Source organism: Dendrobium catenatum, unplaced genomic scaffold (genome assembly GCF_001605985.2).
Source record: "Dendrobium catenatum unplaced genomic scaffold, ASM160598v2 fragScaff_scaffold_920, whole genome shotgun sequence".
NCBI lineage: Eukaryota > Viridiplantae > Streptophyta > Magnoliopsida > Asparagales > Orchidaceae > Dendrobium > Dendrobium catenatum.
Genome location: NW_021319382.1, coordinates 618,043 through 686,185, shown reverse-complemented (window position 1 = coordinate 686,185; position 68,143 = coordinate 618,043). Strand labels below are relative to the sequence as shown.

At 35.4% G+C, this 68,143-nt stretch overlaps 2 protein-coding genes across 3 annotated transcripts; both read right to left on the bottom strand.

Annotated features, from left to right (window-relative positions):
* Positions 1–8,014: 8,014 nt before the first annotated feature.
* On the bottom strand, positions 8,015–30,248 carry LOC110102838. 2 transcript variants are annotated; one of them, XM_020831322.2, is made up of 9 exons: positions 29,990–30,248; positions 29,725–29,927; positions 25,125–25,197; positions 20,880–20,975; positions 20,650–20,700; positions 9,887–10,255; positions 9,278–9,623; positions 9,133–9,181; positions 8,015–8,371 (listed from the first exon to the last, which is right to left on the bottom strand). In XM_020831322.2, the coding sequence occupies exons 1-8, from the start codon at positions 30,047–30,049 to the stop codon at positions 9,144–9,146; spliced, it is 1,236 nt and encodes a 411-aa protein (XP_020686981.1). In that variant the 5' UTR covers positions 30,050–30,248; the 3' UTR covers positions 8,015–8,371; positions 9,133–9,143. The 2 variants fall into 2 exon arrangements, with proteins under 2 accessions (XP_020686981.1, XP_020686980.1); XM_020831321.2 differs by having other exon boundaries at positions 8,015–8,351; positions 29,990–30,247.
* A 7,145-nt stretch (positions 30,249–37,393) lies between these two features.
* LOC110102835 (RNA demethylase ALKBH10B) lies at positions 37,394–50,788 on the bottom strand. Its single transcript, XM_020831319.2, has 8 exons — positions 49,880–50,788; positions 48,686–48,796; positions 43,238–43,359; positions 42,986–43,103; positions 42,595–42,714; positions 42,388–42,500; positions 42,152–42,306; positions 37,394–38,432 (listed from the first exon to the last, which is right to left on the bottom strand). Exons 1-8 carry the CDS (start codon positions 50,430–50,432, stop codon positions 37,691–37,693), a joined length of 2,034 nt encoding a protein of 677 aa, XP_020686978.1. The 5' UTR covers positions 50,433–50,788; the 3' UTR covers positions 37,394–37,690.
* Between the last annotated feature and the right edge of the window lie 17,355 nt (positions 50,789–68,143).

Here is a 68,143-nt window from a genome sequence, read left to right as displayed (position 1 = left end):
ATTTTTTTTTTTTTTTTTTTTTTTTTGTTAAAACCCACGATGAGACCTACGTAAAATATATGTTTCATATTAAAGCAAAATATTAATTAATGTAATAATTTAAACTTATCTTTAATTAAGTCATGATTTTTGTTGCACAATTAATAGCCTCACACTTTTCAACAATAATGTGATTGTACTAATTAAAATTTTAAATTATTATTTTAAATAAGGTGTAATTATAACTCAAATTCAAGTATATCAAGACATCCTGATCTATTTTATATTAAGATGGAGTTTTTTTTTTCTTCCATGCATCTTTAATTTCATATATCATATATTACATCAATATTATAAAAATATTAAATAATTTAATTATATTTATTTAATATAATTAAATTATCAGAAAATTAATATATTTTTTATTAATGATTATACTTATGAATATCTAATAGCTTAGACATTTATTTAATAATTTAATTATATTAAGAGATACTATATAGCATATAACGTTAAAAATATATTGACAAATAATAATCAATCCTAATGCAAAATTAAAGCATTTGGATATTGAATTAATTTATTTTAATTTTTGGTGGTGCCTCATACCTCCTCTTTATTCTAATGATTTTTCTCTAAGAAAAAAAAAATATCATAATTAAATAAATTAGTTAAATTCAATAGAAAATAATTTTATTTGATAAAAGTTTACCCAACAACTCAAATGAATGATATGAGCTACCTCTAATTTTGTCGGTAACATAGAGGCCTTAGTCAGTCAATTCGACAAGGCAGCTGAAAAGCTATTCAATAGGATTTATCTGCTCTTTCTTTTTTGGGTGTTGTTTCTGCACAGCCTGAGCTTATTTACTTGTTCTTTTTGTAATCATAGAAAAAGGACCTACCGTCTCTTAGGTTTTATTTCTTTTTTTTTAAATGTAGCTCTATCTAGCGTTAGTGTGATGGTGGGACCTTTTAAGGACTGTGTAACCGTTTTTTGACATTAACGCGTAGGCCCCATAAGTGGGTTTTATAAAAAAAAAAAAAATTAAAACAAGATAAATATTTGCAATTCATCTTGATGATCTATTTGTTAAAAGCTTTGACTATCAATCAAAAGACATTTTGTTCGACATTTGCATATCTTAACTGTGTATGAATTTGTCTTAATTAGTCCAAAAAAATGGAATATATATAGCTTTCTGATTCCTTTAAATAGTGAATGTTGCTGCCTCGATCCTCTTTTTTTGTGTTATAAAGATGATTCATTTTCCTCTGATGTTTATAATTATAATCTCTTATAAAAATCTCTTGCATAAATGAAAATGTTGTTAAAATAATATGCTATGTTGTGGAATTAAAGTTGAATGTTGTCAAGTGGAGAGATTATTACTTGTGGAGAACAAAAACAGATATCTATTCGGATTTTTCTTCATAAACAGTAAAAGCACGGTTTACTGCACTTTTACTGTTCACAGAGACAAACCAGACCTCTAATCTCCACGCATAATAATTTATCTCTCAATTGAAAGAATCAAGAGCACAAGATATATATTTATATAAAATATCTTCCCCACCAATAGTACATAATTTGTAAAAGTATCCCTATGAATTTACTTCCTTTCTTTTTTAGATAAGATGCCTTACATTTCCAAGCCTAACTATATGCCCCTAGCTCTAATTATTCAAGCTGGACATTTTTCATCAAGGCCATGTACAAGCTACAAACTCCATGTCCTATGAGGGTTATGGTATCCCATGTGCTGGATAGCGATATGTCCAAGGTGAAGTTGAAAGACCTGTCAACATTTCTGTCCTTCATAGTACTGTATACATTAATACATGCATGCATATGATGATGCATGCATGCAACCCATCAACCATACATATAAATGTAATAGTTTTGTTTGTTAATGCTATATCTTCACGTCTTGTCCTTTTATATATAGGAATTAATTTCCAATAAATATTTCATTCATGGATGCATGATGGGTCTATTTTGTACTGGAGATATTGAACTGTCATAACTAGATGTCAAAATGCATGGGACCATGCATGCATGCAAGTGTTGTATTGTACATATAACTCTTAGGCTGATTCTTTAAAGCTAGAATGTCTCTCACTCATGCATTGGAAGGAATGTTATGCATGTTGATGTGAGTGGAACCGAATGGCTACCCCTTCTTTTTGTTCCAAGTTCTTCCCCTTTTCATGAGGAAAAAAATAAAATTATATATAACAGAATATTTTGATAGGATATAATATTAAAGTAGAATATATTTAATTTTTTTTTGTTAAGAAAATTGGTGTAGTATATACTTTACTATTTTTATTTATGTCTTTTGATGTTAAATGTTTACATTATCATTGATACGTTACCAAAAATTGTTTTGATCGAGCACGAATCTCAAAGCATTTTTAAGTTGGAAACTTCTAAAATCAAATTCGGGATCATATGATCTACGGTTATAGCCAACTTATAGTTGAACTGAACATCTCAGAAAGACAAACCCAACGTCACTAAATTCGACTCAATCCAAGCCCAAATGGGTCCAAATCAAAGACTCAAAGCTCATTTGGAAGAGTAAAAGCATTATTTGGATGACAGTATGATATCCAAATATGACATGCTTATAGTCAAATCGAGCGGCTCGACTAGACGAATCTAACGAGCAAAAGATCACTGAATTATAACATTGTTAAGACATTGAAACAATAGAAAAACTCTTTATAATCGAGGGAATCAATACAAGATATCTGATGGAGCATTACGAACCTTCCCCGGATTTTCTCAATATTTATGGGGTGTGTCACTCATGAAAATCTCTAAATAGACTCCCCACTCTCTACATGAAGGGGGACCGGGGGCTAAATATTGGAGAGAGCTTTGAGGCTTCAACAGCTCCTGCATCACCGCCGGCGAACCCACATCGACTTTCGTCAGACCACTCTCGGACTTCCACCTGGCAGCCCACCGTCGTCGGACTTCAGCTCGACCTTCGTCGGACCACCATCCGGTCACCGATCACCGTCGGACTTCAACCTGGCCGCCGCCCATCGCCGGACTTCAGCCCAACCATCGTCGGACCACCTCCTGGCCGTCGACCGTAGCCGGACTTCCACCCGATCGATGACCGCTGCCGTACTTAAGCCCAACCTTTGTCGGACCACCCGCCGGACTTCCACCTGACCGCCAACCGTCGCCAGACTTCAGCCTAACCTTCGTCGAACTACCGCCCGGCCGCCGATTGCCACCGAAATTCCATCTGGCCACCAATCGTCACCGGACGTCAGCCCGACCATCATTAGACCACAGCCAAGCCGTCGACCATCACCGGACTTCCACCCGGTCGCTGGGATTCAGCCCAACCTTTGTTGGACCACCGCTCGACAACCGATCACCACCAAGCCATTGAATTTTAGTTCGACCATTGTCAGACCACCACCCGGCCACCGACTACAGCCAGAGTTTAGCCCAACCGTTATCAGACAACCGCCCAATCACCGACCGTCACCGGACTTCCACCCGACCGCCAACCATCATCGCATTTCTACCCAACGTCAAACTTCTACCCGTTATCGGACTTCCGCCCATCGTTAGACTTCTGCTTGTCTCTAGACTTTTATTGGAACATGCATTTCATTAGTCACACTAAACAATTAAGAAGTTTTGACTATCACAATATTTTTCAGTGTTAGTAAATCGTTGGCTTAGTAAATAGAGTCAACACTCTTTGCTCATCAGTAAAGTAATAATCTCATTATAACTCCCAATCAGTGTATCACGTGAATTATTATACGATAACACCAAACTGCAGTATTTAAAGGAAAGCTCATCAGCCCACCTTCCTGTATAGGTCAATTAGTCTCCAACCAACGGGTCAACCAGTCTTTACTTATTTGTTTCACACACGTATATTATTATCACAATATTATAACATTAATAACGACCAGCTATTACTCAAGCAAATATCCATATTTATTTTTAATGCATTGCAAAAAATAATATATAATTTAACTTCATTAAGAAGATGTCAAAATGTCATAACGGTAAAGAATAAAAAATCTTATTAGGAAAAAATGTACATTTTTAGAAAATTATTAAAATATCAGGAATTGTATAAAATGATATTTTAAGACTTTTATTGTACTACAATACTATTCTTAGGTGTCAAAAATAAATTTTTTGGGTAGACAAAAATTGTTGTATTTTCAAAATCATATGGTGAAAAATCACGAAGAAATACTCAAAATGCTTATAATCATGATATCTATAACATACAAAAAGTTACGCAGTGAAAATTTTATTAATACAAAGTTATTCACATTTTTCGGTAACTAAAACATAAATTTTAGCGGAAACATTTAAAAAACATCAAATCATTGAAATCAGAAATAGAATATGAATTCCTTACAGCGAGGCGAGTAAGTCTCCCAACTGGCTCGACGGACGAAAATCGCATCGTAGCCTCCAAATCTGAGTTTCCCTTTTCTCTCTCTTCTCTTTTTCTCTCAAAATCCTTAAAACATCTCTCTGGCATGCCAAATGGAACAAAGGAAAAGGCAAAAAGGATTTTTAAATAACTCATATTAGTGTTATTAGATATTTATGATTTAAATAATAATATAATATTATATAATAAATTTAATAAATTTATTATTATAAAATTCAAATAAATCATTTTAGGACTCCAAAAATTACAGAAAAATATCCATAAAATAAATCATTTTATTTTAAAAATATCAATGAAATCAGTTTGTAAAACGGATACATGACAGTCTCGAAATTCTCACTTGTACCGATAGGTACAAATTCCTAAAAGATTTTCACATGTGTCTACAAATTACGAAAAAATTCGTGTAAGTAAAATACTCCAACCAAAATACCATGGCGAAGACGATTGATAATTTTGAGTTATAATGACTTCAAAAAAATATTGGAAAAGTCAAAATACAGGATATTATTACAAGTCTTTCCCAAAATGAAGATATAATATTTTGTGCTTCTTCTACCATCAAAATCTCCAATAAGATCAGAATCTACAAAACCCTGTAGGTCAATCCCTGCACAACTTAAGCAAAGAGCATTCTGGTTCATCACTATCTGCCCGCAAAAGTCTGAGGTACTCTTTGTGCTTCATCAACTTCATCTTCATGATCTTCATCATCCTCAATTTCAACATATTGGAGAAGATAAACGAAAATGTTCAACTTGAGTTACTAGCGAGTGAGATTTGATTAAATACATAAACACAAAGTAAATCAAACACCCGCCCACACACATTTTATTCAACAAAGTTGCTCATGCCCACTATGGAATCAATCTCAATATAGTATTCTAAATAAACATGTTATAAAACTATAATAGCGATATTTAACAAAAAGAAGAGGAAAATATCATCTTATCAAGCATAACATTTGATACAATTTGTATATATTAAAGCATATGACTACATGAGAATGTAAAATCTAACTCAACCAAGCTAAACTGTATGATGTTTTCTTTAATACATTTTCTATGTAAAAATATAATATCTCATACAGATTACTCTCAATCTATCTATATATGCAAATAAAAGAATTGTATAATCCTAAAACATTAAATGATACCTATCATCATAAATATTTCAGCACCAAACACAAATAAATAGAGCTCTTATAACAATTTTAATGATAATTTAATCAATTTTAATGAATTAAACACAGTATTAGACAAGGTAATTAGTAATTAGGCAAGAGAAAGTAGAGGCTTAATTAGGAGCCTGTAAGTGCAAGCTGTTAAGTATGGTGTGAAAATAATGAGAAAGATAAAGGGGTCCACTTCCCAACAAGTGATGCAGGACTCATTAATGGAAAGGGTCGGAAGGCAACAGGGCTTTTCTTTTCGCTTTGTCAGACTCTCAGAGAACTGACTCAAGAGAGGTGAGAAAGATGTCCATTAATGAAGGAGAAAGTGGACCTCGAAATGATTTTGTAATCCATTCCTTTATCATTGAGCTACGAACACTTTTATTTTTTTTTATATACCACAAATTTCTATAATTTTTTATTGTTTGTAGATAATTTTTTTATTATTTTTTAAAACAGATTTTAGTTAAAAAAATTTTACAAAAAATGTATTATTTGAAATATCTTTTTTTATTGTTTTTTTTAAATAGATTTCTAATATCAAAATTGTTAATTTAAAAAAATTATTTTAAGAAAATAAAAAAAGTTATCATTTTAGATAGCTTTTGATCATTACTATTTTGCTGTTTTTATAAAATTTAGTACTAAAAAATAACTATGAAAATAGTAAAAAAATGTACCCAAACAAAATCTTATTTTGAGGAAATTAAAATATTTTTTACTTCAAAAAAGAAAGGCTGAGTAGCTTCCTCAATTAGAAGGGGTTAGAGATGGGAATAATGGCTGAAATTTGTGTTAATTTCTTAATTACGAAAGTTTAAGTGTAATTTTGTGGTTTTAAGTGCTGTTATATGTTAAAATAAAATATTTAATTTTTAGTGGGTCCCATGAGAGGGTAGGGTTAGAAGCTCAGTGGCTCATCGTGCTCTCACGTCGCTGGCCAACTTTTACTTCCTCATTGTCACCATGTTTTGCTGACAATTTGGTCGTTCAATTTATTAGCTCTACTTTCTCCATGCAATGAATAATGTGAGAGACTTAGCATTTAAAGTGCATGAGAGTCTCTGTCTCTGTCTCTGCCTCTGCCGTTGGGATTTGGACTTCTCCCTTCTAAGTTTGAATGCATTTTCTTAGTTATACTTCTCTCTCTCTCTCTTAATATATTATCTTTTGACCCCTTAAAATCATTTAGTATTTACAAATTTAAATTAAAACTTGGATTAATTTATATTGGATAAATTATTCTTGTTATTATTTCAATAAGATACCCCACCAAGCAAGACCTCATATGCCTACATCTCATATGGCTTGATGTAAGAAGCATTATGAATTGTCCATAACAATTCTATATTTATCGAACTCGTAAGGGTAGCGTCGAACTAAAAGGTTAAATTTCTCATCTTGATATATTGGTTAGGAGCTTTAAGAGTTGTTGAGATTAAAGATGATTTCACTTGCAGAAATTTAAGATGGTCTTTTGTTGATGAAGCCGAGGGGTTAAACCATTAAAACATCTAGGAAGAGATGACATTGGATGGAAGTGTTGTCGACATTGAGTTGGAGGCACCAATACTAATTAACATTAATGTTATAACAAGTTGCTCAGAGATAGGCTTGACAATTGGATTGAAGGTGTTGTGATAATTAACTAATGTTCATTAGTGGGTATATTTATCCACTAATCAAGTTTTGTGCCAATAAATAGTCATTAAAGTATTATTTGTTCCCAAAAATTCACATGCACCTAATCAAACTTTGAGTAGAGTTAAGAAGATTAAGGCTTTGCTTGGGACAGCTTTCTTCTTGCTTTCTAAAACAGCTTTTTAATACAAAAATTTCTTGAATTTAAAAATTTTGTACAAGAAAGTCATCTTAAAAAGCAGAAAGAAAATCATCTCAAACGAAGCCTAAGTTCCCATATGTTCAGAGCAGGAGATGGTTGGTTGTTATTATTATGAAAGAGGGTCCCGTGTTTGCAGTGGAGAGAAATATGCGTGCGTGCGTGCGTGAGTGTTGGTGGTTGAAAGAAGGATGTGGGGGCGATATAATTCTTTTAGTTATGATACAAGCATCTCCCCCATCCCCAACTGACTTTATAACAACAATCCTTCATCCATATCACACATTTCCCTACAGTGCTTGGACAATAACAACATGAAATGATGCTTTTTAAATACTAAAATCTTTTAGTGTTGCCTTCCAAGTCCATCAATTTAAGGTTTCGTTTGAGACAACTTTTTACTACTTTCTAAAACAGCTTTTTTGTACAAAAATTTCTAATTTCTAGAAAGTTGCCTTAGAAAACAACAAAAAGCTGAGTAATCAGTTCTCTACAGAATCAAGCTCCATAAACCTTCAATAAGAAAAGCCTGAAATGAAGCAATGGGAGCAATGGCTGACAAGATCCTTTTTTTATAATGGTTCATGAATATATTTAAGCAGAAAAGGGAGAATATTTTTAATATACAGAATAGAAGACTTCTTATATAAAATTTCCAGTCAGGATAAGCCCAGCTATACAGGCATGCCATTATATGCTTCAAATTAATATATTTTTAATATGATCAAATATCTATAATAACTACATGACCTTCCTGTTATTTCCCACTCAATTTATATGAAAACTACCATTGCAAGAAGCTTAATTACCTTTGTGTTAATAGTTGGGCAGTCCAGAGCTCCAGGCTAGCCAATTAATGGATAACATTTGGTTACTATTCAAAACTGTCGGCAGCTTGTCATTTCTGTCAATGGAAAGCTTAACCTGTCAAATCTTACATATATTTATAGAATGATTTTTCATTTAACAACAGATAATAATGTTTATTTCAGAAATATTCAACAAGAATTTTTGACTGAGTGTGAAAAAATTAGATTATGCATCATAAAAGTATTTTATCAATCCTATTTATAAATCTAGCCTAAATTATGTGAACCTTTAAAGCTTGCAACAACCAAAAATAAAATGGAAGTTAATCAAATAGGTGATGGTCTGTGTGGTTGGTGAACTGGATGCCTTACTACCAATCTAGCAGCAGAGAGTTCTCAAATTGAATTTTGTATTTCTGGGAATAATTAAGATTTCGTTTGAGATAACTTTCTTATTGATTCTTAAAGTAGCTTTTTAATATAAAAATTAAATTTTTTTACTAGAAAGCAGCATTAAGAAGCAGTAAGAAAGCCATTCCAAATGAAGTCTAAATGTGCAGTAGTCAAATAAATATGATTTGATTATGATGAAAGGTTCATAATTTTCAATGATTGAACAACATCGGTGATAGCATATTCCGAATTTCAGAACAAAATTAGAAGAACTTGAACTGAGCAAGAGAAACTAATGATATTAAGATTGTTAGTATAATCAGAAAGTAGATGACTCTTAGAAAAAAAAATTATAAAAATGACAAGATAATAAATATAATAGAACAATCAGAAACTTAAAATAAGGTTGACCTTTCAATTGTTCCATAATCCTTCCCATATAAAAACATGTAAAAGGCGATCATTACAATAACATGTTCATACCTGTACAATTCTCATTTTTGTAATTTGTTTTGTGAAGGCTCCTCAAAACCTGTAAAAGGGTTTATAAAAAGGCAAAGATTGTTTAAATTAACCCCAATTCTGAAACAAACCTATTTCCTGGTAAATTATTCAAAAAGTTACTTACCTGAAAATTGATTACAGCTGAGTTGTTCAGTTGTAGGAGCCAAAAAGATAATCTGATGGAATACCCAATGCGGAATAAGCATCAACAGCTCTTTATAAAGTGAGAACATATATTCCTCCCATCTTGTGACTGCAAGTTTAAAAGCAACCCAACTAAAAGACAAGGCCTCATTATCACAGGACATGGAGCCCAGAACTTTCTCTGCAAGTTGATGGTCACAAGGTAAAACCAATTCCAAGCCATTCACTTTGTCCAGGAGATGAGGTTCGGTTGTTTCTGTGTCACCGTCCTGTTTTTCTCTTGATGCTATCAGGTCTGATAATTTCAGATGGAAAAATTGAACCACCTGTACGAAGAAACCATAATTGATCATGAAATACTAAAAATAGCATTAGCTTGGACAAGAAGACATTTAGGCTTCGTTTGGGAAGGCCTTTTTGTTGCTTCTTAAAGAAGCTTTTTTAGGACAAAATTAAAATTTTTATACTAGAAAGCAGCTTTAAGAAACAACAAAAAAGTCGTCCCAAATGAAGCCTTGGTAAGATATTACATCACCATCAGTATCCTTTTAAGTTCAAGAAGAAGAAACAATGGATTAGCACTGATTACCTGCAGCCCATGCAAGCTGTTGAGGAATTCCATGTCAAATATCTCATCACCTCTGGCAAGACGTATTGGCATGTTAAGTAGTTCCAAAGGATCAGCTTCCATATCGGATGTACTAAACTCTTGATGTTTTGATGAGCAGATCCTAAACCCAAGATTTTGAATCCTGGCACAACGTATATCAAAGCCCGAAATGCCATTGGAAAACCAATACATGTTATCAGATGCTGGCAAAGGAGAGAAAGAATAAGATTTTCCTTTTTCGTGGTCTGAAAACCTTTGGGAAAGAAGAGAGATTAGTTTGGCATCCTCGTCATGGGCGCTGTTACGGGTAAACCAAACTGTTAATGTAAGCCTTTCACCTTCCAGTACCTGAAAAAAAAAAAAGAAGTTCAGGAGGTTCAACCATCACAAAACCAAAACATTTTCTGGTGATCAATACCAGTCTGGGATTAGGTAAGTGGTTGAGTTTTAATGATTTCATGATAAAAGTAAATAAATTCTTCAAATTGATAATACAGATTGGATGAAAGAAAACAAAACGTATCCTAGTTCATACTCTTCCACATTATAATTCTCCTATTTGACACAATATTGTGACAAAAAAACCTGAATTTATTCAATGACATCTCTAAGTCAGAACTCTGAGCTCCCAAAGTTCTAAAAGGTTAAACATGGCGCAATCTCAGAAAACCAAAATAACACCTGAAATTAGCAAACGTAAGAGAACTTCAAAATATGTTTGTTAGACATCAAAGTGGATCCATTGAAATCGAAGTGCGCCTCAACTTTAATATCCTTGAAGTAGTTGTCTCTTTGCGCTAAATTTTGCAATAATACAATATGACATTGGGAAAAACCATGCAACATAAAGATTGATTCACGTAAACAGCTCTAAATGTCACTACTTCAACCAAAGGATCTAATATTTTTCTACTTCTTCAAATCAAAGTACTCCACCACATATGATAAAACTATAGTAACTCCACTCAAATTCCACCATAAAATAGAGTCCACTAAATCTTTTCTTTCATGACAACCAACACTCTTACAAAACCTTTCTTACTTAGCATCGCCTAAGAATTTCATGTCATGTACAACTAAAAGCCCTCAAATATATCTCTTTCTAAGATCTAATACATGTCTAACTCTAGCCAATATTCCAATCACACAAACATCCATCCTTAACTACATTATACCAAAACTGACTATCATAAAAACCATATAAATATAGTCACAAGAACATAATTCATCAGTGAAATAACTCTTTGTTACATAATATAAGCGAGTTTAAACCAAATCATTTGATTATTGATGTTAACTCCATCAAACACGAAAAAAGTATCACCTATATCTAAATCAAACTAATCTACAACAAAAAATAGTATTTGCTAAATTATTGCCCTTGTGGATATCATTAACGTACCCTTTCCTCTTCAAAGAATAAAAACATCTCTTTATGTATCATTTCTTATAATAGAAGCAAGCATTATACTATGGCTTATATTTAACATGATAAGAAATAGATCATCCTTTAAAAGATCTCCCTCAACCAATAATCCATAAGCTCAAAAATCACCTCTTTAGAAAGAAGCAAATTTTTAACATTAACCTGTCGATCATAAAATTTGGAATAAGAAAAATGCTTATAGAAGCAAAAGCCAAAAAGCATAATAAAAACAAAACTTGATATGCATTATCAACAATCAAATCAATATTTAAAATCATGAAACACAATGGAAAAATCAGCTTTTTGCGGCAGATTTCAAAACCGCCACAAATTTTGATTTGAGGTGGTAGAAATTCCGACGGTAAAAGCCGCATCGTAAAAGTATTTGTGACGGACAGAATATGTCGCAAATTTTTTGCGACGGATTTAAATTACAGAAAATGACGTCCACATTTAGGTTCCCGCCGCTGATTCCGCCGCAAATTATGACGGATTTGCAGTGGAATATTCCGCTACAAAATACGATACACTTTCATTGTTTCGAAGTTTGCGCCAAAAATTATGCCGCAATCCGCCATAAACCTATAGCATACACAAAAAAATACATACAGTCAGTTATTAAGTTTTTTCCAAAAATAACAATCTAAGCAGTTTAAAAGTAGTAGTTAATAATGATAATATTCCAGTAAATACTACTAAAATAAACATAAGAAACACAATGTTCTATATTCACAATCCAATTGCTCATATAGACAATCACATTCAAATTGTTAAGCAATTATTACAACACTGTTAAAGTAAACATAGTTCTTATACATAAAAAAAATAAAATGCATAAAAAACCTACTAAAAAATCTAAGTGGAATATGTATCCTCACTCTCCTGCTCGCTGATTTCCACATATCTTCTCTCTCAATCTCTGAAGCTCATCCATTATCTGAATGTTAATGTCCGCATGTGATTTTCGGACAATTTTTAGCTCTGTTGTCAAGTTAGCCACCTATTGACTATACAAACTATTTTGGCTATTTGCAGAGTAGTTGGAGGTATAAGAGGATTTTCCCTCATACGCATAGACTTGCGAGCCTAATCCATAAACTCATCATTTCTACATTCCCCTACCGCCTGCGACCAATTGTTAAATTCAGATATATCTATGGAACCCCCAAAGGATCCCTCACCAGCTGTAGTTTGACTCTCTCGAAGCCATGTATACCCATTCTAAAACAAAATATTAATCATCGTATAATCGTCACTTATAATACTTCTCTAAGAATTGTAACCTTATATACTTACATAGGCCCTCCTCGCTCGCTCATCCACCCACTACTAGTCCTCCTAGCGCTTGTGAGTGTGACTGTGCAACTCAACAGTAAGGGGTTCTCTACCCAGCATCTTCTTATGCAATATACTGAGATTATCACGCAAAACCAAAAAAAATATTAAGATCTGTTAAAATTCTTACCAATCTTCGTCTGTACTCAATATGTGGAACTAAGCCCCCAGTATCAAGGGAGATACCCAAACCCCCAACGTCAAAACCTTGATTCTATTTGCTATGCTCCCTCCTCGTTGTATAATCTGGGCAACCCCAAGCAGTACTAAGCAAGACCCATACACCCTCCCTAATCCAAAATTGTCGCTCGCATGCCCTCCTAATGCATGTGAACATGTCTCGCAGGTGATTTGCTTGGCGTTTCTCAAAATTTATTCTGATGCAAGTGCAATGCTATGGCAACCAGTATAAATCTCGTTGTATATAACAAATTAGAACAAAAATTATTCTTTGTTAGCTAGCTTAATAAAAGATGGACAGATGTTAACAATAATGTAACTTACTAACCTCAAACTCCCTAAACTACATTTCGTGCACTTTGTTCGGGATTTTCTTCCAAGAAATATATGGAGCATCAAATCTGCTTCATATGATATCCTGTATCTTCTGCATAAGCTAGTTTGATGGGTAAAACCTACACAAAACATTTAATTTAAAATATTATTTCTCAAATATCTACATAATATAAAACATACATTACATATGTGTCACCCTCGGGCTGAATCAGCATGCGCCCATTATTGTTCGGTGCTGCGGTAGTCTGCGTGGAAGGTCAAGCTGTAGTTTGAGAGGAAGGTCTAGTTGTAGGGGGCTGAGGGGGTGGTGGATAGTAGAATGATGGAATTTATGGTGGGAAACAAAATCTTCCCTATGATATAAATGAAAGTAATTAACAACCTGCATGAATGAAATAATTCACTCTGTTCAAAAATTCATCAGTTAACAGTTGATTATACATCTAACTTCTATAGTTTTAAATATCCATAAGACACTTAAGCTATAAATTCCTACAATCAAACAATGAGATTTGTATCTATTTTAAGAAAATTAAATAATGTTACTTCACATACCAGAAGATCCTCATCTCTGCACTTAACTTAATATTATGCTTCTCTTTTAATGCCCAAAATCTGGCATTATAAAGCATTTGCAGGTCTCACCACCATCTAATATAATTTTCTCTTAAGTGTGAGATTCCTCCACTTCAACCATACAAAATGAGCATACATGTAACCAAACTATCTAAGGTGACTCTCTTTAATCTTATCTTCCACTGGAGCTATTTCAACCATTTCACGTATATGCTCATTTTGTATCCAGTCTCTAAGAGTAAAGCTACTCATCCACCTGAGCATCCTCATCTCTGCAACATTTAACTTAATATTATGCTCTTTTTGAATGGTTAATATTCTGCACCATAAATCAGTGCAGGTCTCAGCACATCTTATAGAATTTTCCCTTAAGTTTGAGGGAGACTTTTCTATCACACAACAAAGCCCGATGCATTCCTCCACTTCAACATACAAAATGAGCATATATGTGACCAAACTATTTAAGGCAACTCTCTCTAATATTATCTCTTCCACTGGAGCTACTCCAACCATTTCACGAATATGCTCATTTCGTATCTTGTTTCTAAGAGTAAAGCCACTCATCCACCTGAGCATCCTCATCTCTGTAACTCTTAACTTAATATTATGCTTTTTTTTTAATGACCAACATTTTGCACCATAAAGCATTACAGGTCTCGCCACAACTTATAGAATTTTTCCTTAAGTTTAAGGGGGACTTATTTATCATACAACAAGCCTGATGCATTCCTCCACTTCAGCTATCCAACTTAATTTCTGCTAATAACATCTTCATCTATTTCACCATCACTATGAACAATAGACCCAAGATATCTAAAACGTGTACCTTATTAATGACTTGATCGCCCAAAGTCACAATCTCTACAATTAGACTCTAAAGTTGACCTATATAATTCAAGTTTATTTTCAACTCCCTCTCAAATCTTATCAAAAAGAAGAATATCATCAACAAAAAGCATACATTCACAACAAAGCTCGGTGGCAAGGAGGGAGTTCAGCTATCGGATTTGGACGAAGAAGCACAAAAAATGAGAAAATTGGATACCTTCGCAAGACCAAGCTCATGTCGTCACGAAGGACGTGTTACTTCGGATGCGAGAGAAGAAGGACGAGAGGTGTGACTTAGGATGCAGCAGGAAGGAACATCGTCGAAGGTGGTGACTTTGGATGCAATAGGAATGCAAATGTCGTCGTTGAAGGAGAAGAGGCCACATGAAGGAACGTTGTCAAAAGAGGCTAAGAAGCACCGGAGCCAAAATTGAATGAGAAAAAAAAATAGAACAAATGAAATAGATACATACTCAATCAGTTAGATAGGTTAGTTAGCGTCGGATTTGCCGTTGCAAATTTGCGGCTGATATTCTGCCGCAAAAGGATTGTTGAAAATTTCCGTCGCAAATCCGCAACCATTTTCGACCAAAAAAATCCACCACAAAGTCCGCTGCAAAAAACTAATTTCCTGTAGTGAAAAAGTTATTTGAACTCACTCATATGTGATTTAATGAGCATAACTCCATGCATGTAAAGCAAATAAAATTTGCTCAAGAGGTTTTTAGCCATAAACAAAGAGATTCTAACTTGAGCAACAAATCCTTCGTACTTATTTCTACAACATCGCTGCCAAAATCTTATCTGCCAAACATAGTTGAATCTCCAATAGAGTTCTTTTATCCAGCTCTATAGTGATCATGGTCTAAAAAATATTTACATTTCCCATTAGTGCCTTCACAAGCTTCTATTGGACTAGAACACCACACTTCGTGGTTCTCCAAAACACTTTTTTAGTCATCAAACTTCTCAATCTCAAGCCATTGTGTTAATTGACCTAGCTTTGATATTGATACAGGACTACATTGCTTTTAAATGCATTCGATAAGAACTTACACTATTTCTTGATAAAAACAATTATGATTAAAACTATTAGCAATTTAAACGACAAAATGAAACGTAAGAAGGGTGGCTATGTTTAGGCCAAGTCACATGCCAAACACTTGGATTATAAAAAAAAACTTAGAAGTTCAACAACATGCGAATTAAGTAACTTTCAACAAAAATCCCTAATCTAATAATAAGATAGCAACATAAAAAACACGCTCAATCCTACGTTTACTAAGCTTAGGCAGAAGGCGAAGCACGATTCCTCGCAACTCGATCACCACCTACAAGATTAGTGGATTAGGAAGATAATTAAAAGGGGAAGAACTTTACCCTTGTCGAGGCCCGGAAACAATTGAAATGTTGACGGTGTTCGTCGTAGCTTCCCTTGAAGGTTCAACCAAAGAGAAGAAGTTTCTCTCAAGAGGTGAAATGTTGAGGATGATCGTCGTAACTTTCCTTGAAGGCTCAACTAGAGAGGAAGAAGTTCTCTCAAGAGTTGAAAATGTTGAAGATACTAGTTGCTACTTCCCTTGAAGGCTCCTATTGAAAGAGAGCGGCTTATCTTGAAGATTCGCAAGGGGAAGAGGGGGAGAGGTGGCCAGCCATGGGTGGGATCATAGAGGAGAATTTAGCTTCATATTTTAGAAGAGGAGTGGAGGGAAATCAAGCAAACGTTTCCCCAAATAATCCTTTTAGTTTGGAAAGGATTAGGATGTATTTAGGAAAGGGTGGGGCAGGCTACGAGAGAGGGAAAGGGTGTTTGAAATCTTCCCAAAAGAGGGGTTAGCAAATAGGAAAGAAATCAAGAGGGGTTAATAAGGGGAGGGGGGGGGGCAACTTCCATAGGAGGGAGAGGGATTTAGGGAGAGCCTTTAATGTTGCTTGATTTGGATTTAAATAAAAGGAAAGGTAAATTTAAATCCAATTGAATTTTAAATTCAAATAGGATTTAATTTAGGAAACTTTCCAAAAATAGATCTCATAATTTATGAAAGTATTCAAATTCAAGTTAAATTTGAATTTGAATTAAAGAAGTTTCCCTTTTCTAGGAAGGCCAACTTGGAAAGGTTTGAACACAAGCCAAGAGGGGAAAACACAAGGGGGGCCGACGGCTTAATGGGCTAGGTAGGGGCTTTAAGGAAGCTTTTAATGCTTCCTTAAATTAGGGAACCAAAATTGGGATGAGATATTTCATCCTAATTTAACTTAAAATCAAAAGGAAAGGATTTGGGAACTTTCCTAAAATAGGAATGATATCTTAGGTAACTTTTTAAATTCAAATAAATTTGAATTTTGCAAAGTTATTGAGTTACCTAAATTATTCAACCCAATTAGGAAAGGAGTAATCATAAGCAATGATGGAGAGGAAGCCAAGTGGGGGGCCGGCGGCTTATGTGGTGACCGTGGATGGTGGTGGATGGGGTGGAGATGCGAAAATTAGCCAAAGGTGAGAGTGGGGCTAATATGGCCGACAGCATGGGTGGTGAAAGGGGCGGTGTGCCGGTGGTGTAGGGTGGGAGAAAGAGGAAAAGATGAAATAATAGAACGAACCACGAACGCGGCCGTCTCCAAGATTGGTGGGTGATCCGATTTCCCTCTCCTAGGGATTTCTCTCTTCAAACACTCTCAAGGTCTCACAAAGAACTCAAGCAATGGGAAAATTTTTATCATTCAATCATTAAGCAACAAAAGAAAACATAAGGGCACTAAGCAACAAAAGAAAACATAAGGGCTATATATAGCCTCGTACAAATGACTCAAGACAAAGGACCAAAACGCCCTTTGGGCTTACACACGACCTCCCTTAAGTAAGGGGTAAAAACAGAAAAGATAACAAAACAAATACAACATAACATAACATAAAATAATAAAAGACAAATACATAATACGACTCAAAAATACATCGACTCAATCGTGGTCGTAGATCAACGGACACGTCTCTGATAGACTTTCCAAGCTCCGATGTCCCCATCTGATACCAGTAAGGAAAAACAATTGACTACTATGAAGAAATGTTAACTAAGAGCAAATATGATAAATCATATGTAAAACATAAGAGATCAAGGAACACAGAAGAACACCAAGATTTTCATGATTTAGTTAAAAAAGCCTATGCCCACCAAAAAGAAGAGAGTATATGATCAAGCAAACAAGAATTACAAACAATGATCAACTAAAAGGACAATGAAAAGCACTCCCCAAATCTAACTACCCTCAACTCTCATAGAGAAACCCATGAAACCCTCACATAGAGCTTCGAGGAAAAAGAAACTTACATGAATAGAGTAGAGCACAAACTCTTACTAAAGAGTGGCATTAGTATTAAAGGGTTTAAATGATAGCGTAGAATTCATGATCATATGTTGAGTAATGTCATTGCACCTCATTTAGTTCCATGCTAAACAATGCGATAAGGTGAACCTCTTGTTTCAGGACACCTCCATGCCAACAGCAGAGGCTATCATAAGATACCTCAAACATCTAACTGAAATCAGATAATCTCAATAATGCTCAACTTCTTAGCAGCTTTTGATTTTGGAGTAGGTTTTAGAGGTTAAATTTGTCCAATGGAATTCACTACTTAGATATTGGGTGATTGGGGCCATAAAGATACTAAATCTATGAATAAATATCGTATAAAAGTGGCCAAGCAATGAAAACTGCAGGCAACATGGAAAGTGGTTGAGATAAGTCATTATTGAATAGCCTTGATTTTCTTAAGATCAACAAAGACATCATCATAGGAAATTCAAAGAAACTCTTTGAAAAGGTCATAAATAAACAATTTTTCATGTGAATAAAAAAAATTTCAAGGCACAATGTCTTGAAAATTTTAAGCAAATGATGAATGAGGAATATGGTAATTCTTAGTGTGACTAAAGATGAGGATTTCATTGAAGTATACAATGAAGAACTTCCAAATTAATGGGTATTAAATGTGTGCCATGTGTATGAAGATAGTTAGAGCATTCAATAAACCAAAGGGTATCACCAGCTGATCATTAAGGCCATCCTCTATTTTAAAGGACTATCGATGATCAATTAATGCAAGATCATAAAAATCAAGCATGGTATCTCGAACCACACTATCATCTCTTATATTCCAAATCCACTATGAAACCTCTAATAATAGTCAACCCTACTTGAATCTATATGTCCATTTATGCCATCCCTAATAATCAACATTTTATCTTTGAATGTGTTCATTCATTTCTTTCCAAAATTAATTTTTCAAACTTTTTTCTAAGTAACTTGAGAAGCACAGTCACTAACCACAGGTATTATATCCACATCAATAATTAACTAAATATTAATAATACAATCACAAATACTATGCAGCACAAACAATTTTATCCTCAACTATTTATCCACCATTATCTCAACTTCTATTATATTATCAACATTTCCAAACATGTAACAGTTCATAATTTCTTTGGATTTTCCCATTCTGTTTAATTTAATTGAAACAAGTAACATTTATTCTTCTTCTAACAATTATGTGCGTCAAACCTCATTTTATCATTCTATGTTCTAAATTCCATATAATAAATATAATATTAGCTCTATACCTAGCAACTCTTGCTCACTTTTTCACCACATTGGGTTAAATTGTGGCATATCACTTGTTGGAGAGTTCCTAGCAAACCCTTAATTATTTTTCACCACAGTAGACCGATCATTGCCCTTGATAAGGTCCTCTCAATGAATCAATCATTTGTTTAGAGAACTTAAATGCCCATTAATTCACATGAAAATACTTTTTAATGGAAAATAATACACCATTGCGCAAAAGACCCCATGAAATCATACACAGTGTATAGGGTAGTACACTGTTTTAACCATAATATAATATTTAAAATACTAGAACTCTAGAAGGAAGAAATTACTAAGCATCTATTTTTACAGAAAGAAAAGCACGAACAACACCTCCATCGAGTGTCAAGAATGTCATCGTTGCTTGTCAAAACCCTCGACTTCTCCTTGTCATCACCTAGCAAAGCTTTGCACTCGTCAAAGCCCTAGTTTATGATAATGCCAAGCAAAACCGTCAATGTCGAAATTGTATGCCTAAACCTAGCTAACCCCCACAGTCACAGTTGCCTTCAACTTCTCCTCCAGCAGTGCATGGCAAACCCCATCACAATACTGTGTCAAACCCCACCAATCACCTACGACTTTGCCTTCGAAGTCGCATTATGCCAAACCCCTTGTTGTCGCATGCATGCATCTAACATGTACTAGTGTCAAAGAGACCTTCAAATCTATTTCCCAAATAAAATTAAGTTAAAAAAGAAAATTATGAATAAAATAATATATAATACATAAAATATAAATAAAATTAATTTTAATTTTAACTTGCGAATCATGTAAATCAAAATAGCATTGATTTTTCTTACTATAGCATAAATATTGAATGCTATTTTGAACCACGCGTCAGATTATGCAAATAGTGCAAGGGTCCACCTTGCAAGTTATTGTGTACTACTGAAATGTATGCACATGATGCTTTCAGATGCTTACAAAAACTTCAATATTATTTATTTACCATATCCCCTCATTCCATACCCACCCCAATAAAACAAGTAAAATGAATTAGCACAACAATATTAATAAAATGAAAAAAAAAACAGACTATTAACTCATAATGCAAATAGTAATGCAACATAAGCAAATATTGCTTGTCAAATTTAATCAGTTTACTTAAACCATGCCATGCTTCCGTAAGTAATTTCAAAGATTGAAAATCTAAGAAAATTTTAAACAATGTAGTTTTGTGGAGGGTTTTATGTCTCCACATCAAGGACATAACTGAAGAACGGTGGTTTCCTTGGCGTGGCATATATATACAAATTCCCAATCCTCTCTTAAAACTTGTACATAGTTAATAAAGGGAATGCATCAAACCAAAGCAGACTCCAATTCAGGTGAACATAATTCACCATTATAAACATTTTTTTTTAAATAAATTTCATAAAAGCTGAAAAAATTGAAAGATATAAACAAAAGATACCTCATCTACAGAATGTACATTGCGATCATCCGCTGTATAGATTAGAACATCCTGAAATGAAAATCAGAATATTCATAGTTCATACTCTAAGATAGAAAACAAATAAAAAGAAAACTTGTAGTTAAATAAGGACCATTTTTTCTTATGTTTCGTCACACAACATATACAAATTGATCTAAAAGAATTCATAAAGGAAAATTTGAATCAAAGGTTGCAAATGTTCTGCTTACACCAGAAATAGGAATAACAGATGAAGGATCTCCATCCTTGAAGCGAAAAACTCCACCTTCGAAATCCTTTCCATGGCTGTTCAAGTAACATACTGCCTTCAACAAAAAATCAGAAGTCAAATGTATTGAAAGTACTAGCCTATATCTTTTGGATTTATGATTCAAGAACAGCTATGATTATGTCCAGAATCAAAAATGTTATTTTTAGCAATTTAAATAGTCTTGTTAAGAAGTTGGTTGCAGGGTTTGTCCGTTAGAAGTTCCTTTGATGTGGGGAGATCATTGAAAAAACAGGAGCAAATATCAAAACAATAAAAACTGTTGGAATTTCAAAAAATATTCAGATCATTCATCTTCTTCTACCTATAGCAGTTATTTATAACAATATAATAAAAATGCCTATAACTTTCTAGAAATATGTACTAAATTAGATCAGCTATTTCCTGAATGCTCCAAAAGATGAAATGCTACACAAGTTCCACAAACAATGAAGCTCTCAAAAGAAATTTCTAAATTTTCTAGAAACTTCCAAAAACATTAGTTGTCAAGCACAATAAACTGATATGGCAAGGAGGTTGTAAATTCAGCCTCCCCCCACCTAAAGTTACGATTTCATTGGAGTGAAATTCTTTGGAACCCATGTCTAGGTGTCAGATATAGTGTGTGACCAATCATATCATCTAATGATCAAATTTGGGTATCAAATCATGAAAATATGATGGGGACATCAGATCGTGGAAGGTTTATCAGAGACGTGGCCACCAATTTACGGCCACGATCGAGTCTTTGTATTTTTGAGTCATTTGTATTATTTTATTATTCATGCATTTTATTTATTGAGTGTTTTATGTTTTCCGTTTGTACCCCTTTAATGGGAAGCGTCGTATGTAAGCCCAAAGGGCAAGAGTGTCTTTTATTTCGTTGAGTCATTGTACCCGGCTATTTATAACCCGTTCTTTCATCTTATTAATTAATGAATGAATGATTATGAAAATTTTTTATGCTTGTGTTTGAGAGTACTTGAGAGTTCTTGAGGGGAACTTGGAGAGATCCCTAGGAGAGGGAATTCGTATCACCCACCAACCTTCGAGACGGCCGGGTTGTGGTTTTCTCTTTGTATTTTCGTCTTCCCTCACCACCATCCTTTATTCGTCTTCGTCACATCCAACTCCTCCACCAAATTTCCCAACTTCCTCCCCACATCAAACTCCACAAATTTTCCCCATAACTGCCGGCCACCTTCACCTGATCTCCCCTCTTGGCCGTCGGCCTTAGGCTTCTACCGCCGGCCACCTTTCCCCTTTTTCCCCTTTTTGATTTCCCCCTCTTTTATTTATTTCCTAATATGGGTTAAATATATTTAGGATTATATTTGAATTCAAATCCAAGTGATTTGAAATTCAAAATGTTTCCTAATTTACAACCTCTATTTTAGGAAATTATTTTAAACTCAATCAAATCAATTTATGAAAGATTAGGTTAAATCTACCTTTGCCTATTTACATATCTCATGTTAGCATGCATTAATGACTTGCTCTAATCCTTTTTCCCATTACTGCTGCCGCCCCCTCTCTCTTGGGCTTGGATTAGGAAACTCTTCCTAATTTCCACTTTCTCTGCTGAGAAGTAATTCCAACTCATGCTAGCCGAAACTTTTAAAGCCAAAACCTTTAATTAGTTTCCAAAAATCTGAGAATAGGAATTAGGAAATAATTCCTAATTTCCTCCCAGCTTACCGCCTTCCCCATATTTGATTTCCTCAAAATCTGTCCACGAGACAGTGCACATCTTGGGAAAGAGTTGGAAAGCCAACCTATTGTTGGCCGAAACATTCAAAGGCCCCTCTTGGGCTACTTCTCTCCCCACCTTCTCTATTCCCGATCAACACCTCACTGGAGTACTAAAACCCATCCCCTCTCCCAAACTCTATTTCTCTGTCAAGAAAGAAATCTGAATTCTCTCAGGTTTTGGGGAACAACAGCTGAAATTGTTCTCAGATTTCAGAGAAGAGATTTGTTGCCAAGCACCCATGAATGGCGGACCCGGAAACTGATTACGGCATAACTTGGGACGAAGACGGCTTCGTAGACATCCTACAATATACTTTCTTCGACGTGAATCCAAGAGTTAATCTCACCGTCGATGATTACTTGGAGCGCACGTTGATCCATTTGGTAGAGTCTATCGACGAACACTTCGAAGGCATCGAGTGGAAGATCTCCACCTCTCCCTAACGAAGGTTTCTCTTTTCCCTTGCATATTATTCCTTTTAGTCTAAACTCTCATTGATTTGATTGCAGTCATGACGGACTCTTCCGCATTGCTCTTGCTTAAGTTTAGTAATCGTAGGATTTGAGTGCCCCTCAATGCATCCTAATTCTCATTGTTAGATTATGGATTATTTTGAAACTACTACGACTCATCGTGTTGGTTTTCTATTTATTTTGGAAGCTTCAAAATTCTTATCATGTGATTTCAAACCTAAGCGGATAACCACTAATTGCTTTATTTCGTTGTTTGAATTTTCTAGTAGATTTATTCTAGAATTATTCTGATCATAAGTTGTGCAAAATCTAAGTGAATTAAACATTGCATACGTAGTCCTGCATCAAAATATCAAAGAGATAATATTCATTGAAGTTTTAAAGGTCGATTTTCTCTAAGAAAATTGTTGACGATGGTGATTCACAAATCAAGTTGTTAACGTTAAAGAGGATATTACCATGAGTTAGTAGGTGCAATCGAATCATCATTTGAACACCATACAAGGGAGACCAAAGCTCTGAAGCTGAACCATTATATCACGTTTCATATTACAATAGGATAAGATTAATTTGGATTTTTTTGGATAAATTAGTGCTCGAATTTAAGTTCAGATTATGATAACTACTCCATGAATTATCATTTAGTTTAAACTAACCTAGTGGATATTCTTAGGTAGAATTTTTCTCTTCTAGTAAAGTTCATTTAGGTATGGATTAAAGGTTATAATTTTTATAAATTGTCTATTTAAAGGCTCAAATCCTACAGTAAATTGTATCAGAAAACCCAAATTTTCTAGTAAATATCGTCTCCTCTATTATTTGTCTACTATTTTCTTTTTCCTGATCTTATGGCTTTAGAACAGTTTCAGAAAAATCTTTTGTGTAACAAGATGATGACTACATTTGGGAGAGAAAAATGTTCTACAACAAGAAAAATTAATTGGAGTACCTTTATTTGTTCATAGATCAATAGGAACCTTCAGAAAATACTCAAGCCCCTTTCTTCTATATTTTTCCATAAATTTTAGCCTCTGATTATGGACTCTTATTAGCTTGGTTACATATTAGGGGTAGAATAAAGTTAGAAAACACCAAGTATAAAGGATCAGATTTATTTTTGATGAGTTATACATAATAAGGTATGGACTAAGAAGCTTCGTGCCCCAAGTAACTTTTTTAAATAATGGACTAGGAAGGATGTTCGTTTCATTGGTGGTTGCACTTCTGTGATATGTACAATCCAAAAAGGAGCACGCAAGATTATACTAAATAGCATTCACTTTCTCTAACAGCCTCCTTAGTCCCCTACCTCCCTCGTGTATATGATTCATACAATCATCTCGGTATTGATGTCTCTTGCTTCAACTATCGAATTTAACGCGCATGCCTAGGAACTTGAAAAGAAAACTAAAGAACTTACAAAAAAGCCTTTAAATTCTCATCATAACAATTTTGAGTTCATTTCTTCCTTGCCAACCTAAGAAAAACAATTAAACCAAAAAGCATTGCCTACTTATATTTCTAAGGTCAGCATCTCGTGAGATATCTTAAGTGTAAATAGGACAGAGGTTGGCACAAATTGGAAAAGGAGGTTTAGTATGGCCGCAAGCAGAGAATTATTGTCAAACTTTTATTATCATGTAAAAAAAACAGACCAGAGTTGACATGACTGACTATATCTGAATAGCAATATATGGTTGCACTTGAACACTCTGAAGAATATGCAAACAAAATGTCTTAAAGTAAATTGCCTCATCCAAGGAAAAAGGTGGAGGTCAAAATATGACCATGAAAATCTACATATGTGAAGCTTTATAACATCAAAATGATATATATATATATCACACTGACAGAGCTCACTAGGTACATAAGAAAGACAAACTTAAGAAGGACAATGACTTTGCCATATCTTATCAGATACACTAGCAACAACGGTGCAAATCAAAACAACAGAAAAATTAACATCTTGATCTAGGCATACCGCAAAATCTCGTTGCTTAAGGTAAGGCCTATTGTCATCACTGTGCCATCCAATTGAGGCTCCTCTGCACCAACTGAAATTTTGCAGACATGTCATAGTTGAGAGGGTAGAAAATTAAGCAAATTACATTAAATTTAATACTATATTTAATCAGCTTAAGGAGCGTTACAAAGAACACAGGGTATCTATATCATATATACAGAGGCATAATTGATTTTTTGTGAATTAGTTCAGAATGAATTCTCTTCATAACTGTAAAAGAAAGGGCCTTAGGGATGGCAATAAAATAGCTTTCAGATAATAATGTCACTATATCTAAGTAATAAAGGACAAGACAACATAATTTTATCACCAAAGAACTTTCACTAGAACCAAACTTGAGAAAACTATTCCTACCAATCGCACCACTGACTAACATATTTCAAGATCATGTTAGAAAACTTATATACTGAAAAATAAATAAATAAATAAAATGTTAGAAAACTTATATCCTAATGAAAGAATATGCCCAACCATCTAAACCCCATGCTTCTAATTAAATTTAATTTACTTATTGATAAAGGATAAAGCTTCAAATTAGTTAGCCGCTGATGACATGACCAAATGTATATTAGCAACCATTGCATGATAGAACATTTATTATTAGAGAGAATTTATCATCTTAGCATTATAAAAAAAAAAAATTCACACACTCAAAAAAAATAAGTCAAGAGCAACTTATAGGAGAAGAGGTTTCTTACATAGAACTCAAAAAGGAAAAATACCACAAGCCTAGCACTGTTGAAAGTATTTCACTATGTGCATCATAGGTAATAATGATGTTTTCCTCCATAATTGAGAAAGGCATTTACACAATATAGAAAAAATAAACTATGGAGAATAGCTTGCATCGTGGAAGTTGAAGGAGCCTTGAGGCATTGTAGCTGTCATTAAGAAATCATTGGTGGTATGCTCCATCGTTCTCCTTATATGATAGGAGACTATAGATCAAGAAGAAGAGCATAAGCTTTAGTGTCAGCCTGTCAGGTCGATCAATGGTGTTGGTTTCTTTGTAGGGCATCAGCAACGACGTCAATTTAGAGTTATGGGTCAGGTTCGGGTTGAACCGGAAACTAACCCAGCACTATTCGGGTCAACCCAAACCTTACCCATTTTTGCAAACGCATCGATTTTCAGGACCCTAACCCGACACGCTTCAAGTCCGGGTTAACCCGACAAAACCCGAATGCCCTGGTGCCAAAAAATTGCTAGTTTTCGGGTCCAAAAACGGGTCAATCTCCACTTTTCGGGTAAAAAATGGGTCAATCTCAGGTTGCTAGGTCAATTTCGGGTCAATCTCGGGTCAAACGGTCAACCCGAACCCTACCAGATTTTTGAAATGGGTCGAATTATTGAACCCAAACCCGACCCATTTCGGGTTCGGGTTGACCCTAACCCAAAATTTTTGGGTCGAGTTCGAGTTGAGTTTTCGGGTCGTTTCAAATATTGACACCCCTAGGCATCAGCATTGACAATGATAAAGAGTAAAGATCTAATCAGTGTAGCATCCATCGACACTATGTATAGACCTTGTTGGCGATGACATGCTTTAATTTGGTGTCAATAACATACATCAACCTAATTAGTGATGGCAAGCATCAACCTTGGTGTCAACGACATGCATCAACCTTATTAGCAATGACATGCATTGAAGTTAGTGTCAATAGCATGCATTATCAACCTTATTGATGATGACAAGTGTCAATGTTAGTGTCAATGACGTGCATTGAACTTGTTGGCAATGACATGCATCAATGTTGATGTCAACAGTGCGAATTGGCCTTTTTGGCGATAATGTCTCAAATTTGACGTCAATGGCATGCATAGACCATGTTTGTGAAGACATAGGATTTAGCAATAACATGCATTGACTTTGTTGGTGATATAGAATATATCAGCATTGGTGTCAACCATATTTGACAAAAGGTGATGGTGGTTGAGGGATAACAATCATGTCAAGATAGTAGTTAGTAATGATTTTTGGACAAATGTCAAGAATTCTTCAAATCTGTGAGCTCTGATCATCCCAAGCTCCCTTTCATGTATAAAATGAGAATCGATTTATAGTTTTAAGAATAGTATTTTAATTATTTTAGCTAAAATCCTCAAACACTCCACCAAATGATGTGTTGATCCCCTTGATCATATTATAGTTTTAAGAATGCAATTGTGCATCAAAATTGAGCGATCATGGGCTCGCTGGATTCCATGCATCAAGAGGCTCATTTTGACTACAAGCACGCAAGATTTGAATATCATTTTGTACCTCAAATAATCTCATGAAGTTTTCAACTAGACCTTGAGTGCATAATTTAGGCCCATTTGAACTTGGATCAAGATAGTTTGATCATTGAGTTAATCACATTGAAATGATCATTTCAACTATAGGTTTGTGGATCGTGAATTTAACTCAAGAAGTTACTTATTCAAAACCACATGCCATGAAATCAGATAAAGTCCAACTCCCAAAACCACCATGACGAATACTTAATGGAATACATTTAAAAAGCTTTGACTGGTTGGTAAATTTTTTCAAACACATGGTCATTATGTTATATATGTTTAGATCTTCTTCATGAGACATAAAAAAACACAACTAAGGATCCTCTAAGATGATATAGCATGAGTGGATGAGCAGACATGAGGTCAAAAGCAGGAATATTGTAACACTAGGAAGAGAGGAGAGAGAGAGAGAGAGAGAGAGAGAGAGAGAGAGAGATGGTTATGAGGTGGCCCAGCCAAATCAAGCTGTGCAACACTAAAATCAAGAGAAGAGATTTGTTGCTTTTAAATCCAATTAAAGGGAAAATGGTAAAACATAATTTGACCAAAATATATATATATATATATATATATATATAACTTTCTTTTCATCATTTTTTACCTAGACTATAAAGTATTCAATGATTTTATCTTTTTATTTTGACTTTATATTGACAAGGGAAAGTAGGAAGCAACAGCAGCTACACCAGGGCCTACAGCATTATTTCGCACGTCAAGGAGCTCTGCTAGGGTTTGAGTTCCCTTGCGCCGCCCTCTCTTTTCCTCCATTTTTTTTTCTATTTCTATTGATTGCATCTTTAATGCCAGCTTAATGGAACTTCCACATTATGGTCTTACTTACGGTAGGTTCAACCAACATATTTGTCTCCTTGACCAATTTTTTGAGATTGTAAATAATATTTGTGATATCCATGTTAATGAGGACCCCATGCTAGCTCTTTATAACAAACTCATGAATGTGAAGCATGCTCTCAAATATGTAAAGTAGAATTCTTCTTCATTTCTTCACAACAGGAATGTCTTACTAAATGAACTTTTTTCACTTTGGGGGCTCACTTCATCAAGTGTTGAATCATGCTGACACTTTTAAATATAAAATTACAAAAGAAATACTTCCTCCTGGCTGTTCATATCACTGTTTGCTATATTTTACAACAACAACAACAATAACATCAAACCTTTGTCCCACTATGTGGGGTCGGCTACATAAATCCTTTTTCGCCATTGTGTCCGGTTAAAAGTCAAATTCTCATTTAAATCTAATAAAGAAAGATCATTTCTAATATTTTTTAAACAAGTCCTTTTAGGTCTACCTCTACCTTTCTTAACATAAGTCAAATCTAATAACTCAACTTTCCTAACCGGCCAACCGGGTCATCAGAAGGCCTTCATTTAATGTGACCAAACCATCTAAGGCGACTCTCTCTAATCTTATCTTCAACCTTTTCACGTATATGCTCATTTCGTATCCTATCTCTAAGGGTCAAGCCACTCATCCACCTAAGCATCCTCATCTCTGCAACACTTAACTTAGTATTATGCTTCTCTTTTAATGGCCAACATTCGGCACCATAAAGCATTGCAGGTCTCACCACCATCTTATAGAATTTTCCCTTAAGTTTGAGGGGGAAAGTATATATACTTACATTATGGTAGTTGATTGTGCAAATGTAACTTATCTGCTACATGATGAGCATTTTTCTAAATTTGTAAATGCAATTGAACTTCTTTTGAATACATTCATCACTGACACTATTGTGGTTAGAGTGATTATAATTCTTTGGAGCTTTTCACACATTTCACTTGGGTTCTTATGGTGGCTGGAATGTTTGGGTCTCTTACTTTTGCCTTGTTGGAAGGTTTTTATGGAGATGTTGGGAATTATCCATCGATGGGACTATGGGAATTATCACTATTATTTTAGCTTTCGCAGTTCTGGGTGCTTTTGAAACGATCTTCTTTTGGACTGGATCCAACATTGCTGAATCATCCTCCTGCTTCCTACCATTTTTTGCCAGAAACTTTACTATTTTACAATACCTATCAGTTTTGGTTTTTATTATCAAATAGGCATTGGATAGAGCATCTTCTGGGCAATACTTTTTGCTTTTTGATCGAAGCAATGACGAATCCCATCAAAATAACGTTGCAACCAGGCCATGTTGTTGTATTGACGAGGGGGGTCGAGTGTGACAAAGACTTCATTTTTGTTGTTATTGACGATCGAGGGGGGTCTAGTGGGATAAATTGAAAAGGGGTGCCAACACAGTATGTGTACCTTATGAGGCCAGTAAACTCGATGAAAAGCTCAAACTCGCATCCGAAGAAGTCCTCGACCACCTCCTTGAGCTTCTCCCTGACGGCGACGAAAGGAAGAATAAGATGGGCGCAGTTGGTGGCCGCCAGATGGCTGAGGGTTGTCGATAACACGTTGGGACGGTAACCCACCACGCCGCAGGTCCGGTGGATGAACTCCAGCTCCTGAGTACAAATACATCTTAGATCGAGGAGGTAGAAAAGACAGAGAGAAAGTTGGGGAATACCTTGCAGAGATCAAGAGAGAGAAAACCTCGGATATGGCGACGCGTCTGCTCCACCGCCATCACGGTTGGCGAACAGGATTTGGACAGATTTTAATCAGGATTTAACCTATTTCCTGCCGAAGAGCTAAAAAGGTAAATCCTACAGATTCTTAAATCCCGTTTCTCCTCCGCTTTCTGTAAATCACGTCGAGCAAGCTCCGGTCGACGCATCGAGGGAGTCGAGAATTTGGGGGATGGTCTGGCCTAAAATTTTTAAAACCAGAGTTACTTTCGCGCAGAAAATGTTTTTTTTGGGAGAACCCGGGGCATGAAGCCCATGTATTAATAAAGAAAGTAGCAAATTACAAGTAAACCTTTGAAAATAAAACTAAGACAAAACTAAAACAAAAATACACAAAGACAGCTACAAGAAGAAAACAGGACAATTGGCAAAGGAAAGACTCAGAAAGTAGGCACAGTCTCATTCATCATGTTATATCAGTATAGAGATAGTTGGAGTCCAGGCGGTTGCACTGGTTGCCCGATAAACCAACACCCGCATCAGTTACTGAGGCCGTCGCAGCACATCCAGCCTGCCCATAAAGAATCCCAAAAACGAGCAAGGTTGCCATGTAGGCCCTCCATTGCTCGGAGAGACTGGCTTTGCTCATCATTGTCTGAATGCCAATCATCCACCCATCTTGCCAGCTAAAATCTTTGCAGCCAACCCGGGATTCCAGAGTTAAAAAGTCCACCTTCAATCTGGGGTGAGAAAGTAACATCAAAACCTCACAACAATCCCAAATATCAGCTACCCGAGTCCAAAAAAGATCAAAAAACCAAAACCATGCCAGCTCATAGCACCTGGAAAGAAGCCGAGTCCCAATTTTGTCATAACAAAATGCATAAAAGTGCTTGAGGTATATAGTCATTCTCCAATCAATTAATAGAACCTGATGGCATATTAAATGCCCAAGAAATCCAGATGCAAGGTTGTTTTGTGTTTCCATTTAACCATTTTCAATCTAATAGCTGCATAGATGTTGCAAATAACTTTAGCCACATTGTTTCTAGCATTTGAGAATCGACGATTGTTTCTTTCCCTCCAAATGTAATAAGTAATGCAACTAATGGCTAGAAAGCAAACATTTTTTCCTGCACTATTTAATGTTTCAGAGTTCTCAATAAAATCCAGAGCCTGGGGCAGTGTAGGCCTGAGTAAAAAACTATTGAATGCCGGCAGAATCTTTTTAAGAATATAAAAAGAGAAATCACAATCGAAAAATAAATGGGAATGATTCTCAGTGTTGCCCGAGCAAAGTGAGCAGTTAATAGGTACCAAAATACCTCTCAGATGCAGGTTATTCGCAGTTTTCAGTTTGCCAATACGAGCCATCCATGTAAAACATGCATACTTCAGGGCATAATTCTTGTGCCAAATGGATCTATACCAGTCAACCTTAGGTAAATGATAGTAAAAAACTTCAATGAAATTTTTAAAAGCCCATATAGAATTTCCATCCCATAATACTTCGTTTGTGTCTTTGATTTCCACTGATTTTATAGTGTCTTGAATGGTAGGAGGAAAGTGATTGGGAAGGTACCAGGTATCATTCCTAAAATATTTCTTAAGTAAATTATCATCCATGCCCGGTAAATGAAATATTTCCCCAAGCAAATTTCCATTAAGCCACGGATCCCAGAGGAAAGAAAAATTGCTTTGATTGGAGACAGGAAAATGTAATAGCCTTTTGATCTTAAAGATAGTTTCAGCAATTCTGTGCCAGGTTTTAGATGCAGTTGAGGTTGGATGTTTCAAAGGAGAAATGTGCTTTGCTTTATACCAGCAGGTAAGCAAATTTTGATTGTTGTAAAACCTGCCAATTATAGAACAGAACACTCCAAAGTATAGTGCTTCGATAGAAGGTATGCCAAGGCCCCCAGCATCTTTAGGAATAGTGACTTTAGACCACGGAATGAGATGCAGTTTTCTCTCCACCAAATTGTTGTGAAATAAAAATTTAGAGCATAGTTTGTTTATGGTATCACAACAGCCCTTTGGAATGATGGACCCTCTGATCCAGTAAGCAATTGAGTTGGTGATGGTAAATTTAAGAAACTGCACCCTTCCTGCAAAAGAAAGAAAATTGTTTTTCCAACCAGCAAGTAGAGCTGAAATTTTGCTCAGTAGTGGTTGGAAGTGAGTGGCTTTAAGTCTTTTAGGTGAAATGGGAATACCAAGATAAGTGAGGTGAAGATTGATATTGTGGATCCCAAGTTCCTCACAGATAGTTTGGTTTCCAGGAGCATCAGAAGAAAAAATGATAGCACTCTTGTTAGGATTGATATGCAAACCCGAAGCAGTGGCAAATTTCTGCAAACATGTTTTGAGATTATAGGCATTTTCTTTACTGGACTCCCCCATCACAAGAAGATCATCGGCATACATCAAGTGATTGATGTAAAAATCTTTGCAGTTAATACCCTTGAAATTATGAGGAGAAGCTGGGTCAGTAAGGATGTTGGATAAACCATCCATAGCAATACAAAAGAGAAGTGGAGACAAGGGGCATCCTTGTCTAAGACCCGAGCTAGAAGTGAAAAAACCTTCAAGGGATCCGTTTAAACAAATGGAGAAATGAACGTCAGTGATGCATCCTTTAATCCAAGTGACAAAGGTTTGAGGAAAACCTTTCTGTAAAAGTCTTTCAATGATGAATTCTCTGGATATAGAGTCGAAAGCCTTCCTAATATCCAGTTTGGCACAGAACATCTTGTTTTTTCCTTTGAAGTCTCTAAGTAATTCAGCTGCTAAAATGATATTATCAGTCGAGCATCTATTTGCTATGAAACCAGATTGGCTTTCATGAATTATATGTGGAAGAACAACTTTGAGTCTGTTGGCAATAACTTTGGCGACAATTTTGTATAGGACATTGCAAAGTGAAATTGGTCTGTAGTCACTTATGTTAGAAGCGTGGGAGCTCTTGGGAATTAAAGCAATAGCAGTTGCCTTAACCCCCCTCGGAATAGAGCCAGTAGAAAAAAAAATTCCAACAGCATTGAATATTTGCAAACCAATAATGTGCCAAGATTTTCTATAGAAAGCATATGTAAAACCATCGGGTCCAGGAGCTGTGTTTTCATTGCCATCAAAAACCGCCTTCTTGACTTCCTCAAAAGTCAAAGGAGTCACCAAGTTATTGCCAAAGTGAGATGGCAGCAGCTTGCCATGAGGAATATCCAGTGGAAGTTGAAGGGCAGGGTGAGGAGTATTAAATAATCCCTCAAAATGTTTAATGATAGCAGCAGAAATGTCATTAAACTTAGTGAAATGCCCTTCAGGAGTATAGATCTCCTTGATGTTGTTCTTGTTGTTTCTGCTTCTAATATGGGCGAATAAAAACCCAAGGTCATCTTCCCCTTTGGTGAGCCATGACACTTTAGCTCGTTGAGCTAACCAAGAAGTCCAATGATTTTGAAAAGTTGCAAGCTTCTCATTAATATTCTTCAAATTCTGATTTAGAACCAAATCAAGAGGTTGGGTTTGTAGTTGCTCCAAACATTGTTTTTGCTTGCTTTTAATTTCCAATAAAGCATTAGAAAGATAAGAAGAGGATGCCCAATTTCTATTTTTTAAAGACCTCTTAAGAGTTTGTAAGCTGTGGGCAAAAGAAGCCATGGGGCTTCTAGCAATTCTTGATGAGAAATCAGAAAAAACATCATCCAATACCCTCAAATTTATCAGATAATTTTTTTACATAAATTCTGACCGATAAAGCTTTTCATGAGGAACGAATGTGAAAAATATAGGGAGTGATCAGAACCTAGATGATGATTCCACGCTATAATTAGCATTAGGAAAAAACATACAATAATGCATTGTTCACCAAGAACTCTGTCAACTTGATGTGGATGGGGGTTATCCACTCTTTGATTGTACAATATAGTGTAGACCCGTGGAAGAAGATCTTTGCACCCGCAATTAAAAAATGAAACTATTAAGTTCACCAACATACATAAGAAGAAGCATTGCCACCACTTTATCAGTTTCATTTGTAGCAGTTTAAAATCTCCCCAAATGACCCAGGTTTGTCTAAGGGGGGGAAGAAGCAATGATCTGATCCCATAGTTTTTTCCGGTCCTCCATAGAGTTAGCAGCATAAACACAGTAAGAAAAATCGGAGGGCAGATCCGCACAGATAGAATACATGGATTGTTGGAAAGGAGGAAGAATAGGATTAAAGGATAAAACCGACTCATCCATTTTATCCATTATCCTGCCAGAACAGAGTCCAAAATTGTTGCAATTTCCTTCATTCTCAAAAAGGCGATGAGAACGAAGAAACCACAGATCATCATAAGAAGCAAGAGAGATTTTTGCTTCCAAAATGCATAACATCTTGAGATTCAAAGAAGAAATCAAAAGACTTGCAAAAACTGACTTTGTCAGGGTTATTGACCCCCTTAACATTCAACTAGCAAATTTAGGTTAAGGACATTATGATTTGTGACTTTGGCCTCTGGCCGATTTTGCTTTCGGTGGCTTTGCACTTGATAGTAGATTTTCTTTCTTCAACTAGAAGATCTGTGTTTATGAGTTTTTTTATCAAGAGGGTTCTGATTCTCAGATTGGGGGAAGGGTCACATCGCAAAAGAGAAGGATGAGCTCTCTTCTCTGATATGGAGTCTGAGGATCTGGAGGATTTTTGGTCTTCTTGTTTGCAAGAGGCAAACTTGTTTAAGAGGGGAATTTTAGGTGGTTGACTTAAGTTTGAGCAGAGGGAACCTGATGAAGAGGTTCATCAGTTGAGAGTTTGAGATTGGGAAGAAGAGCAGTTTTAGGGTTGTTGGGATTCAAATTGTCAATGCAGATTGTTGAATAACCAACAACTGATCTGCGGATTGAGTTGTCTGTAATTGTTCAGGAACAGAGTTTTGGACATTCAAGTTTGGTTAGTCCACGCTGGACCGCTGAATCCTGGAGTTGGGAGCAGAGGCAGGAGAGGGTTGCTAGAGTTGTTGGGTTGAGGGGGTAAGGAATTTTTTAGAGTGGGGATCGTTAAGGAGGTTACGGCGATGTCTGGAAGTGTCTTCTGCGCGATTTGAAGACTGTGGTGGAGAATGTTTGTGGGCTTAGGTTGTTTGGACATAGAGAAAAAGGATGATCAAGGACCCGCGAGCTTCACATTTTTTCAGGCTTCCATCGTCTAAAACTTTAAATTTAAATCTCTCCTTCAATTTTCAATTCGAATTTCATCCGGCAAAATCGGAGTCTTTCGTAATAAAGCCACACAAATCCGAGCAAACGTTAATCTAGAACGATTTGCTGTAAGAGAATCAATAGAATCGGCAATACCATATAGCTGGAGATTTTAGAAATACCAGTTGAGTCCAGAGAGCCAGAAGGGAAGTCAAGCTATTTTTTATCCATACCGGGAATCGAGCATCCTCGTCACGTTCGGATTGAATTTTGGGGACATCGCTGTAAGATGAAGGTTTGCCAACAGGAACAGTGGTCCTCGAACGACATCTCGAGATCTTCTTCCAGTCGAGAATTTGCGTAAGAAAAAGCCATCCGAGCGAGAAAGCGACAGAGACCCTTTTAACTCCATAGTCGCAACATGCTTTAAAGCAGCCGTTCATAATAGGGACAGGACCAACGAATAGCCAATAAGCGCCGAGGTCCCGATGTTTTTCCCTCGAAAGATTCAGCTTTAAACGAAAGCTTGTTGGTTAGGAGAGAAGTATGTTACCGGGAAACGGGGTCGGTTTGGACGAAGAGGCGGGGACATTAAGGAGCATAGAGACGGCCCCCGCAAGAGACCAGTCGTGGGGAGTATTGGAGTGGTGGAAAATCCAGTGGAGAAGGCGCCAATCGGGAGGGAAGCCCTCTGGCGATGGAAGGAGGATGTACGCAAGCGGCGCAAACCTGGATATCGAAACCCTCGAGCATACTCAAGACCAAAGAAGATTTTCATTACCCGGTTTTTCGCGCACAAAATGTTTTTTGTAAAGTTTAGGTTTTTAATCAAAATAAATAGAATTTTTTATTTGCGTTCTTTTTTAATAAAAATTAAAAGTTATTATAAATGATAAGTAATAATGAATTAGGACTTATTTTTATAACTTTATTAATTATTTTTCTCAAAAAATTTACAACCTTTATTTAATTTTTTACTTTACATGTTTTATTATTTTTTTTTATTTATGTTTAGATTTGAGATTTAGCTTTTCTATGATTAAATTTTATGTCTATCTAGATAATTTACTTATCTTATTATAATATTATATTTATATTTAATATTATCTTTTTAATTATGTAATATTAAATAATAATTTTTTCATTCCATCCACACATATTTTAACGCATCTGTTCAACAAACCATGCCCGGGTGAGGAACTTTTATTACGTTCGGTGCAAGGACGTAGAGGAACGTCCGGTCGGAGGCAATTTCCCGTCCAAAAATTAGGTATTTGCTCGGTACAACTAGGTATTATTTGATAATAATGAAGAATACCGTTCTCTGAAGACCAATACCGAGTTATACCGAGCTGTACCAAGAAATACCGAGTTGTACCGAGTTTTTCTGGGAAAAACTCGGTACAACTTTGGTATAACTCGGTATTTGCTCGGTAAAGCCCGGTATAACTCGGTATTGGGTCTTCAAATGATGGTATTCTTCTTTATTGTTTGATATTGCTCGGTATTTGCTCGGTACAACTCGTTTTTTGGCGGGAATTTGCCTCCGACCGGACGTTCCTCTACGTCCGGTCGGAGGACGTAATAATTGTTCCCGGGTGAGCCCATTTAGATCTTAGAAAACCAGCTTTCATTCTAATTAGATTTCGTCCACTGATGGAATGATTAAATTATTATTTATTATTACATAACCACCGAAATATATTTAACTATATTTTTATCATTAATCAATATTTAAATTTACTCTAAGATAAAACTTAAATTTTCATTGTTTAAAAAACTAAAACTCTTAATCAAATTTAAAAATAAATAAATAAAAACTAAACCACTATATTTATAATTTAATTTGATTAATTAGAAATCATCATAGCCAATTAATATAATAAGAATATTTAAATTTAACCATATATTAGATATACGAAACACACAATAATATAAAAATAAAAATTATTTTTCCCAAGCCCATAAACTTCAACTTTGGGGATTAAAATAAAATTGGCTTATTGGTGCATCTGCCCCATTTTTTAATGCTTCTTAAAACAATTTTTTAATAAAAAATTTAAAATTTAATACAAAAAAATTTACTTTAAGAACCAGTAAAAAAACCGTCCTATATATATATAAAATAAATTATAATTTAATGTTATATTACTTAAATATGATTAAATAGATATCTTTAAATAATACATCTTCAAAGGATGTTTATGTTCTTGCTAACAATGTTATGGAGACAATCCTGTAAATAGACTAAATAGCAGTTCAGCTACAGATCACAGCAAGATTAAAATTGTCCAACCATTTGATTCTACAACTACAAAAATATAATATAATGTCCAATATCACAGACTCAGAAATTAAATAAAAGGATACATACGAAATAAGGAATTGGCCATCATCAGCTCTTCTGCCGCTCTTTACATTTGACCCAAGCTCATGCAGATATTGAACTATATTTTACCAGATTTTAGAATATAAACAGTTTCCTCTGTCTCCTTCTTTTGACTCTATAGCTCTTACAGTCAATGTTTGCTTGATGTCTTCTTCTTGATGTGGGTAAAATTTTGGTTTTCTTCCTTGGAAATGACTTTCAGACCAGCTGCAGGAGGACCATTTTCTATGCTTCCATTGCAGTCTGGTTGAATCTCCATGCTTTCTGTGACAATACTTTGAGAAGAGCCATTTTGGCTGCTTGGTTTGTCCTCTGCAAGTTTCAGATTTTCAGGTTTTGATTCTACCTCCAAAGAAGGGCTTGTATCCTCGGAAAATGATGAGAAAGGAAGCTGTTGTGGTTGAGAATGATTGGAGCCGGACGACGGGAGGAAAACACCGGTTCCGGGGACTGGAAGTCGAGGTCCGGGATGCATTGAAGGACTTACAATGGGCCATCCAGCTGATACTGGAGGCACTGGGGCAGGTGAGGGATAAGGAACAGCAGCTGGAGCAACTTGGGTTGGGGCAACAAATAATGGTTGTATACCATTTGAAGGAGGGCGAACGGCCGGAGGTGGCAGGACTCCAGTTGCAGGGACAACTCCATAATGTTTTAAACCCAACGAAGAATGGCGAGGGACACTTGGCCTGGCTGATGGTGAAGCCCATGATTGCGTGGAGACGGTGGAGATAGGGATGCGAGAGCTTTCTATGGGTGGAGGTCTTTTGGGGTTAGATTTTCCAAATGTTAGAATGATTCTCTGCTTGCGAATAGAGGGAATGGCATGCCTGGCTATATCTGCACTTTTGCCTTGCATAACCAGAAGAGACCTGCAAGAAAACATTCTCAGTTGAAAGAGTTCAAAAGAAAGAGCATTTACCAGATTACAGTAAAAAAAATTAACTTAATTAATCATTAACAGCATTTTGGGGTTTTGATTCTATCAAAAATTTTAGTGCAGATTTTCTAGTTTGTGGTAACAAGTTATGGCAGGTTCAAAGATATCTCAGCTCATCTACATTTCTGCAGATCATAGAAAAATATGGATATTGTGTCTTATTCAATTTTCATAATCAGAAAGTGAATCTTGAACGCACAAATTCCACAACAGATTGCTTGATATATCGTTATAAAAGCCAGTCCTATAGAGTAGTAATACATGAGGTGTTTACCTCATTTTGGACAGCTGCTATAAATGCTAACATTGATCTAAACATTTCCCAAACCCCCAACCCTTCAAATTAATTCTACCTGACCTCTTGCTGCATCTTCTGTCATTTGCCGCAAATGCCCAAGCTAAAGCCCATTTTCTACGATGTTCAATTACACTACTCTCATTGTCTCTCCAACAAATGCATCTCTTACTCTATCATTACCTACTTTTAACCAAATTCACCATAAGCATTTTCATCACTCAGGTTCATATATCATAGATGTTCTAACTGCAAATTTATTAAATCTATCATTGAGTCCTCATGATAATATAGGGTGGGTGGACTTCAATAACCATCTACAGTTAAGAGTATGAAATGGAAAGTTCACAGCAGTCAAAATTGCTTATTAAATGATAAGAAAAGCGTAAGTCGGGCCTTGGATTTTTGTTCCAGTTCCAGCAGGCTATCGTTCAATACACACCCCCATCAGTGCATCAAGGTGGCAGATTTTTGTGCATTGTTTGCCCTAACTTGTATTTTTGTATGGAAGCATAGTGATAGTGATAGTTTTCCTTCTTCTTTTTGGTCTCTTTTGAAGGACGATGGTGATATATTTTTGAACAGTTAATTGTACTTTTTGTATATTTTCATATGTAAGGAAATTGCAAGTTTCAAGAAAAGCATAAGTCAATCAAATATTCTAGAATTTTAATCTATGATGCACCAACACATCAAAATAAGGGGGTATGCAATGTCCAGCACACATCCAACATGGCTTTCATGTCTGATTAAAAAATAATTAAAAATTGGAAAATTGTCCTAAAAACTTACACTTCTTAATTTTTCATTCCTCAAACTAGCTGCAATTGGTTCGACCGCATTCAACAAGACAGCTCGTTCCATTGCCACATTGAGTCAACAAAGTGGCTATTCTTGTTTGTTCTCGTGCGAGAAGACGAAGCAGCACCAACAATCGCTCGTTCCGTCCCATAGAGAAAATGAAGGTTGTCGTGGGAAGGCAATCGAGTATGCCAATTTCGAGTATGCCGATTTCGAGTCGCAAGGAAGATAAACGAGTGTCGATTCCGATGCTTGAAGTCGCAAGAGAAGACGTAGGGGACGAAGAGCTCGTCGGTTTGTTCTCGCATAGGAAGGCGAAGGATTTCAATCGCTAGGAGACATGAGAGAGATGAAACGAGGAGACGATCAAAATCTATAAGAGAGCATGAGTGTCAAGCGAGAGGAGTCATGTGGAAGAGGAAAGTGTAGAGGTCGGGTGGGGCCCATGTCCATAGGGTCAAACGAGAAAGGAAAGGCACCAATGCGGTCGAAGGCTAAGTTCATTGGCAATTGAAGAATAACAATTAGTTTTAAGGAATTTATTTATTATTTAAGTTATTATTTTTAAATCAATATTAATTTTTTAAGTAAGAAAGAAAAGAAAATGAGATGAATTGATGAGATTTTATTCATGAAATAGAATCATTATCAGATAATTATATTTTCAAATAAGATAATACATTTAAAATTTACGAACAAATTATCATTTAAAATTTTGACAATAAGTTCTTTTTGTAGGTGTTAAAAATATCGTCATAGAAGCAAAGGGGTAAGAGTGAAACCCTAAAATATTTGAAGTCAAAGTGAGTACTCGTGTTTTTAAATTGTAGCAATGGTGTTGCTTGTCCTAATTGTATTTAATCGCTTATCAATATTGCAAATTATTTATGTGTTATCTCCATTAAAAATAATTGATCAAATTGAGCTTGATGACATAGAGTTACAAAAGTTAGCACAAGCTATATATTGTTTATTATGAAATGAAAAAAAAAAGGTTTTCTTCAAAATTAAATGCATAGAATGATAGTGACACATACTTATTTAATTGCAGGTTAAAGCATAAATTATCTTTCTCATATTCAATGAATGCTCATCTTCAAACATATGATAATTAGCATATTGTGTTTCATATTATTATATAAAATTAATGAATGTTATATGAATGAAAACACTAGATAGATATTCTTGCATATGCATAATTGATTGATGAAACCAACCCATTTATGGCACTGGTTGGGAACTCGATGTACATGCGCGAGTGAAATAGAAAAGGTTTTGGAAAAGGTTTTGGAAAAGAAAATGAAAATTAAAATACTTTCATTGATACTATTTATACGGTGTCTCATGTGACGATTTTATTAGTTAGAGAAAATGTTATGATATGATATAATTATTACATATATGCATACGATATGATTTATGGTTATTTTTAAATTTAATATTTCACTATGTAAATAAGGGTAAGAATTAGAAAGGTTTTTATGCAACTAATTTGATTAGGAAGGTTTCCTAAATTTTGTTTAGGCCAATTAGGAAGGGCCTAATTATTTAGGAAGGTTTCTTAAATTATGTTTATGCTGATTAGGAAGGTTCTATTTATGTTATTGTGTTCTAGGGCTATTTAAGGGGAGTTGTCTAGGATTTAGTGTATGCTATCGGTGAGTTCTATTTTCCTTGTGTAGTGAATTCCTAGAGGCGTCTAGGGCTTGTGGGAGAGTTGATCTACCTCTCGAATAATAGATCAATTGTATTGTTTTATTAGTGAAGAGATAATCCAAAAATCAATCTTATCGTGGTGTTCCTACATTTTTCTTCTTTTTTATTTGTTATTTTCGCTTCCAAGACGTATTAGTAAAGCTGCTTGAAAATTAGAAATGCCACTTAAAATTTTTATGAAGATGTTTTTTTATAACAAAAATGTCACAAGTATTACAAAGAATATTGTTCGCCATAACAGAACAAAACATGCATAAATTAAAAATCATTTTGTCAAAGAGACATTAGAGAAAAAACTCATGAAGCCCATATACACGCTACAATTCTTCAAACAATGTATATTCTTACAAAGCCAGTATAATGTGATAACTGATAACATTAAACATTTTAAGTCCATGCAATGAATGATTGACATCTACAACACTTCAGCGAAAATGTGGATATTCACTATTCTCCCTTCTATGTCTCGGAAATCTAAAAATATCTCTTCAAATAAGAAAGTCTTTATGTTTTCAGTAAGTAGAGATTTTGGATGTTTGTTCAAATTTCTTTCCCTTTATTTGTTTCTTATTTTTCCTTATATATTTTAGAAGGTTCATTAATTATAATCAAAGGTTTATTAAAATCCTCTAATTACAAAGCCATCCCAATCTCATGTATCAAAAAGAAATGAACAAGGGAAATAAAATTTCATTTCTCTCAAACTTAAAAATTTAGTATTACCAAAGCGTTCTGATGAAATGAATATTATATGCCACCACTTAAAACTGTGAAATGCAATAAATGGAAGCAAGCATGCAAACACGAATACCCAATTAATCGAAGAAACAAAATCATACCCTATTTTCAGGGAAAGCTTGAGAGAACCTCTATAATCCCCTCGATGATCTGTGCCAATTGCCCGGCCAAAGACCATGTCACATTCAGTCAGGAATAAATTACAAACGGGTCTGCCATACCATGAGGGCCAAATGTGGGGTTGCGAATGATCACCCTGCACACGTATGCATAATGTCAGGCTTGCCCCTAATTATTCAAATTTTCAAAGCATTATATAATTTGATTCCTCATGTACCTCATTGAAGAAGTCAATAACACAAAAATCAGGACTAGCAGAAAAAGCTTGCAGTTGCACCAAGCGATAAAAAATATCAAGTAGTAACTTGGGAATAGGCTCCACTTTCCTCTCTATAAGTGCAATTTTTACAATGTTTTACAACTAAAATCAGGTATATTGATTATAGAATTTGAGCACCAATATATAGAAGAATGTAGAACTTACCCAGCAAGGAACCAATCTCATTTTCATCCTCTACAGGTCCTTCGGAGATAGGGATGCCCAGTTGAATCATTTCCCTGCCATGTCCCTTCATTGGCCTCTTTGATAGCACCATAGTGTGGCCTGCTTATCATCGTTCAAAGACAGGTATAATATGCTGTCAACTAATAGAGAGCAATTTTACAATATATGTGAAACTTCGAAAGAAAATCCCTGAAGTAAATGAACGCGCTGAATGAAACAATATCTTTGTCTTTACCCTTATTATTAAAAACAAGAAGGGTTAACGAATATCTATGTCAAGAAATGTTGGCAATGGCGTATACATAGTCAGATAGTTGTCTTTCTTATGTAATTGTAGAACAAAATTTGATTTTTAAAAAAAAAGTCTTGCCTGGAAAATCTCCCCTTCTCCCAGCTGCTTTCATGTCATTTGTCAAAGAAATCAATTTTGTGATTTCTGAGCAATCAAACAATTGCTCATATAACTTAAGCCCTTCAACAAAATTGACCTGCAGAAGTTTATCATGCTCATCAGAAATTCATAGGGTATATGAACTACGATAAACATACTTTCTTGCCAAAGCTAATTTTTCCAAAAAAAAAATCAAGATCAATATATCCAACTAATTTAAAGAGCCCCCACCATCTTTCCATCACTTGTTTCATTTCCCACAAAAATTTTGGGAACTGGAATAAGTTCCTGATTTCCATCTTGCTTTAGGTTTTGATCGCCACCATCAAGTGGAAGAGGATCATTTTTTGTTTCTGGAAAAGAAAAAAGAGAATGCATCAAGCATGAGAACCTTTCCTTTCAACCAAATGCAATAAAATAGAATGAAGTGACCAAAATCAAGTCAAATAATAATAAAGAAAAAATAAGAATGTCAGATAGGAAAATATAAATCAGTTCATAGTAATATTACAGGATGTATTAAAGTTTCAGCAATGCGATAACAAGTATTTTACTAATCTATGAATAACTTGGAAATCACTATTAAGGCGCAATATACTAAGATCCTATAAGTTATAAACAATCCCCATTGTATAATAAAAAATCAAGATTAAGTTTCGAAGTACCAGTAGATGGGTTTGTCAAAGATGGACAATAGAAGGGAAATATAGCAAATAAAGGTTTCATAAGGAATGTGGACCAAGGAGAACCATGTTATACCTGCTATATAATTGGTCAAACACTCGAGGTTACCAATACTCAAAAGTTGTCTTAGCAAAGGTCTCTTAAGTAAAAGCTCTTGATGCAGGGCAATTAATGGTCTAAAGTTTCCTAGGCACCTTAAAATGAGAAGAAAAAAAAAAAAAACATTCAATTTACTCATAACTTCAGCAAAACCTCATCAATTTTAATGAAAGGATTTTTAAACATGCTTTGTTAATCCCAAAGATAATTTAGAAATCATCAAATATAAAATATCGCATGAAAAACAACAAATGCATAAAATTTGACGTACCGCATACCTCATTTCAACATGTAAATCACACATGCACAACAAACGACTAAATAATTCAAAAGGTAAGTACAAAGATAGAAGTCGCCCAAAAGAGAAGACTCAGGTCCTATACTGATAGGATGAACTTTTCCCATGGACGTAATTATCCACACCTATGACGGGCTTGAAAATTACATTATCAACAAGCAAGCATAGAAAAAAAAAATATGGATTTTTTAATATTCACTATTGCATTAAATTTGCATTTTTTATGAGTCCTATTTATAGCCTATAAAAAAAATCAAATAAGAAACTTCTCAGAATCTATAAGACTGCTAAAAAATAGTAGGTATCAATACATTATTAAATAATTTCCATGGTAAAAATCAATGTTTAAAATTGCGTAATCGGGTATTGAGGCGTTTATCGTTCGTGAGGTGAGGCGTAAGCCTCAAGGCGTTTTGAGGCATAAGCTTCAAAATCAAAAGATTGCGTAAACATAAAATGATAAATTTTTTATATACTAATGAGCAAAAAATATAAAACATAAAAAGGCACAAGTTATGAAGTGAAATCAAAATATCCCAATAATAAGATAATATGAAATATAGTTCAACTCAAATTTTATCTTTCCCAAATCACAGTATTTTTTTCATTAACATATTGATGAGGGCATCAGATTTCGACACGTGTACCATCGTCGGGGACGCCGATCGACGGCCTTGATTCAGAGCCTTTATTTTTGATGCTTTAGTTTTTCTTTTCATGATTTTTATTTCACGTTTTCCTTTTGTACCCCTATGAGGGAAGTAGCACTTATTGTAGCCCTATGATGCACGGACACGGACACGGCGACACGGACACGACACGGACACGGGACACGGCATTTTTTAAAAATATAGGACACGGGTGCGGCGTGGACACGGCATAATAATTTTAAATATAATATATATAAATTAAGGTAATATTATATTAAAAATGGCAAGCAATATTAAATCAATGTCATGATAACTTGTTTAGCTCATAACATAAAGATGTTTAGTACAAAATGTCTAGTACAACCACAAAAATATAACCAAAAAACTATTTAGTACAATATGAAAGTTCAACTACTCAATAGAGGGAATGATAGAATTAGATTCAGATGTTGGTCTTTGGCCTTCAATATCATCATCATTGAATATCATTGCTTCCAACTCTGGCTCATCTAAAGAAAGATTTGCAACCTCTAATAATCCCATTTCATCAAGGCACTCGAACCCATCTCCAGCAACATGGAATTCAAATCCCCCCCCCACCCCAAAATTCCCCAAAGCTGAAATTATTCTCAGTTTTTGTTATTGTTTTCTATACCCATCTCCCCTCACCCCACCTCCACCGCCGGCCTCCCCATCCATCCTTCAACCCGCCGCCCCCCATCTCTCCTCCTTGGAGATTTAGTTCCGGCGACCACCCTTTCACCTCTCCAAGGATGCATGGAGGTTCCCGAGTGGAATTTCGGGTTTGAATACGACAACCGCGGACGAGTGAACATCCTCCGATCTCCCTTCTTCGACGTCGGATTCGACTTCGACGACACCGTCGAGGATTATTTGGACCGGATCCTACCCGCTCTAGTGGAATCCATCGACGATCATTTTTCTGTCTACACGTGGATCGTTGAAGGGCGTCTCTTTGCACCACCTCCACGACCCGCGCCGACCTCTCCTTCCCTACGGATCTACGGCACCCTCGCCCTAGGAGTGGTCTCATCATTTGTGTGGTTCTTCTTCTCCCAACAAGCCTAGAAGTAGGTAAATGAGAGCGGCCTCAAGGTGAGACAATCGCTTTGTTAACCGCGGGATTCTAGTTGGCTTTTCATTTGCTTTACTTTTATTACAGTTGTTATTTTCTTGATCTTGCTAATTTAGGTGTAAGCTCTTGCCTAGCCATAGTCAAATTCTAAGATCTCCGAAAAATTTTAATTGAGAACAAAATTAAGCTTGCAATTTCATCACTTGAACAATATTTTATTAAGTTTCTAAATTCAATTCCTGGTTTCACATCACATATAATTCCAAAAATAAATAGCAACGAATACAACAATATGCCGGGCAGCCGGGGGTCCAAGGGAACGCTGCCCCCTAGTGGGGTTCGACTTGTACCTAGTGGTACCAAGCATTGTTGTTCCGAGTGGTACCGAGCAGTACCTAGCATGTACCTTGCAATACCGAGCTATACCAAACGGTACCAAGCAGACAGACCAATTGTGTAATCTTATTAGGTTAGGGATTTTTTTAATTTTAAGAGGCGGACGCCTCTAAAACATGAGGCGAGGCGCGTCTCAGTGAACATGAGGCATACGCCTCAATGCCAACCCTCATTGCATAGGCTTTGAGGCTTAAAAGTCTGAAATTGCACTGAGGCGCGCCTCTTATTGCGCAATTTTAAACCATGGTAAAAATCAACCCATAAGATCTAATTCCATAATTGTTTAAAAGATCTAAAAAAAGGAAAGAAAGTACTACAAACAAAGAGGTGACAAGGAGAGGTCACAGTACTATAGTTGGGGTAGTAGCACTTAAATTAGCAATTCGCACTGTGATAGCGGTTTTGAACTACATAAATGTTGATTTAAATTATATGGGCTAAGTTGAAACCAACGGTAATGAGTTACACCAAACAGACTATGGAAAATACTAGAGAGAACACAGTGTTTGTATAAAAGCCGACATATTGGCATGCAGTTACACTGTATAAATCTCATTCCCAATAAACTTAGGATTTTGATTTTAATTATTCTGCCCAATTTATGAAAATTTTGGGAGCTCTGAAGATTCACACCTAGCTTTTCAGTTAAAGTTTGTTTTGAGTCGAAAGCATATCAAAATATAGATACTATGCTCTTATTTTGAGAGAATTTTAAAATCTAATATCAAGTTCCTATAGATACAAGCTCCTATGGTTAAGTACTACTCTCAGTTACAATTGAGAACATTCGATTAAGACCAGTCAATAGGCGCTAAAGTTGGACTTATAGCTTCTATTAGAAGTGGTCGGGGGAATTCCAGGTGTTTATTTGGTTCACTTAATAAATATACTTAGGCAAATGATTGTCTGTAGGTTTTACAGCTTTTATTAAAAGTGACATATAGGACTTAAATTAGTGACAGCATAGCTTTACACATTTCATTGCCCCGACACTAGCGTTAGCACCTTGTTTTGTGTACAATGACAGTTCTTCTCTTAGCACTAGCCTCTGACACTAGACTTTAGATTTCGGTCGTTTACTAGCATGCTTGTTCACTAGTTTGACACTTACTAGCCTACAGTCGTTTTTTTTACGCTTACTAGCCAGCAGTTGTTTTATTTTTATATATTGAGCAAATGTTTTTATTTGCTTGCTCGCATGTACATGGTACTTGCAGTAGATTGGAGCTCAGAGTGCTCATAGAGTACACAGGTGAATGTTGTTGAGGCTACTATTGAGAGTCTGAGAAAGTTTTGTTTGATTGAGAGCTTGATGGAGAGTTCATTATGTTGGACCATTTAATTGGATTTTAGATTAGAGATGGATAAGAACTAAGTAGAATTTTGTTATTTGTGTTGGTAAGATATATTTAAATGTAAAGTCATATTAGAATAATTCCACTAGGAATTATCATTTATTTTAAACTTATCTAATTTATTGTGGTGGATAAAGTTTACCTTTCTTTGTGGAGTTCTGATTGGTAGAGTTTTTTTTTTTTTAATGTGTTATGCCAAACTCACTCGAACTAAACTTGATATCAACTTGAAGACTAAGTTGTCCAAGAAATTACTATTATTTAAGTAATCAAACATCTTTGTAGTTGGATGTGTAGCCCTGCTCTCGTATTATGCCTTCTAGATAGGTGGATAATTTGCCAAATATTGATTAAAGAGTACACTTAGCCAAATATTGATTAAAAGGACAAGTACCAACTACCAAGTATTGATTGACTAGACACAACTGTCAAGCAATGCAGACCTTTTAATATTGCATAACACTGAGGAAGCACTAACATCCTAGTATTGGTGGATAATTTGCCTTAGATAGCTATTTCTTGTTGATTGTATAGCCACTTCTCAAGTGAATTGTAGTTGATGAATCCTATTGAACGACTACTTATGAATTACTTAATCCAATGAATTGTTTGGCTTCACTAGGCAACCAGGCCCAAATCAGCAACAGGACTAAGCCAATCTCATTGGATTGACTTGATAAACTTAGATCGGACATACAATATCTACTCCATAAATCATAACACAATTTTCATAAAATCAAAGAGTTCCAAATCATCAGAGAACAGGAAAGAATAAATGTTTGCACAGAATAGTTTTGTCGAACTAATTTATAAATTCATATAAATTTTCCGTAACGACTTCATTGCAGCCATGAAGACTAATAGAACAGAAATAATCAGCACAAGATTTCGATGTTCTTCAAGAATATTTAACAGCATATACTAGCACAGCAGGGTCACAGGAGCTTTCCTGATTTTAGAGTAAATGATAGAAAAACAAATTATTCTAGTTTGGCCTTTATCTCTTGTTGGGACACATATATGCCACTGAGGTTCTTCTATACAATTTCTATTCAAGCTCTTCCAAATATTCCATGGATAAACATACATTAAGTAGCATACCTTTCACGAGCTGGTCATGGCAATTTTCAACAACAGCAGGCTCCATCTGGCCATAATTTTCTTCATTCGTTTGTCTGTCATCCATCTCTGAACTAGAAGTACCATTAGTCCCTGCGAATGTAAAAACAATAAAATACTAAGCATTAGGAGAGTAATAAAAGTAGAGGTCATCACGCAAAATTTCTCCTAACTTTGCTCATCATTGCAGGAATAGGTTCTGTAAGGGTCAATATAAGTTGGAAGTCATAGATATTTAAGTGGAAGGACCACGGAACAAGGAAATAAAACTATTGTTTCTGGAACTGATATACTTAAGAAGCACTTGCAAAACAATAATTTTAATTAAGCAACTATAGCAATTAGGACATTACTTGTGATTAAGAGAATCTTTAATGCATTAATAGAACACTCACTCTCATTTCAAAATTCTTTCACTCAGACTGCCATTAGTTCAAACGAAAATGACTGAAAGAAAGTGAAACTGAAACAGTAAAACGATAAATAAATATGAAACAAAAGTGATTTGTATTAAAATAACTCCTTTAAGCAACTTTTATCAGAACTTCAAGGTTATTCATTGTGACTTGGTGAATTACATACTATTATTTAACCGGAGAGGCTGAGAAGTAAGAAAATAAGATACTATTGTTAATGGAATTAATATATTTGCCAACCACTTGCAAAATAATAATCTCAACTTTGTCAAGTAGAGCCTTTACGACATTCCTTGTGATGTGATGAATCTTTAATGCATTAGTAGAACACTCACTGTCATCTCAAACTCATTAGCGGAGGCTACCATTTGTTCAAATGAAAATGACTGAAAGAAAGTGAAACATAAACAGTAAAATAAAATGGAACAAAAGCGATTTGCATGAAAAAGCCATTTGGGCAATGCTTATCAGGGCCTCAATTTTATTTAGGAACTGAATATAATAATAAAACTAGCAGGACGAATATTGAAAATGCAAGAGCCTTCTGAAACACTTGCGTCCTTCACATCCATTAAGTTCGCTTACTCTATGATTCTCACCAATCAAACATGAAAAAGATAAATTTTGATTAGCCTTTCTCAGTTTCTTTTACAAAGAAAGAGGTAGACAATCACAGGGCAAATTATAAGATACTCACCAACTATCACTGAACTTAATAGTGGATATTTAATAAAATAACCGAAGTGAAAGCACTACTTACCTTCGCCATCCTTTCGAACCACAGCCGCCACCGACAAGCCCATTCCTCCTGATGACTGATCTCCCCCCAATATTTTTCCATCTTCTCCACATCCCGATTTATACTTTCCCTTCTCCGAATGAGCCAGCTCAGAGGCAGCCGATGACAAAGGGGAAGAAGAGCCATGATGCTCCCTAATACTATCCGACCGATGTCCCTGCCTATACCCAAAAGAACTTGGCTTTTTCCCCTCCCTCTGATATTGTGTATGCTGCCTCCTCAACCCAGCCTGGTGAAGAGCAAGCAGCACATCCCCGATGGAGAAGTAGTGCTGCATGTAGATGACAGGTGTCCAGTTACATCGCCGCTGCTGTATGCATCCTATGGCGTGTTCGTACTCCCCGGGCTCCCCCGTGAGCCGGAGATGATGCACCAGCGAATCAATAATCGCATTCGCCGCCGCAAACTCACTCCTCAGCCAAGAGATAAACCCATCCCTCTCGTCCGGAAACCACTGCCGCGGCGGCAGCGCTTCGCCAGCAGGAAAATGCATCTTCTCCGGTTGCGCAGCCATCAACGACGCCTCAGCAATTCCACCTCATCCCCAGATCCAGCTATTTTAATACCCGGAACAACTAAAATACAGCAATGTAGGTAAAACTAGGACCAATCCAAGTAATCCAAGCAGCGAATCGAGCCGGAAGAACAAGAATACTCCAGCAATCGCCCGCAATGGCAAACGGCACGTGAAATTCCGTCGATCTGGATCGAAGGGAGCTAAGATCGGGAAAGATCCGAGAGAAGATCTAGGGTTTCGAGGATCTGATTACCGATAGATGCTTGGAGAGCACGCGTTTGTGCTCTCCTGCTACAGCCGAATCGCTCAAATGCAAATGCAAAGCGTTGATGAAAGAGAGAGAAAGAGGGAGGACGACCTAGACGAAGATTCGTCTTGAGGGAGGGTATTTCCGTCAAAGCAGAGGGGCATTTCGGGGAAGTCGTTGGACTCGGTAAAACCCCGCACCGGCTCTTTGTCCATTTCCACGTATCCCGCACGGAACAATCCGTATGCACGGCTTGATCAACGTCCATTTCGATATCTAACGGCGAAATCTTCTTTACGCATAACATTTACGGTGCGGTCATTCCGACAGTTTTCTGGTCACATTGAGCAGCAGTGGAAGGCGCCGATGCGTAATAAGTACTTTTGGTCTTGGTTCGGGGCAGCCGTGTTGAACGTGGACCGTCTGATCCGATGGAAACGGCTGTGGGTTTTGCTTTGAAACGTGGTTATTGATTTTCTTATGGAAATTGGACGATTAGGATCGAACGGACAGTAACGGTTCTTGGGCCGATATTGGAGTGTAATTAATGAACATGTGATGTGAGTTGATGAGAGATACCTAAAATATTTAATAGTGAATATATTTAAAAAATTTGCTTTTCATAACGTTTTTTTTTTTTTTTAATGTAGTAAGATTTTGTTTTTCCTTTTAAGTTAGGGTTTGTTGAGAATATGAAATTTTAGATTTTACTTGGAAAATTTTTTTTATTATTTTCTAAAGCAGCATTTTAGTTAAAAAAATTATACTAAAAAATTACTTTAAAAAGTAATAAGAAAGTCATCTCAAATAAGATGTTAATTAAGACATTACGTAAATAAGATAATTTAGAGGTGTTGAATGACTTTTCATCTCATTATGTTATTAGTAAGGGTTAGGTTAGAGATGATTGGAAATGCTAGAAAGATTTCCTTCTTGTGTTATTATAGATTTATATAGTTGATCCAAATCCAAATCCAATGATTTAGTGAGCTTTTTTATGATTATATTTAAATCAATCAAAACATTGGAACATAAATTAAGATGGTAGCATTTAATTCAACCGAATATTATTTAGTAATCCACTAATTAATAATAATTAGGTTAGTTTGGGCCATTAAATAAATAATAATAACAATAATAAGCATTTATCCTTGTACTTGTCACCTCAGCATCTAGGGGCAGAACCACCTAGCCCCCAGGGGAGGAATTCCCCCCCCCCCTCCGAAGAGTCAAGGCCGATTCTGCCCTTGTCAGCATCCTCATCACTACAACACTTAACTTAATTTTATGCTTCTTTTTAATGGCCAACATTCCATGTCATAAAGCATTACAGGTCTCACCACTATTTTATAAAATTTCTCTTAAATTTGAGGGGTATTTTTCTATCACATAAAAGGCCCGATGAATTCCTCCACTTTAACCATCCATCATGAATTCTACTAATAATATCCTCATATATTTCACCATCGCTTTGAACAATAGACCCAACATATCTAAAACATACACTTCTTGTAATTAATGACTTGATAACCCAATGTCGAAATCTCATAAGTAGATTTATTACTACTTAAATTGACACTTCATGTATTTGATTTAAGAACTACTCAAACAAAAACATAGCATTAGGCTATAAAGTTGACCTCAATAAATCAAGTTTTTTATAAACTCCCTCTCTAGTCTCTCGACAAAAAGAACATCATCAGCAAATTGCATACACTAAGGTGCATTCTCTTATAAATGTTTGGAAAGAACATCCATGACTAAAGAAAAAACATATGAGCTTAAAGATGATTTTTTATATAAGTAACTAAAATAGAAAAATATTTCGTCAAGCCACCTTATATTTGAATACAAGTAATAGCTCGTGTATACTTATATTTAATGTCTTGAATATAAGTATTCATAACTCATTTCTTTCTTAGAACTTTCAAAGCAATTCTCTTGAACTTCATTATATGCTTTCTCCAAATTAATAAATATCATATGTACATCATTCTTACTCTCTATGTACTTCTTCATTGAATCTCTCAATAAATATATGTCTTCCATATTAGGCTTATCTGGCATGAATCCAAATTGATTTTAAGAAATATTAATATCATGTCGTGACCTATGCTTAATTGCTCTCTCCCATTATTTTAATGTATGACACATTAAAAGTTTAGTAAGCTAAGAAATTTCATAATCTCCTACGCATTTTCACACTTCTATTAGAACATCATCTGGTCTAATAATTTTTTAACATTCTATTTTCTTTAAAGCCTCTATAATTTAGATAAAAACAAAATTATATTTTCATTTAGGATGCTAAGGTCATTAAATCATATTATCATAATTTTCATAGAAAAGTTTATCAAAATATATCATCCACTTACATTGAATATTTTCTTTTTTAAAAAACTTTTTTATCTTCACTCTTAGTGCATTTCACTTAAGCTAAATAATTTCTTCTCATCTCTTTGCTTTGCTAACGTATATATACATATTCGCCCTCCTTAATATATAATATATTATATAAATTAAATTACTAAAAACTAAATTTTTTGCATCACATTATTTTCTTAAACCCCTTATGGGCACCTCTATATCATTCACAATCTAAGCTTTCATATCAAAGCTTCTGATTTTTTTTTTTTTTTGAACATTTTGATTTTATCATTAATTAGTTTTACTATTAAAAGCTTTTCCTTTTAATTGTCTAAGCATATAATTTATAGAATTCTTAACATTACTAGCTATTTTTTACATAAAATATTTTATTCCTCACAAACAACTCAAATCTTAATATCTTGAATCTTACTTTCACAACTAAAAGTCGATATTGAGTATATAACATTTCATTTAGAATGATTTTACAATCTAAATGATCTTATTTTCTCATAAGAAAAAAATCAATCTGAATTTTAATATGTCCATTCTTATAAGTAATGAGATGTTATTTTTTTTTTTCAATAAAATATTAACAATTACAAAATTATAAGTTAGAGAGAAATCTTCATTGTATACTCATATCCACCATAAATACTTTTAAAATCTTCTACCACTCTACAAACATGCTCATTTAAATTTTTTCAATAAAAACGCATTCTTCATGATTCATCATTTATATAAGCACTTATAATGTTTTTATATACTTATATACATATATTCAAAATCATTCTAAAATTTTATTTTTGAAAACATATCCAAACCTATTTGAGGAGTATAAGCACTTATAACATTAATAATTTTATCCTTAATAATAATCTTTAAAGTTATAATTTTATTTTCAATTATATTAATTTTTATAATATTATCATTCGAGCTCATATTTGCAATCACATCTACATCATTTCTAGTATGTTTATACTTAAATATCATAATTTAAATCTTAAACTATCAATCCCTTAACTTTTTTTCCAATTCATTTAGTCAATGGAAGAGACAGAAATTTTTTTCAATGGAGCCTAAGGCTTCGTTTGGGACAGCTTTCTTATTGCTTCTTAAAGTAGTTCTCTAGTACAAAAATTAATTTTTTTTACTAAAAAACTGCTTTAGAAAGAAGTAAGAAAGCCGTCCCAAATGAAGCCTAAATTTATTTGACAAACTTTCCCTAAACGTTTTTTCTTTTGAGCTTGGATAAGCATAGGTAATTTTAAAGCAAAAAAATGAACGAACACTAGCCATAATTATTTTATCTAAATTTATAAATTATTTGTAAATCAAATAAATACCAATTATGATATATTGAAATAAAAAAAAATAGTATTCAAACTTTTTTAAAATTTTGCATTTACTTTCAATTTCTACAACATTAATTATTTATTTATAAAATATATGATATTGATAACATGTGTGATTTGATTTTAAAATTAATATAGACAAAGTTAAAGAATATCACAATTAGCATTTACTAGGATTTGCTACAATTTTTTATAGATTGGTATATGATGGCATGGATATTGCTTGGTTCACCGTCATGTTGTTGATTGGACTGCTTGATCTATAGGTAGGCATCACCATAGTGTGCTTTATTACCGATGGCCATAACGGTTTTGCTGCAAGCCATACAATACCTATGATTGACTACCACATATGTCTAGCTTATTTTTTATTTTATTTTAAATCTTGAATTAGACATCCTATTTTTTAGAAGGGGGGCACGTGCCCCCATAGTCCACCTTGTATATGCCCTTGCATTTAGTTTTTTGAATACATAGAATATTTATCTTTCTATGAATAATAATATATATTAATTTTATTAATTTGCATGTAAGAATATCAATATTATATGTTTCTATCATAATTCTAATTTCAAGGACTAGTTTATTTGCTCATATCCATCAGTGATATGAGAACCCTAGTATATTAATATTGGACCCGAATGTCAGTGTAGTGGATCTTGCACATTTTTTTGTTGCATTTTCGTTATACAGTGCATCACTTAGAAGGAACACCCTAGCATTATCATAATATATTAAAAGATTCATGTCATAATTTGTTAAGTTGTATGCTGGCGGTCAACTACCTAATGCATCCCTCAATTAGTCTCATCCCAGAACTTAGGACCTGGCAATGATAGTGTTGACCATTAAATCAAAAAAAAAAAAAGGCTCAAGTGTTGGTTGTGTACCACGAGACTAATAGTAATTGACTAGGTGAGCTTGAATTGAGGTGTGAGTGCACTATATGATAATAAATATGGAATTATGATAAGAAATACCTATGAAAGATATAAGATAATAAAGGCTTTATGTGGATTTTATTCTCTTAACAAAGCATTAAGGTTCATACAATATACAAGAAATTAAGAGTAGGGGGTTAGATGAGAATTGGGGTTTATAAGGTTTCTTAATAATATATTCCTTCTTGCATGTATGCAAATTAGATTTCCTTAACTTAATTCAAAAATAGGATTTTTTGTTGAAACCCTAATAAGGGTTGTGCAAAAGATTAGAGTGAAAAAAGAAGAGTGATGATTGGAGCAAGATGATATTTTTAGCATGCAAGATTATCCGAAAAAAACTCTAATTAGCGCGGCTTTCTCAAGAATATGAAATTCAAATCTTCTAAAATATCTATGTCTCGATAAAACATTATTAATGTTGTTCTGATTCAACACAACTAATCCATCAAGGAAAAGATATGTTAAGTAAGTCACATCTTTGTACTAAAAAATTGTTTTAAAAAATAATAAGAAAATTGTGTCAAACGAAGCCTAAATATCATATATTACAACGCTTCAATTTAATATAATTTGATATTTCTTTCACTTTTTATAACTATTTGATTGAATATTATTCAATTGTAAGATTAGTCATTAAGAAACTTGCATTTACTAAGTAAATAAATTTTATGATTGAGGATAAAATTGTCTCAAACAGCTCAATTGAAAATCAAGACACTGTCCACAAGTTCAATTATACAAGCAATTGCGAATACCCATATTCCACTCCTTGAATGCTAACATCTCTGACTGCTTAATGAGAAAAACAATACTGCTTAACTAACATGAAATCAAGCTAAGTTCGAGGAACACTTGACTAAAGCTTGATTATGACAAGTTTCCATTTAACTTAAACTTTGGAATGACTTTTTTATTACTTCTTAAAATAGCTTTTTAGTACAAAAAATTTAATTTTTATACTAAAAACCTGCTTGAGCGTGAGCTCATTAACTTGCTAATAAAGTTTGAGCATGAGCTCATTAACAAAGTTGAAGTTGAGTGTGACTGTCAAGATCAAGCCAATAAGTGGAGATTACCAAACAAAATGGGCGCTATCAAGCTCAAGCTAATAAGCGAAGAAAGCAAACTTTATTGAAGGAAGGGGACTTGGTATGGATTCGATTGCGAAAAGAATGTTTTCCCTCTGGACCATTTGGGAAGCTTAAACCAAGAGCAGATGGACCTTTTCACGTCATCAAGAAGATCAATAATAATGCTTATCAAATAGATTTGCTAGTAGATTATAATGTCTATGCCATCTTTAACGTGGCCAATTTAACTCCTTACTATGAGCCTGAAGTCCTTCTTACCCCGGCCAAATGAAACCGAAACCACTTGTTTGCAATCAATCAAAGAAAGAAAACACAGAAGAGCTACAATTGGTCATGAACAGGAAACTGGAATCCGTCCATGTTCACACATCGGCTCAAGACTTACCACCTGAAGCATTTCAAGATACAAAGTAAAAAAGCACAAGAACAAAGAACAAAATCACCAGCTTCTTTATTGATATTTTGTTTTATTTATACAAGAGTCCGCTACAGGAGCTACCTAAGGCAGCAGGCAACACCAATTATGTACAATACCCATAACTCCCAAAATGAAACAAACACCAGTGCTTATAATGAATCAGAGTTTTTTTTCAACTGTGCATTGATATGAAGCAAAAAGTGACTGTTTTTAGGCCGCCAAGCATTTAGCATACCATTGGATCCAATTATATTAAACAAGAAGCAAAGGATTCTTCTCTAATTCACAGGTATAAGTGTGATATTTGGTCGGGTTCAATTGAAACGTCATTATTCATCAATTACTAAGGCTTCGTTTGGAACAGTTTTTTTGCTGTTTCTTAAAAGCAGTTTTCGAGTACAAAAATTTTAACTTTTGTACTAAAAAGCTATTTTAAGTAGCAGTAAAAAAGCAGTTCTAAACGAAGCCTAAAGATTGAAATTGATTGAAATAAATAAGATGTTAGTAAAGTAACATATGGAAATTCATTAGCTGTGCCATCAACATAGAGGTTTCAATGAAATAAAGCATCCTTGATAAAGAATATTTAAGGATAGCTTAACCTGGATGACAAGAAAGGAAGAGGAAAATATAGATATATCACAAAGCAATAGCATCAAAATCTGAAGAACAGAGCAGAGCAAGAACGGAAATAGAAAGAAGAAAGGAGAAAAGTATTTCTTTACTATGTCTCTGTACAGATTACAACCATAGGAATATAGAGATAAGATGGTGGAACTTAATAACGCTAAGCCAATGTCTAGTTGCCATGTCATATATACAAAATGTAATATTTCACTTATACGCCCCTGCAAACTGATGGATCTGGTATGACCGTCAGTTTGTGTCGTAGATAGTAAAATCTAGGTGTAGATAGAGGTTTAGCGAAAATGTCGGCCACTTAATCGACAGTGGAAATGGAAAGTAGACGTATGTGATTGTTGGTAATATGATCTCTAATAAACTTCTGATCAATCTCGATATGCTTAGTGTGGGCATAAAAAACGGGATTGTTAGCCAATGTGATTGCAGATGTGTTGTCACAGTACATGTCTATAGGTTGATTCTGTGCTATGCCAAAGTCATTTAAAAGGCGACGTAACCAGATGACATCGGATGTGAGGGCAGCCAGAGCACGATATTCTGATTCTGTAGAGGATCTGGCCACTGTTCTTTGCTTTTTAACTGTCCATGAAATTATAGTATCTCCAAGAAATGAATAGTATCCGGAGGTAGATTTTCTGGAGCTTGTATCACCAACCCAATCAGCATCCAAAAAGAATGATAGAGAGATTAGATTTTGATGTTGGTATGCCGTAGTCAAGTGTACCTTTAATATATCTTAGAAGGCGTTTGAGCGGGTAGATGTGTTGAGGTAGTGGATGATGCATGCGCTGAGAGAGCTGATTTATGCTGTACATAATATATGGGCGAGTTAACGTCAGATACTGTAAAGAGTCAATTAGTCTTCGGTAAGTGGGAGGATCGGATAGTAGAGGATCATCAAGAAACGTGAGGGGCAGCTTTGTACATGTCGGGTTGGCCAGCTGATTGCAATTGGTTAATTGAGCCTGTTGAAGAATTACATATGCATATTTCTTCTGGGATAAGAAATAGCTTTGATCAGAACGTGTAATCCGCATCCCGAGAAAATCGTGCACTTGGCCTAAATGCTTCATGGAGAAGTTGCCGTTCAGATTATTGAAAAACTTATTGATGAGATCAGGATTGTCACCGGTTATTAGTATGTCATCAACATAGATGAGAAGATAAATTTGAAATTGTGATTGCCGAAGGATCATAAGAGAGGGATCGACATTGCTTTGAATAAAACCCATAGAAATTAGATATGAGGTGAACATGTTATACCATTGACGTGGTGTTTGTTTAAGGCCATAAATTACTTTGTGTAAACGGCACACGTAGTCCGGATGCGATGTGTCTTCGAATCCTTTGGGTTGTGACATGTAGACCGTTTCAGAAAGGGGTCCGTGAAGGAAAGCATTTGCAACATCAAGTTGATGAACCTGCCAATCATTGTAAAGAGCAACAGTTAGAAGAACACGAATGGTAGGAAGTTTTGCCACTGGACTAAATGTTTCGGTATAGTCCACTCCATATTCCTAGTGGTTGCCTTGTGCAACTAAGCGTACCTTATGTTTTGCCACCTTGCCGTCAGCATGTAATTTGACACGATAGGTCCATTTGCAGCCAAGAATGGAAGATGTTGGCGGCGGGGGAACAAGGCACCATGTGCCTTGCTTTTGCAAAGCCAAGAATTCCATGGCCATGGCTTGGCGCCACTCGGGGTATTTATTTGCTTCAGTAAATGTTGTAGGGGAAACTGGCTGATCTGTGGGAGTGTTAGCGTGAAAGAGATTAAGTCTAACAGTAGGTTTAAGAGAGCCAGTTTGTTTCTTGGTAATCATGTGATGGTGAGTACTCGGTAGGGCTGAGGAATTTGATTATTAGCACTTGGAGAAAGCTGCATAGAATTAATGTGCTGTTCAGTATTTGGAGAAGAAGTTCGAGTAGCCTGAGGGGATGAGGAAGCCGTGGAATGAAATGGGGTGGACTGAGTATTGTGAGTTGAGTTAGAAGTGGAAGCATGTGTGGAAACGGAGATAGGAGTTAAGAAATAAGGATAGCTTTCTTGAACAGAATCAGAGGAGGTTTGGGATGTATTTGAAAAGGGAAAATTGGACTCATTAAAGGTCGTGTGACGAGAGATTATGATTTTATTTGTAGTTGGATCAAGACATTTATAACCTTTATGAGTGTCAGAATAGCCGAGAAAAATACACGATTTAGCCTTGGGTTGAAGTTTGTGTCTGGCATGAGAAGGGGTAGGGGGAAAACAAGCACAACCAAAAACTCTTAAATGACTATAATCAGGTTTAGTGCTGTGAAAGAGTTCAAAAGGTGAGAATTGATGATTAACCGACGAGGGCATTCCAAGGGCGGAGGGAGGGGGTATGTTCTCTAAATACTTCACGGGCAAAGGAAAACAAACAGACTAAAATATTTTTTTTGCTTCTTCACCGAAAATATATAACCATAGAAAACACGAGTAGTTTTTAAAATTGTCCGAAATAAGAAAGATAAAATAAAATAAAACAACTAAATTAAGTGTCGTGTTGCTTGGTTTGGAAAAAAAAAAGCCAATAGACTCAAATTCAAAGATTCATGGATAGCAGCTACAACGACTGGCCTTCCTGCTCGTATGCGGCGTAGGAGCAGATCACTTGAGAATTATATTTAATATTATAAAGAATTACATTTTTGGATAATAATTGAAAAAAAAAATTAAAACTGTCTATGCCGGTCTCAAGCCAGAACGAAAAAAGTTGAGAAAAATTTTTAATAAAATATTTTAGGCCCCCCTCAATAAATTTTCTGGCTCCGCCACTGGGGCATTCTATTGATCAAGTAGACAGATGTTAAGACCGCTTCCGGCCAATGCGTAGGAGGGATAGATGCATAAAGAAGAAGTGTCCGAGACGTCTCAATGATATGTCTGTGTTTCCTTTCAGCGACACCGTATAGGGACAGGAAATCTCATGGTGATCCCATTTTGTTGAAGAAATTGCTTTAAGGGATGATTTATAAATTCAGTTCCGCCATCGGTCCGCAATGTTTTGATGGAGCTAGATGTGTATTTCTCAATTTTAGTTTTGAATATAATGAAAATATTCGTAACATCAGATTTATTTTGCATCAGAAAGATCCAAGTAAAACGAGAGAAGTCATCTACAAAAATTACATAATAACGGCAGCCTTGAAGCGAAGCGACAGGAGCGGGTCCCCAAACATCGGAATAAACAAGAGAGAGAATAGAATTTCGACGATTATCAGGGTTTTTAAAAGCTAGTTTATGACACTTTGACTTGATACATGACTCACAGACCGAAGAATCAATAGAAATATTAAGATGCTGGTTACATTTAGAAATGGTCTTAAGAGTCCTTGTATGAGGATGACCAAGTCTTGAGTGCCAAGTTTGAGCATTATTGGCTGTAACCGAAAGAGCCTGTGTTGAATTCGATGTTGAAGTGGTCGGAACGGGATTGGGGCCATTCTTACACGGTCCTTGGAGCAAAATTTGATCCGTCTTCAGATCCTTAAACACAAAGCCCGACGGATTAAAAACAATAAAAATGTCATTATCTTTAGTAGGTTTAGATATGGATAGCAAATTGTAGTGTAATTGAGGAGTATGAAGAACTTGAGATAAAATAATCTTACGAGTTGGGGTTGGCAATAAACCAGCCACTGAGTGAGCAATGTTTATCGATCTGCCATCTCCGATGGTAATATTGTAGGTACCTTGGTAAGGGGTGGAGATGGACATGTTGTCGAGTGAGTTGGTTAGGTGAGACGTTGCTCCCGAGTCAAGAAACCAATTGGAGGAGTTGTTCGAGCTGGCTACCAGAGCTTTACTGGTGGCGTTGCTAGAAGTCGGAACATACTGCGGATTGAGATTTGAGGCGATGCCAGCAGTCCGGTGCCGAATGTCCTTTCTTGAGACATATTTGATAGAAAGTCGGTGTAGATGTAGAAGAGCGACCGACATTGAAGGAGTTTGAGTTGTTTCTGCCTCTGTATCGACGACCACTTCCGCGCGTTGAGTATAACGCAGGATTGGGATCAGCGGGTGTAGAACTGTGAGCAGCGTCAGATGCCAAGTTGATTTCCTCATTGAGGAGGAGGGTATAGTTGATCAAGGGTAATAGGAGTGAGCATTGTCCTAATGGCTATCTTAAAAGATTGATAGGAGTTAGGCAATCCGTTCAGTATATACATTATGATGGCTTCTGTATCAACAACCGAACATGCCCCAGCTATTTAATCAACTATTATTTTGATTTCAGCAAGATATTGAGACATAGATAGGTTCTTGAGAGAGATATTGTGCAGGTTATTCTTGAATTGTATAACCTTTGATCTGTTTTTGGATATGATCGGTAAGAAGTGATTGAGCGGATGATGAATTAGAGGTGGAGCTGTCGGTTTGGGAAGAAGATTGATCAGGAAGAGAAAGAGAGGGATCAAGAAACTTATGGAACCCATATGCCTGAAAATTTTTTAGAATATGTGATTTCCAAATGGAATAGTTGTTTAACGCAAGTTGTATGGGAACAATGTTCTTGATGTTTAATAAGACAAACTTCAGCGCCAGTGAGATCTGGAGATCATCTGAAGTTGTGATGCCTTATTGCTCGCTGGGATGAGAAGTTGCCGTGTTCTCCATGGAAAGCCAAGCTTTGATACCATGAAGAACAGAGCATAGCAAGAACGGAAATAGAAACAAGAAAGGAGAAAAGTATTTCTTTAATATGTCTCTGTACAGATTACAACCATAGGTATATATAGATAAGATTGAGGAACTTAATAACGCTAAGCCAATGTCTAGTTGACATGTCATATATACAAAATGTAATATTTCACTTATAAAATCCACAAGAGCTTTGTACGAGCACATTAACCTCATCACACCAGCTGGTTTACTACGAGCACAACTATAAGGAACAAAGGATGGAATTACAAGAAACAATTGTTAACTAAGATTTTGTTTGGGATGACTTTTTTACTGCTTCTTAAAACAACTTTTAATTTTCCTACCTTAATCAGCTCTTCGCCTCTTTGACTAGATTTCTAAAATCTTAGCACTCCTCAATGATCATGATCTTTACAAAAGACATAATATATCCATAAATCACGGAGATGTCCTCCAACCTTCATTAGCGCTGGTCACTTGAAGTACTCTTTATTTTAGATGTCCTCCACAAGCTCGGCCATCGAAAGCCTTGGCAGGATAATAGTAAGGAAATGACGAATTAGAGGCCATGAACTCTCCCTTCATTCCACAGAATGATTAACATCTTACACTCACCCTTCAAAATGACGAGATGGTTGTTGTTGTGGATTTCTTCTTCATTCATTATAGAATCTTTCACTCTCCCTTTGACCTCTTGGTGACTTTGTTGGTTCATAGAAAATCACTTAATTTACATGACAAATTAAACTTCTTCTCTCGCCTTACTACCGAGTTGTTGGTATTATAATATTATTGTTCATCATTTATATGACTATTGGCAAGTTCGAGCAGCTTGACCAAAGTCCTTGATTTTTCTAAACAAAAAGCATGGCAGAAATGTCCCTCACAAAGACCTTAGTGATGGCAGATTGAGCCATTAATGGCTCTAGATTTTTGATAACCAACTTCTCCATTTGAACCTCATGATAAAGCCCCTAAGAGATTCATCCAGCTCTTGCCTCATTTGAAATAATGCTTAAAAATTCTTTAATATCTAGATAATAGGTCTCATCGACTACTATGAAGTCCAGCTCTGGTTCCAGACAAGCTCCTTCTTCTTATAATTGAATAAGATGATAATGATGTCAACTCCACTCAAGAAATACTTCTTAGGAGTCTGCTCAAGTTCTTCTTGGATCATTCTAGACATTTTTTCTTCCATCTTTGCAAGTTAACTTGTGGTGAAAAGTTCACTAAAGTCTCCCTATTATGTTCTACTTCACATAATATCTAGCTTTTAAATCTTGGTATGCTCCACACTCACTATACCTTTGAGATTGTTGAATCAAAATAAGTCCTTTGAGGATGTTAAATTTAAATGCAAATTGAATCGGACAATCATTTAGTCAACTCCACTCTAGGAGTACTTCTTGGGAGACGGTTAAGTGCTTCTTGGATCATTCTAGTCATGCTTTCTTCCATTTTTGCAAGTTACCTTGTGGTAACAAAATCTTGATTCTCCATGTTCACTAAAGTCTCTCTGTTCTGCTCCATTTCTTAGAGTTTCTAGCTTCTAGCTCTCAGTTAAATGATTACCATACCTTCAAAGATGTTGAAGTTAAATATGTCCATTAATTATGCCAGAACCTTACTATTAGAACAAATAAAGAAGAAAGTAGAAAATATGAGAGAGAACAATTTTGGAGAGAGAAAATCTAGAATTTTGCTAGGTAGCTCAAGTACTGGAAATCTCATGTGTATCATATGTCCTGTGCTACAAAGGATTGGCTACATTTAAGACTACAAAAATAAGAAAAATTACAAAGAGTTGTTTTGCCTAGATATACGTATAAATTTCCAATTAAGCATATGGTTATTGGCTTAACCGATATCCTAATTGAAAGTTTAATCTTGATAGAGGGAAGCCATTGACTTTGTTAAAGGAGGTTGCTGTCAGCTGAATAAGTGGCCGACTTTGCTAGAAGAAGCCATAGACTTGGCTTGAAGAAGAAGCTAACTTGGCTGAAAGAAGTCACGGACCTTGCTTGAAGGAATCATCGTCTTAGCCGGACGAGTCAGCGACTTCTTTGAAGTCGATGAATTGGATGGTTTCCCTTTTAAATATAGCGATATAATAAGATTGAACTGGGTCAACTTTATTTGAATTGAATTCTTGAAATATTTGCCTGCACGCAAAACAAAAATAAAATTTGAAACAAATGGGACACATGCAAGCACTACAAAATCTCTCGTTATTAGTGCATATCTTGCACTCACAGTCATCAACAGGAAGCAAGCTTGTGCAGCACAGATTCTTACATCTGGTCAACAGAAAGATCTCGATGAACTCAGTAGTTGGAATCCAGTTCTTCAGTGACAAGAAACCAACGATAGCGATTTTATAACCAAAATCTCAATCTGTACCCTGTGGAATTTAGAAGAAAGGGTCTCCAATGTGAGATCAGACAGCTGTTCTAGCTTCCTCTGGAGACTATTGAACTCCTCAGAAGTATCCATCAGATTCCTAAACAGCCCTTCACCCTCAGAACTCACAGTTGCAGCATGGCTTTTCCCCTGCCTTGCAGACAAATTTCGAACGATTTCCACATCCAGAAGATGAGTCGTGGATTTACAAGGACAGCTGAAGGAGAGCTCACCTCAAGAAATCTGAGGATTTTGTAAGAAAGATGGGGTTTTAAAGTAGGGTTTTAGAGATGGACCAGCTTGGTGTCGAATTCAGTGGCGTCTAGCTGGTTGTGGAAGCCTTCGGAAGGAGGATGTTGAATATAGCCATGGACGGAGTTGGCAATGAGAGAGAAAAAGAGAGTGAAGGGAAGATGACGACCGTTGAGAAATGATTTTCCTCTGTTTGGCTGAAGATAGGATTTAAGTCCAATAGTATTCAGTAAATTCTGTTAATTCAAAATTATTAAACTCATGCATTTAAAATTTAAAATTTATTTAGCAAAATAAAAGCTAAAATATAATTTTTTAAAATATTATAAATAAACCCAAGTTTTTAAATAGAAAAGATTTTGAATTTGAGTTGAATGAGAGTTTTAAAATATGAAGAACTCATGGTTATATTTAACGGTCAATAGCATCAATCATTGTTAGCCACCACTAACATTTTACTGTTATCGTCCAGCAAATATCATTTAATCGTCACAGTGATTGTCACAATCCACTCATCACCATCTAGCTATTGTCACTTGATCAACATCATCCGATCTTTGATCGCTGATACCGGGGGGGGGCCTAGGGTCGTGCCTCCCCCCACATCAGGTGCTTTCTATGAGCGGTTTCTTAAAAAAAAATCGAATAGGATTTACAAGCATATCTTCATAGAGTATATTGAATTTTCATAATATATATAAACAATAAAATAATTAAACTTGGGCCCTCTTTAAAAATTTCTGACTTCGCCATAGATCAACACCTAACTATCATCAACTACCGTAGTCACTCAACTAATATTGTCTCGTCGTTGTCATCATCCCTCCACCACTTCTCACACCTCAAAGAAAACTACTATTTTACTTTTTTTTTCATAAAACAAACTGATACGCTAATACATTATAAAAATTCATGCATCTATTTTTCCACATCCCATACAAAATAGCATTACCTTTTTAACACAACACTTAACAAATCAAATCACATGAACTGGTTCCTCACATTTTTATCCCCAAATTCACCATTTATATACTCAATCCCTTCATTAATAAGTTTTAAGATAGCATAGCTAAACTATGCGAACATATTAAATATGTGATCAAAGCTAGCAACATACAGAATGCTCATGGAAGAACAACAGTGAGAATCACAGCAACTGCATAGAGAATTATGCATATTTCCATGAAATTAACTAAGAATGTTTCATCGCCATGGAGGTTTAAGGACATGAATCGGTCTACCAACCCAGTCCTGAGTCCACTGCACTGTATATCTACAGTAAGAAGATTACAAGGCCGAGAAAAGCATGCCATGGCATCATTTTCACTCTCAGACTCCTCAGTGCGCTGGGGAATGAGTAGTGGAACCGATCAAAAATATGCAGAGATTTTCGTTATCATCAAAAAAAATTTATAGAAATTATTTGTTGTGTAAATAATAAATATGCAGAGAAGAAATTAAGAAAGAAAATAACAGCAAGGAATTTCAGGTGAATGAAATTTCATGGAGGAGATTAAATATCTAAAAGAGCATAAGAACAACAGCTTCCATGCCGAACAGATGAGCAATTAAGATGTCTGGCGTTGCAGAGACACTACAGTAAAATAACGTGTTACTGGCTGACGAAATCCGCCGGTAACAAAGAAAATCCGTCAGAAATATTTCTTTTTTGGGAGAAAATCTATACGATGGTAATTCGCGTGTCTCGATGGCGGTGGAGTACGGCGCAAGTCTCTGACACGAGCGGAGTGAACCGAAACGAAGAAAAAAGACGATATAGCGGGCGAAATAGGGCTTTCTCCGTCAGATATTCTTGCGGTTTTTCCGATGGTAATATGACTGGCATGCAATGTGCCGGAAAATTTTCATCGAGTTTAAATAAACCGGTGCTATTTACACACAAGTAATTTCCGACATAATATGTGCCGGTAATGTAACGGCAAAAAATACTCCAGAACTTCTGACGTAAATCTACCGGCTCATATTTCGAGGATTTGTCCGCCACTTTTTTCTTAGAAAGTTCGACGGTAATAAAAAATTTTCCTGCAGCGAGATTACCTTGAAGTGAACTTTCCTTCATCACCGCCATGACTGTGCAAAACAGCTCAACTAGACCAAAGAGATTTGGTTCTTTGCTTTTGATTTTTTTTTTTTTAAATCAGAAAATTTATCTGGGTGCAAATTAATTTAATATGAACTGTACATAATCATGCAGATATGCTTTGTAATCATGAGCAAGGAGGATATCGACTGCAAATACTAGTGGATTCGTTCAAACTGGGCTAGGCCCCGTGGTTTTTCCCCCTTTTTACAGGGGTTTTCCACGTAAAAATCTTGGTGTCTCATAAATGCTAGACCATCTCTTCTTATCTGATTGCGTGCCGGATTTTCGTACAACGCTAAGACGTTAAACTAAATATTTCTCTACCGCCGCGAATACTCCAGGACGCAACAAAACTAAACATTTTTTAAATGATCAGGCCAGAGAAGTTAAGTAACATGCATGCATAACTAACAAGTTCTTAGAAGAGTTTAGGTGACGATAGCTATGTAACTTAAGCCAGAAAACAACTGGATAATTTTTAGTTTAGTGAGACAATTAGCTGTTAAGTATTATTAATTATTTTGGAAATCTATCTAACTTTTGGTTTTATGTGCACGCCATCAGCTGGAGAGATTTTCTTAATGAGATTGGCTAAGAAAATTATACTAATAATTAATGATAAATTACATCAGCTGGAGACATTTTTAAACCCGCTGATGCTTTTTTTTTTAAATGAAAAAAAAAATGCTGTAAAAAAAAAAATGCAATTTGAGGATTTATGAAGAGATCATCGATCATAATAATGCCCTAACAGTTTAGTTTGTGTGGAATCTGATTGTATCTATTAATCGGGGGTTGTATTATTGCCACGGTCTTCTCCCTGATTGGGTTTGAGTCCTTTGCACCCTCCCTGCCTTTTTTTTACATCACTCAATGTTTTGTACCTAAGCGCTCCGATGTTGTGTATTCGAGCTCTTGGCAATGCATAATTTTTTTGGAGAAAAGATAGGGAGCAAAGCGCTGCAATGCTCAGGATCTAACATTATGTCACTATTAAGCAAACTTGAGACAGAGCATTGAGCGCTGCTACGCTTCAAACTAACATACACCGCAGCGCTGCGAGGCCGGCTGTACAGTTTTTCTTTCTCTTTCTTTTTAGGGGGGCGTCCCTTGGTGGTATGAATTGTATCTCTTTATTTGTTTTTGTGTAAAAAATAATGTAACTGAAAAGAAAAGCAATGAGAGAGATAGAAAAACAATATATCTGTAT

Coding starts and splice junctions, on each gene's coding strand:
- LOC110102838 (XM_020831322.2), bottom strand. CDS start 30,049: ATGGCGGTGGAGCAGACGCGTCGCCATATCCGAGGTTTTCTCTCTCTT. Junction 25,198..29,724: donor GAGTTTACTGGCCTCATAAG/GTACACATACTG, acceptor GCAAAATTTCAG/TTGGTGCAGAGGAGCCTCAA. Junction 9,182..9,277: donor CAGCTGTAATCAATTTTCAG/GTAAGTAACTTT, acceptor ACCCTTTTACAG/GTTTTGAGGAGCCTTCACAA.
- LOC110102835 (XM_020831319.2), bottom strand. CDS start 50,432: ATGGCTGCGCAACCGGAGAAGATGCATTTTCCTGCTGGCGAAGCGCTG. Junction 48,797..49,879: donor GGTTCGAAAGGATGGCGAAG/GTAAGTAGTGCT, acceptor TTACATTCGCAG/GGACTAATGGTACTTCTAGT. Junction 43,104..43,237: donor AAACAAGTGATGGAAAGATG/GTGGGGGCTCTT, acceptor AAACTTCTGCAG/GTCAATTTTGTTGAAGGGCT.